Consider the following 67,616-nt stretch of genomic DNA (forward strand, 5'->3'; position numbering starts at 1 on the left):
GAAAGGAGTCAAAGGAGCATGCAGACAGGGAGGTTGAGGAGACTCAAGGAAGACATTAAGTTTTGAGCTGGGTCTGGTTGGCACAGTCCTGGAACCCCAGCACTCAGGAGGCTAAGGCAGTTAGACCATGAACTGGAGGCCAGCCTGGGCTACCAGGCTTGGCTGTTAGTAGGCAAGGGGTAGGGATTGCTTCTGGTCTTAGTTGATGATGTCAACTCCAGGAGGCTAGGACCAGTGAGCTTGAAGGTGTCTGCTGAACTCTTCATGTGGGCTTCATCCTGTACGCACATGAAAGCCGAGATTTGAAATCATTTCCTTCTAAGGGGTTTAACAGCTTTGTGAGAAGAGTCACGTGTACCTTTTGCTGTGCAATAGAGTAGGTATAATTTTTCTCAAAGTCTTTGAGAAAAAATTATATATTGCCATGAGGGAAAAAAAAAGAGGTTTTATTACACTACTTGATAGATGTATTAGTTTTCTTTGAAGAGCTCAGATTCCAGCAAACTTCACGGAAGGAACTGGCTAGCTTCTGGTGGAAAGGCAGATGCACAGGGGCTTGAAGCAATAGGACTCTTTCTGCTGCCTGGTGCACAGTCATTGTACACAGAGGTGAGACTCATGAAGACATTTTGATTATGTATACGATGGACTTTTGGACCAAATTCACCCCTTCACTTGTCCCTTCCCTTCCCCTAGCCAGTTTCATGTCTACATTCATACTATATACACATACAAATAGTTTCAGGTATACACATAAAATTTTAGATCCACATGAGAGAAGCACACACCACTTGTCTTTCTGATTCTGGCTGAACTTTGTTACTGTGCCAACCTCTCTCCCTCACACCTTTTCTCCTTTCTTTCTTTCTTTCTTTCTTTCTTTCTTTCTTTCTTTCTTTCTTTCTTTCTGTCTGTCTGTCTGTCTGTCTGTCTGTCTGTCTGTCTGTCTGTCTTTCTCTCTCTCTTTCTTTCTTTTTAACCTTTTAGAGCTTTATTGGGAGAGAGGGAGGGAGAGACAGAGACAGAGACAGAGACAGAGAGACCACATGGAGGGCTTCTCACACCTTTTCTAATACAGGAAGTTGGACTGTCCCCCTGTAGTGGGTAGCCGGTCCAGTTTTGACCTGGAAGTACCATCCCCTTTGGGGCTTCGGTAATTGTCACGCCTACAAAGCAGAGCCAAGAGAGGACCCTTGAAGACCCGAGATCCTGATGGGCCAGCTCTCTTGGTTCCTGGATCCTGGATGCTGGAGGTAGACCAAGCAGAATTCTCCAGAGTCTGTAAAGTCAAGTCTAGGCCTTTATATTGCCTTCACACCACATACCACACAGACACACACACATAATTAAAAACAAAAATAAATCTTTAAATGCAATGACTGTGTTTAAATACAATCTTTAAATACATGATCGTGGGCAATGTAAGAGATAGGGTAGTCAATATCATGCACGCACACACACATATGGTGGTAGACAGGTAGGTGGCCTACAATCTCTTCATGCATGTTTCAGAAGCGCACCGCTGGACTGCACTACACCTTTCCCAGACCCTGTAACCTATCCCTTCACTTGTAAGTTACCCCACAAAATAAACCTCCCTTTTAACTACATGGAATTGCCTTAATATTTAAACCAATATCCTCTTTAGCTCAGGGAAGATACATCTCTACATGAGTCTCTATTGGCCGAGGGAGGGCTCTTGAACATGTGAAGCCAATCTGCTTTATTCTAGGGCGTGTGATGTAAAAGGCACAGAAGAAAACCAGCTGCTGTTTTAGCAGTTGAGCCTTGGCGAAGCATCTGTTTGTCCCCAATAATCCCTGTGTAAGCCTAGCTCTTGGCCCTTCTGAAACATGGATGAAGAGATTATAGGCCACCTACCTGTCTACCACCATATGTGTGTGTGCGTGCATGATATTGACTACCCTATCTCTTAGATTGCCCACGATCATGTATTTAAAGATTGTATTTAAATAGTCATTGCATTTAAAAATTTATTTTTGTTTTTATATGCTATGTGTATGTGGTGTGAAGGCAATATAAAGGCCTAGACTTGACTTTACAGACTTCATCTTCGGGAAGGGCCACCATCTAAGACTACCTGGTGACTGGGGGCTGTACTCAGTTCCAGGAAAAAAATCTCAGGAATGTGCTGCGACAATGAAACTCAAACCTGATACCCTAGAAGCAGCCAATTAGTTTCAAATATGATTTCACATTGAAAGTCTAGACCAATAGTTTAAAAAAATCACCCTGTCCCATATCCCTTCACCAATCCCCAAATGCCAAAACATGTAATTCCCAGATGGTGGTTTTTCCCTTTAAAAACTCTCCTACCCCTGAGCCCACCCCCACTGCCGCATTTCCCTCCATCCACTGCGTCGGAGCGTAGGGTATTGGTCTGGGTTTGAACCTGAAAATAAAAAGACCTTTGTGTGCTTGCATCAGAAACCTGCTCCTTGGTGGTCTCTCGGGGATTCCTGACATGGACACAACATTGGGTGCTCTAGGAGGCCAGAAGAGAGGTCAAATCTGCAGTTGGAGTTACAAGCAGTTGGGAGTTACATGATGTGGGTGCTGGGAACTCATCTTGGGTCCTCTGCAAGAGCAGCATGTGCTGTTTGCCACCGAGCCACCTCTCCAGCCCCAGGAAGAATATTTTAAACTGCAACAAATGTCAAAAAGGAAAACCAGAACAGTTCAGGAGCTTTGTAAAAGAGTCTGTGTTGAGACAGATCCCTAGGGATCCATTGGCTTCTTCCCAGCTCAGGTGTTTCCTAGTGACATGATCAGGTGACAGATTCAATGATCCTGCTCTCAGTGTTTCCTGATCTGGTCTTATCATGGGCTAAAGAGACAGCTTATGGGGTAAAGCGCTTGCTGCACAAGCCATACCCCTGACTTCTAGCCCTAGAACCCACATGAAGAGCCAGATGCAATAGAGCATACACCTGCAGTCCCAGCATGCCCCTCTTGGGAGACAGAGAGAACTGTTAGAAGTTCATAGATCGGCTAGCCTGGTATATGCAGCAGTGAACAAGAGACCCTTCTTTACACTAGGCTGAAGGCAAAGACTGACACCCACGGTCATTATTTGACCTTCACATGCACCACATCATGGTGTACACACACACACACACACACACACACACCTTGTCATTAAGGAGCTTACAATATAGGGCAAGAAATGAACACACCCAACCTCCATGACACCTATGGTTGGCATTCCAGTCAGTTAGGCTTGAAGCTTGATAGCTTACAAGCTGACCTTGCCAGCCTCTTGTCATACTGGCAGCAAAAGAATTTTAAACTGCCAGGCTCAGTGATGAACCAATTCAATGAAGAACTCTGGGAGAGGCATTTACATAAAATGTGATGCTTGGCTAAGCTCAGACACAGGCTTCAGCTGAATACTTCACGGCAGAAAAACACTAGCTGGAGACTGATTCTTGGGTGAATTTCGACAAGGCCTTGTAACTGTAGACATGCTTACCAGGAAGGGTGGGTGTCTCTATTAGCTATTGTTCTGTAAAAACTATCCCAAATGCTGAGTGACTTAAATCAGTACCATTTTACATTTTGAAATCCTGGGTTCCTTGTGGCTGGCTTTGCCTGAACCTCACTCAGGCTGTGTTGTAGAGCTTTTCTCTCCTTGGGCTCTTTCGTATGTGCAGAGGTTAGACTGGGGTTCTTTGTGGCAGTCTTAGGGGGGCAGCATCCCAAAGATCGAGGAATAAGGCTCAAGTACTCAGCTCATAAGATCTCATAATATACCTAGAGGTCTAAGTGGGTCACATGGTCAGCATGGGAGGGAACCATCTCAGGGAGAGCATGCTTTCTTCAAGTCAAGGGAGTGCTGGGTGAGCAGTGACTCTTGACCTTTGGAAATGTGCAACTCTAATGAGAAAATGAGGGCCTTTCACGAAGATGCAAAACAGGTACTTACCAGACACAGAGGAACTTTGGAGTCACCTCATTAAGGGGCTGACTTCTTCAATGGCTCATAAAAATACTTGTGAATTTTTGGTAGTGGCCTTGGGAAGTTATATACATCACATTTAGAGGAAAAAGTGCTGCAGATTGGGCCTCGCCCTTGATGGAGGACACCCATGCATGTCTCATCCCCCAGAGGTCAAACTGTCAGAGGACAAGAACTTTACCTCTGTCAGAGGACAAGAACTTTACCTCATGCAATTGTTTCTCTCAATCTAGGGTCCACACACCACACGGATCCGCCCAATGTGCTTGCTAACTACACTGACAGTGCTTTTATGAAATACCTGTGTACTCCAAAGATCACCTCCTAGAGTGGGTATTCCTTCTTAAAGGGCTGGCCACAGAAGCTCTTTAGGAAATCTGTGCAACAGTCACAGCTTTTTACAAACCAGTGCGTTACTATGACTCAGGGGAGAGACAGGGTGGCCTTGCTCCTAGATTTGTGACAGAGCCACCACCCAGGGTCTCAAGGATGTCCTTAAGGTGGTGGTGGCACATGCTTTTAATCCCATGGCTCAGGAGGCAGAGGCAGGAGGATTTCTGTGAGTTCAAGGCCAGCCTGGTGTAAGGATTCTGTCCTTAATTACGACTTCAGCCTGGGATGGCGGCCCAGCCTAAAAAGCGGGCGGGCCCTCTGTGTCTACCTTTTCTCTTTCCGCTCTCTTCCCTCCGCAGGGTCTCTCTGTTTCTCTGGTCCTCTCTCTCCCTTTCTTCCTTTTTCCATTTCTTTCTCTCTCTCTTTCTCTCTCTCCTTCTCTCTCTCCCTCTCTCCCCCTCCCCCCTCTCTCCTCCTCCCCCCCACTCAATAAAGCTCTAAAAGGTAGCCATGGCTCGTGACTTTCCTCCAGCACTCCCCTCCGTTGTCATGGCCGTGGCAGGTGGCAGCCAGCCACGAACACTGCCTACTTAACCAACACCTGGTCTATGGAGAGAGTCCCAGGACAGCTAAAGCTACACAAAGAAACTCTGTCTTGGAACCAGAAACCAAAAAACCAAAATCAACAAAACCTAAGATGCAAAGATGTTCTCAAGTGAAAAATAGCCCTGGGGGGGGGGGGGGTGTAGCAGGGATGCTAAGAGCACTTGCTGTTCTCCAGGAGACTCAAGTTTTACTCCCAGCACAGACCTCCCAGCCTCAGAAACTCCTGTAACTGAACCGCCCCGGATCTGGTGCCCTCTTCTGGCCTCCCCGGGCACACACAGATAAAGCAAACAAAAATCAACCTTAAAAATTGGCCTTTACTTCCTGTGTGTGTCCCTATGTGCCTGCAGGAACATGAGCATGTGGAGGTCAAAGGTCAACACCGTGGCCTTTCCTCTATGGTCGAGACCTTGTTTTTTGAGACAGGGTCTCTCATGGAACCTCCATCTCAGCCTTTCAGCTAGGCTAGCTCGTCAGTCTGTCAGAATGCTCCTGTAAATGTGTCCCCTCCCTCACTAGGATTTTAAACACACACACACACACACACACACACACACACACACACACACACACGAGAGAGAGAGAGAGAGAGAGAGAGAGAGAGAGAGAGAGAGAGAGAGAGAGACTATGCTTTTATGGGGTGCAGAGTGGCCAGTACTGGAGTCATCTCCGCAGACCCCAAACTAGCCTTCTTATACACATGTGTGTTTTTATCCTGCAATAGACCAGTCATAAAACAAGTAAGAAGCGCCATGGCTATGCTAAGTTCTACACCAGGAAGTAGGTTTTACAACTATTATGGATGAGTTCATTTTTGGCAAAAGGAGATTAGCTTTCCTGAGACTGTTCAACTTTTAAGTGGTTGATTTAAAACCTGTGTGTTTCGCTACAAGTCCTTAGTAACGTTTAGCTTAGGGCCTGTGGGGCTTTAATACGGATGCGGTAGGGAGCAAGAAATCTCATTTTATTTATGGTAAGCTGAACATGTGTGCACATGTATAATTCATAAGAAACAAACCCTCGTCAGAGTATCATCCCCTTGAGGTGTGAAAGTCTACTTGGATGGGAGGGGAAGATTTGTGTTTTTATTTTGCTTCCTCATAAACCCTAGACACAGGTCACACTGCACAAACTTCTGCCATCAGGCAACTGATCTGTGTCGGACATGAAATTGTGCAGCTTTCTGAACGTCCCAGGGGCCACCTGAAAACAGTTTTGCAAGAGTGCCCACCTGAGGAAGCCAGCGCCTCTGGTCACAGACCGCTTGGCAGGCCAAGCTCAACTCCGCCATGTAGAACATAACACTCGGCAAACCCTAAACCTTCCCTTCTCCCCTCAACAATGGCGGAGGCGCATCTGGGTATACCTGGCCACGCACTGAAGCACTTCTCTTGGCAAGACCGACCCTCGCCTCCCGTTCACTGGGTCCTAGACTCTGGGTGCGTCAGGCCTGGCTGCCTCCGCTGGGCCTGACAGCGACGCGTGCGTTCCCTGCATGTGGCGGGCTGGGGTCCAGGCCTGCCCGGCTCCCGCAGGGTGCAGGGTGCAGGGTGCAGGGTGCAGGGTGCAGGGTGCAGGGTGCAGGGTGCAGGGTGCAGGGTGCAGGGTGCCGCCGGGCCCGGCTCCGCGTTAGGGTTAGGGCGCAGGATTCGGCTTCCCGGCGGCAGAGGGCGCCTGGCGCCGCGGTCCCGCGCCCCGGAGCCGCCCGCGAGGCGCGAGCAGAGGCGAGGCTGGCGAGCGGCGGCCCCTGCCACGTACCCGGCCGTGCGCGGCGGCGGCAGGTGGGCGCGGGGGCTGCGGGGAGCGCGCGGCTGCGAGCGGGGCCTCGGCGGGCGGGGCCCGGAGGCCGGGGCGCCGCGGGGGACGCGCGCCGGCGGGCGGGACGGCTTTGCGCTCCCCGCCGCGTCTGCCTTCCGGGCCGGGCCGGGAAAAGTTGGGGCGGCTCGCTGGCCCCGGGGGCCGGGCGGGAAGTGCGGCGCGGGCGGCCGAGGCCACGCGCTGACACGCGGACACGCGGACACACGCGCGGCCCGCAGAGGGGCGCGTGTTTGCAGGTGGCGGCGGGCGGCCGGGGAACCCAGGAAGGCGGCGGGGACGAACTGGCCTCTTCCCCCGCTGCGGCCCAGGGGCCCAGGCCAGAGTTGGGGGCCCCTCGTGGCGTCCGGGGCCCCCGTGGGGAAGGAACTGAGTGTGGTTTCCTGCGTCGCGGGCTCCAGGACCGCCCCTCCCGGTGCCTCGTTCACCTCACGCTGCGGTGCGTTGGTCCTGGGGAAGTTGAGCGGGCCGCCGAGTGAACGGTATGTGTAAGGTGTTCTGAGGAGAGTGGGATGGGACCGCATGAAGCACGCACACCCACCCACCCTCTCATTCCCTGCCCGGTGCTGCGAAAGTCGGGGCCCCCTAGCGTTTAAGAGATTCCCGGGGCTGGGCCAGCAGCTGCCCAGAGCCACACAGCCCATCTAGGCATAGTGTGTGGATAGAAGACATGGCCTCTGATTTTCTGTCTGTCGTTGGATACTTCCCAAACAAGATTTCAGCAGATGCCGGTGAGTTATTGGAACAACCTATGTGGTGCCCTTTGATGAACCGGATGACCCCCACCCCCAAATAAACTTAGTATTCAAGACACCTCCATGCCAAGTCCAGCGCGGTAGCATACAGCTGTGGGCCCAGGCCAGGGGCCTCTTGAGTCCTTGGGGGAATCTCAGTGTGTCAGTAGGACATGACCTTGGTGAGCCATCCGGACCTCAGTGGTGTTATCTGTGCAATAGGATGCAGGAATAGGTTTTAGAGGGAGACTTGAAGTGTAGCCTTGTCTGACTTGCAGACTCCTGTGTGCACATATGTTTCTATTTGCTCTCAGGAAGAAATTAGGGTAGCTTGAAAGGGAAACAGAAGCTAAAAAGATTGACCACACAAAGCAAAAAAGGAATTATTGGTGGTAAGTGTACCTTGTGAGTGCTGTGCTCAGGCAGGCAGTGGTGTTCTGGGCTGCCCATTTGTCTTTGCTATAAAGCTGCTCCTAAAGCTAAGAACTTGCTGAACATATCACACATGGGCACGAACGGTTTCTTTTTTTTAGCCTTCAAGCCTGGGGTGGTCACTCAGTTGGCTTGATGGAGCCCTCCCTGATGGACATGTCCAGATCTTATTATCCTTCTGTCTGATTGAGGCGCGTGTAACTGCAGCCCTGCCGTCTCTTCCATCCCGGCTTAGAAATAGTGGGCTGATTTCCTAGTGCATGTGGTGTTTCTGAACTAAGCTGATTGCTTTCAAGTGGAAATAGTAAATAAATAGGCATGCAGTATGCTTGGGTGCAGTCATTAAAAAATAGCTCCAAGTAGCAGTGTCTGCTGCGTCTACACCGTCTTATTCCCCAGTCCCCCCTAGGGCAACTGAACTTGGGGTGCTGAGGGTGGTCACAGAATCCCTGTAACCAGGGCTAACCAGCGTATTAATGGTGGAGCTAAGGTGTGGGAGGTGAGGAGGGTTTTCTTGTTCTGTCATAAGTGGATGTTCTTCTCCTGTCCTCTACCATTTTCAGCTTTCTAAATCCACATTGGCTTTGACTTGACCATGGCATTTTCAGTAATTCCTAAAATTGTTTTGCTAGTTTCTTGGGAGTGGCAGTAGATGTTAACTTTAAGATAGTGTAAAATGGTATCTTAAACATGTAAGGGCTTGACTAATTACATCCAGCCCTTAAAATATCTGTAGTGTGTGCATCTGTGAATATGACTTTAACAGAGACTGCTAAATTAACAAAGATCGTATTTTCAATATAGTTACCACTTGAGCCCTTGATGCTTTTTAGACTTGGTGAAGAGGAATGGGCTTCAGTTCATGGGCGAGGAAGCAAAGCCAAGAGGCACAGCTCTGGGTCCCAGCAGCTTCTCTGCATGCAGATAGCCTTTTGTAGTGATGGGAAAGCAATCCTTATCTGTCTAAAAGGCTGCCCTCTCTAAGTGACGTCATGAACATGAAAATCAACATGCTGTCTTACTCAGGATGTTGGGCCATAAGCACTGGACACTTTAAGCCGCCTGTGTCGTGAATCTTGGGAGTATAAGTGGGCCCGGGTGTAAGCCCCAAGCCATTGTCTCACCTCTGACCTGGGATCTCCCTGTGTGAAATGGGAGCCATTCTGCTTTCCCTCACCTGTGAACCAAATGCTGGGTGAAGTCTGGCCCTCCTCTCTCTCCTTGCTCACGCACTCCAGATAATGGGATTGATTAAGTCTTCCAGGAGGAATTGTCCTCAGGGGAGAAAGGCTTTTTAAAGAACATTTTTGTCCTTATGAATAATTCCTCCGGCTTTTGCCTCCCCACGCCAATCCCAGTGTACACAGAGAACATTCCAGGGCCTTGAGCTATGGATGGGTTCAAAAGGAACTGAACAAAATCAGAAGCCAGAAAGGGCAAGTCATGTGTTAGGAGATGGAGGTAGTTATAGCTAGCTTTCTTTGGCTTATTTTCTAGATTTCTCTTCTTCTTTGGACGAGGAAAGGGTATCTGGATTTGGGGGCTTCTGGAGGCCCCGGAAGGGACAGGGCTAGAAGGTCACGGAGGAAGTGACTGGCTGACAGTGGGTGAGGAACACAGGTAGATGTGGAATTGCTTCCCAACAGTCCTCCTGCCTCTGCTGGGCTTTGAAGTTTTGTACTCTAGGCAGACTGTGATTTTCCTTAGTGGCAACATCAGTGAATTTCTGTCGTCAGTTGTGTGCAGAAGGGAAATTAAATTCCAAGAGGGTGTTTGTTGTGACGGATGCCGGGATTTTCATTAGGATCTAGTCAGTCTATAAAAGTGCCTTCTAATTCCCTGAAGAAATTTATTTTTTTATTTTTTTCTGAAGAAATTTATTAAAAAATAGTTTTTAAACTGTGGAAATGTCTCCATTATGAGTCTTTGAAATCCCACCCTCCTAAATTTTTGAAACAGATGAGGTCCAAAGCATCCCAGGAATTTATATTTTAACCTGTTCCTTCCCTGTTCTTACATTGTGTTAATAATGAGTTAATTTCCATTTCTTTTCCAGTTTGATAGCCTAGGTTTTACACTTTAGAGCTTGCCTCTGCCCTCTGTTCTCTTGGGTTAATTCTTGCTCATGGATTGTGCAGAGGAAATAAAGAGCACCGGGTACTGAACCAGGCTGGGGACAGCCATAGAGTTGGTCACTCTGTGTGGACATGATCCTGACAATACACCTGAGAGGCCCATGGCATAATTCACAAAGCATGGTGTAGTGATGGCTCACAGATACATGTATCTTGCAGATATGAAAGGCTGGTCGTGTTGTCTCCAGTGCTCAGAAGTATGCTCAGCAAATTTGAGAGATTGTCACAGATGTAGTGATAGTTCAGAGACACATGTCCAACAAATAGTCAGCCTTAGACCATGGCCTGTGCTTACATCTATTCTGGGCAGGTGGGGCTGTGCTCCCTCTGTTGAGGATTGCATAGGGCTTTGTCTTGTAGTTTGGGAGCTCCCTCAGTAGAAAGTGGCAAGTCTGTACAAGGAGTGTTAACACAGCAAAGGGAAATTAGTAGAGGAAAGAGTCCATTAATATAGTGGGCTCAAAACACAGCCCACATGAAGACTGCGCACAGTGAATGGGGAGAGCTCGGTGTCTGGATGATGGAGTTCAGAGAATCCGTTCCTTCCTGCTCCTCTTCTTTCTCACAGCTTTGACTTCTGAGCCTAGCAATACCAAGAGGAAATCTGCAGTAGCAGGAATGGTTTCTGTTGGTGTCTCGCTGCCAGCTAGAGACAGGTGTCTTAGTGTGACCAGAAAGATCTCTGTGGTCGCCCTCTGACCTTATCATTTCCAGAAGCTTTTCAGAATTGAAGTCGGGCTCCTTAGACTCCACTTAGGAAGATGCTGTTTGAGCATTTAAGTGGAAAGTGCTGGAAGGATGCAGCCTAATTTCAAAGCAGTTTGCATCCCAGTAATTGCTGGTCCCCAAGCAGACATGCTAGAGTTAGGACTCAGTTCTCTGTGCTTGCCTGTGTGGGGATGATGCCTTTACTGTGGTTAGTGGCCAACTCTGAGGAACAGAGGTTATCTTCCCCTAGAGCAGTGGTTCTCAACCTTACTAATGCTGCGGCCCTTTAATACAGTTCCTCATGCTGTGGTGACCCCCAACCGTGAAATTCTCATAACTGTAATTTTGTTACTGTTATGAATCGTAATGTAAATATCTGATATGCAGGATGTTTGATATGTGACTCCCAAAAGGGTCAAGACCCACAGGTTGAGAGCTGCTGCCTTAAGCGCTGAGCCTGTGGCAGACTCAGGTGGAGCAGCTTATGAGCCCCGGGTGATTGGAATTCCTACATGGAATACACTGTTCACACATCTTGGGTCAGCTCCCTTAGTCTGTGCTGGAGACTAATAAACTTGCTTGTGGCCTTCCATTTCTGGATTGCATTCCTGTTTGTTCTGGTTCTGGTCAGGCAGGGGATCGGTTGGCCAGGTTCTGACTGTGTCTGGGCTCTGTTCTTTATGAGGATGAGGAGGCAGCTGAGGTACCTGTTGGACCTCTTTGTACAGCTTCTCAGCCTGTTTCACAGCCTCTGCTGGAGGACACTATGTGTAGACCCACCTCAGCACCTACTGCTTACTGATTACTTTTTCTTTTGCAGGGGTGACCTCACATCATTGTTCTAAGGTGCCTTCTTTTGGGACCCCCACCTGTCAAGCGCACCTAGCACCCCTGTCTGGGTAGGGCCCGGCTGTGGAAGAGTGCTCTTACTAGAGATAGTAGCTGTCATGGAGTATTATGTCCAGAGCAGAGACTCTTTGCTGACTTTCTTTTTTGAAGGGTGTGTGTGTGTGTGTGTGTGTGTGTGTGTGTGTGTGTGTGTGTTGGGGTCTGTTTGTTTTAATTATTACTAAGAATCAGAAAAGATATTTATCAAATGTTTAAATCTACAGCAGTGCTGTGGCTCTGGCAAGCAGAAAGAATAAATATACATTTAGCCAGGATACTGCTGATTTATCTCTCTGTGCTAATGCTGCTCTGTTGGCAGAGTTGTCTGATTTGTATACTGATGCGGTTTTGGGTTTGAGGAGTGAGGGAAAGATGCCCGGGCTGCTTGCCGGAGTGGAGGAACTCCATTGAGCAGGCTTTTCTGCCAATCTTGGCCCTCTCGCTAACACAGGCACTGGCACATGGTGTGTCTGTTGGGAAGGTGGAGTTTGGCCAGATCCTTTTGTTGGCTTGCCTGGGAGATGCTCAGTGGGTGATGGTGGGAGATCTTCCCTCTGCTACCGGAAGGGGAATTCTCCTTTGACATCGTGTACGTCTGTGTGAGGAAAGGCCCCGAACTGTGTTTGGGCATGGCAGGTTGAGGGTAGGAAAGGCCTGTGTGTTCTCAGGAACTCATGGCTCTCCTTGCTTCCATGTTGCCCACTTACCCGCTCAATCACAGTTTGGCCTATTGTCAGAAATTCAGCTTGAATCTTTTGGGCTCCTCCTGGAATGTGGTATGGAAACACTGAGGTGTGGTGCAGTTTTGTCAGCAGGAGAATCTGTTTGGGTGGTGGCGTTTATAGTCAGGCCAGTTGTGTTCTGCTTAGATCATACAGGTGGCATGTGAGTATTAGCTTCCACACCCCCACCTTCCTACAGAAAGTGTGGAAGAGGAGAGCAGCCGTGGTAACACCCACCCACCCTCTCCCAGCTACCTTCTCCCTGCCAAGTCCTCAGCAGCAACTTGTCTAGCAGTTGGATGATTACCTTGAAGCCATCTGTCAGCTCATGTAGACACGTGTACATAGGATTTCTTTGTTTTGCAAGCCTAGATCTTATTGTATGCACCATTCCACTACTTTCTTTGTTCTTGTAATATGTTGTGAAGTTATTTACATGCATGTATCTCTTCTCTGTTGTTTTGTCTATAAAGTATGTTGTAGGTGTATCAGTTTATGAATTGGTTTCCTGTTGATGGACAGATGTGCTAGCGCATGAAGTTTTCTCTTACACAGTGTTTGTACGTTAGTATGCCTGTGTTTCTCTAAAACTGGAATTTGATTTGTCAGATGTTCACATTCCTTTAGCACATCACAGCAGTACCCACATGGTGCTCTTAGATGCCCTGATTTCTACTGCAGTTTATAAGTTTGCCCCTTTCCTTACTGGCTGACATTATACCGAGTAGAAGAAATAGATTATGTTTTATAAGCATTCTGTCGATTCCTGGTGAAGTCCTGGCACTGATTTCTCAGCCTCCAGATCTCAGTGCTGAGAGCTCACTGTCAGAGTGGGCAGGCCCATAGTAACCACTCTGTAGAGCACACAAAAGACCTTGATTGGCTCCGCACAGGGTGGTGTAACCCATGGCACCTGGGAGCCAGACCTTCTGGTTTCATATTCTCTCCACTTCTCCCAGAGTCTCGGTATGGTGACTGGATGCTTGGGATTTGGTGTAGGGTCCCTGAGTGTATCTTGAAGTATTTCCTTGAGGAACTGTGTGTGTGTAAGTACCAGCTGAGACTGGTCTGCCAAGGAGGCCTCCGACGTGGTGAATAGCATGTGGAGACCATGCACCTGAAAACCAGATGCTGTGGCTTCCACAAAGCCCAGGAGAGAGCCTCTGTGGGGCAGGCTTTTCTTCCAGCTGTGTGGCCATCACCCCCGCTCCTTGAGTGCTGTGGGATACCAGGTACCAGGGTCTTTAGGAGAAACCGCAGCCTTAGCAGGTAGCCAACCCGCTGAGGGATGGTTCCTGCAGGTTGACTCCTCTAGGCTGTCCATACCGCCTGAGACATGGACTTCGGGAAGCTTTGTCTTACTAGGGCACTTCAGTCTCTGCTGCTGAAGGGGTCCTGCAGTGGGGGTGGTGGGGCAGTGGGGGTGGTGGGGCAGAGAGAGGGTGAGGACGGGACTTGGGAGCCCAGCTCTTTTGGAACTCAGCTCCTGCCCCCGTCCTTATCGAGGGGAGAGCCCAGCCTCTTATGTCCTGACACTAGAACAGGCTTAGTTCTCTTTCTAGCCTCAGTTTCCTCTTTAGGGATCCAGGCCCATCTAGGACTTAAATCACAGGGTGATTGTGAGGGTCCAGAATGCGCTTTTTAGAGTTTGACATCTACCCAGCAGGTACTCAGTGACTGAAGTCATTTCTTGTGTCTGCAAACTCCTTTGCTTAGTGAATGGTTTTAAACTTTTAATTGATCTCTGTGTGTGCATGTGTGAATAAGCAAGCACGCATTTGTGGAGGTAAGAGTACAACTTTGGAGGTGGTCTTCTCTTTCCACCTTTATATGGTTGCAGGGATTGTCTGTCGGGCCTGTGGCAAGAACCTTTACCTCCTGAAACATCTCCAGTAAACGTTTTCAAGTGAATGACTAAACATTTGACTGTACATATGAAAATGCATATCGCCTGCTAACATTGAAGGACTCAGTCTGGAGATCAGGAGCTACCTAGACACATGGGAAATGAGAGGGGTGCAGGTGGAGGGCTCTCAGGGGGCCTTGGCAGGAGAGGAACTCTCACTCGCCCTTTCCCAGTGAACAGCTCTTACGTGCATATCAGTACCCTAGGTGCAAAGGCCTTTCCACTTTTATTTAGAGAGACTGAATGCTGGAAGACCTAGAATGAACTTTTCTCAGGCCCTAAGAGGTAATGTGTCTTTTTCAAGTCACACTTGGCAGGACAGAGAGGGAGTCCAGGTCTCAGGCTTTAGAGAGTGGGGACTCTTCCATTCTTCTGTCCACTGCCATGTGTCACCTGTTTCCAGACATGGACAGTGTTGGCTGTGTCATCTACTGCCCGAGGCTCTAATGATCAGGGTCAACCTATGCACTGAGGTTGCTGCAGTACAGAGAGGAAAAGGAGGTGATTGTAGGGCTGGGGATTCCAGCTCATGTCTGCCTCTGTGCTCCTAACAGCACCGTCAGGGCTGATGTGCCTGGGATTTCATTCTCCCCAGTCACCTGTGGGGGTGGTGGTGCTTGCACCCACTGTGTGTGTGTGTGTGTGTGTGTGTGTGTGTGTGTGTGTGTGCGCGCGCGCGCGTGCACATGCACGCGCGCACATACACATACAGGCTGACAAGTTCACTCAAAACCCCTAATTTTTTTGCTGGTGGTTTATTTCAACCAGATGTCTGAGGCCTGGAGGTTGAATGTGGAGAAGGCTGTACCCAAGGCCTGCAGAACACCCAGGGTGGTGGTATCTACCTGGGTGTAGTTAGAGTTTTCCTGCCTGGCCCAGTCAGGACAAATCTCTCTTACCCGCCAGTCACACAGTCTCTCAGACCTAACCAAGTAAGCACACAGAAAGTTACATTGTTTAGAAACTGTATGGCTGTGGCAGGCTTCTTGTTATCTGTTTCTTCTATCTTAAATTAACCCATTTCTGTTAATCTATTCTTTGCCATGTGGCTTGTGGCTTACCGGTGTCTTTACACGTTGCCTCTCATGGCGGCAGCTGGCAGTGTCTCTCTCCAGTCTTCTACTTCCCAGAATTCTCTTCTCTCTTGTCCCACCTATACTTCCTGCCTGGCCACTGGCCAATCAGAACTTTATTTACACAGAGCGATATCCACAGCACCTGGGAAGACAGCATTGCTGCTGCAAGCCATGCTTGGTGAATGAGCATGTGGTCTGGAAGCTGCGGGTCCCAGTGCACCCTGCACAGATGCAGGAAGTCCTAGGGAGTGGGCAGAATTTCAGTTACAGAAGCTGTGACATGAGTCTGGACAGTGTGTGTGACAGTTAATGGTACAGTGGACTAACAGAGAGACTTGAGACTAACAGTGTGCAGTAGGTATGCCCTGAATAGAAGTCAGCAGAATCAAGGTCTGACCTTGGGGCTGGAGGTCTGGGTAGCTTCTCAGAACCAGCACAAATTAAAATGAGCCACAGTTAGCCTGTAGAGATCAGATAGCCTGGGCTTTTATTACACACTGCTTTTGACAGATAAAGACACTGAGACCCCAGGGGTGAGGTGCCTGTTCAAGGTCACAGTCTGATGGAGAGGAGGGCCATGCTGGATCCTGCCCCTGGCCCATGGCAGTCCTCACCTTGGCAGCTCTCCTGGAGACGAGGTCACCGCCTGTGGGAAGTTAGTGTTGTGAATGGAGTGAGTGAGTTCCCAGACCCTTCCCCACCTGGCTGGCTGGCTCTGAGGCATGTTAGCACATTAGTCTCTCTGCATGGACATCTCATCTCTAGGCTGAAGGTAGCCGCCCTCCTCCTGTTAAAGTGATGGTCTGTCTCCAGTGGGCTTGGACCATACAGTGAGGGAAAGAAGCTGAGGCCCTGAACGTGTGCTGGTGTCCTGTGGCTGCCGAGACAAAGCACCTGGGGCAGTGGCTGAAGGAACAGAAGTTTCTTCTGGAGCAGTTCTCAGGCTCCCCGGGAATCTGTTCCTTGTTCCCATCCTAGCTGCGGTGAACTGCTTGGTGTTCCTGGCTCTGCTGTCATCTGTCATTCCCTGGGGCTCTCCTTACCCCTCTGTGCTAGGGTCTCCAGAGGTGCAGAACAAGCAGTTAGGTTCATTGTTTTAGGGCTCTTCCTGAGAGCTAGAGCTCTGTGGTGTGTGTGTGTGTGTGTGTGTGTGTGTGTGTGTGTGTGTGTACTGTAATGTGTTGAATATTCTAGGATCTGTCCAGCACGATGAGGCATGAGTTCTGACCAAGCCTGAAGCAGGAGAGCCAACAGTAGAAGTCACAGTCTAAGACTGGCAGGCTGAAGACCCCCAAGCCTGACTTTTGGGTTCAAGAACAAAGGCAGGAAATGACCAGTGCTGTCTGAGTACTGGAGCCGTCAGTCAGGAACTCTCATTTACACAGGCTGTTCTGCTCAAGGGTTCATTTGATTGATAGGTTCAGCACCTTAGGCAGAAAAGTCTGCTATGCTCAGTCTGCCATCTCACATGTGACAGGCTGAAAGTCTGGATGCCTTCGAGCTGGTCAAGTCCACACATAAAATTAACTGCCACACTTAGGTTGTACCTAACTGCACACACCCTGTTTACACATGAGGTTCCATGCCTGAAGTTCCAGGTGGTCATGGATTTGGGGGCTGTTGTTCAAATCAGCTAATGGGTGAGATGAATTGATGGCCAAAAGGCAGAGAGAGGGTCAGGCAGAGGGAAGATGTGGTGTTGAAAAGAGCTGGGGAAGGTCTCACTGAAGGATATTGAGCTTCAGCCTGAGGGAAGGGAGAAGGAGGGACTGTTCTAAGTTAGGGCTGGAGTTCACTGTCATGAAGGAAGGGCGGTCAGCAGAGCCTCTGAGGTGGGCGCGCCCTCCCACGGATGGTGCAGGGTCAGTGTGTTAAATGTAAAGTGTGTGTTTTGCAGGGCTGTCTGAGAAGGCAGGCCTCTGAGGGCTCAAGGACAGCAGGGGTCCTGTCCTTACTGGAGATGCTGGTCTTCCTGTAGAGGGGTGTGAACCACTGTCAAAGCTGCAACCATGTGACAGCAGGACTTCTCTAAGCTCAGATGGCTGCGCTCCCTTCACAGATCCTGATCCCTCACCTACTCACCTCCCCTCTCACATGCCACATTCATGAGAATGAGGCTTGGGTGACAGGTGTGCATAGGAAAAGCATGCAGAGCTACCCTGCTCTGCGTTTCATGCCTTCCACTCCCTGACCCTGTGGGCTCTATCCTCTGTTCCAGGCAGGTGCTGGAAATGCTGAGGCCAGATCTTTGCAAGTTATAAGTCACAATGCAGTGAAGAGTCCAGTCAGCTCCCTTGGTGAGTGGGTCACAGTTAGCCTTGAAAATGCAGGAATGTCTGCAGAGACCTGTGGAGAGGGCTGATCTGCTCTGTGTTCTTGGTACCTAAGCCCAGGGCCTTCTCACTCTGTAACTCACAAGGTTTTCATAAAAACACCAAATTTCAGTCATTAAAGTGAAGCGACTCAGACGGAAGCTCGCCTTAGCCTGCTGGCCTGTCTGAGGCCTGTGGGGTCAGTTTGCTTGACTGCTGAGGAAATAGCACAGCGCTGGATCGGAAGCCGCCTTGTCTAACTGACAGGAATTTCCTCTTGGAGCCACAGAAGGAAAGGGCCTGGAACTGTTCAAGGAAGGCTCCTGAGAGGTGGGCTGTGGGGTGAGCTTGCTTCCTTCACCCACAGAGGGGGTCCTAGAGGTCAGCTGGATGGTGCTGCTGCCCAGTCCCCTGTGAAGAGCATGCTTTTAGATGACAGTTATGTATAAGTGGACTAGAATTGCCTGTGTTAGGAGTAGCTGCCTTTGGGGAGATACACACTTACTCCCCAACTCCCTCCTGAGCAAAGCACTCTACAGAGTGAAAGTTGTAGACCCCTCATGCATTTTGTGAGAGTGTAATTCCTTCCCCAGGTTTATTTTGGGGGTGTTTCTCCTAGCACATCCCATAGAAGAAGTGCTTTTTTAAATGTGGTCTTTTTCCGCTAGAGCCAATCAGGAAGCTGGTCTTGGTGGTGTCCTATAGATGATGCAAGGCCAGTGTTGCTTCTGCATTATATATACAGTGGGAACCCTTGTCTCAGCCGCATGACAGTCCCAGTGTACCTATGAGTCAGCTTGGTCCTGAGCCTGGGGATGGCTTTTGTCTCTGTCATTGTGTCCTGAGCACTTGGTAAGTAACTTTTGATAGACAAGATAGTATTGAGTGTGGACTCTGACATGTTTTGGGGGCTCCAGGCTTATTGCATGCTATGAGATCTGAGCTCTAGAGTCCTTACATTGGGACTGTAATACTAAATTCTCTTATTCTTCCTGCTTTGGGGAAGTCACTTGCTACCCTGGGCCTCTGTTGGAGACATTATTGGGGCTGCTTGCCAGAGCATGGATGACTCAAAAGCAGCCACATTACTGGAAACCCCACCCGATCATGGGCAATGGCACAAAAACCCCATCCTGGAGCTCCCTGAACAGTCTGCAGGCAGCGCCGCTAGAGAGCCTCTCCGAAGCTCACTGCTTTTGTGCTTATCTGACCTTTAACCTGGATGAGAGGACTAGAGCGCCCCTCTCTCCTGCTTGGGCAGCCCTTGGCCTCATCTCCCTGTGTGGGAACCCATTGAGGGCAGGGCTGTTCTGTTTATTGGGAACCTGACACATTCAGACTCCCCCAGAAGTCCTGGCCAGCATCTCTAGTATTCCATGGCAGCCCTCCAAAGCCCTTGCTTCCTGGGCAGTGGTGCTTGGGAGGGGAGTGTGGGAGGGGAGTGTGGACTCGGCTGAACCCCCACATTGCTCCTGGAGGCAGGTGAATTCAGTTGCTCAGCTGATCTCCGTGTTTTCTAAAGTTTTACACAGCTTTCTGTCCTTGCCTTGAACAGAGGAACTCAAGTAAGGGGAAAAATGGGTCATGACTACAAGATTGTACATATATTACATTGTAAATTTGTTGAGAAATACATTTGCAAAGGGGACATACTAAAAAGTTATTTCCCTGATTATCTCTGTATTTTGTATTCTTGGAAATTTGTATCTTTATTTTCTTTTTGAGACAGGGTCTTGTGTATGTCAGGCTAGTCTCACCTGCTATGTAGCTGAAGATGACCTTGATCTTCAGATCCCCCTGCCTCCTCCCTGCAATTTCAGGGATTATAGGGGTGCCCCCTCATGCCTAGTTTATGGGACTTCAAACGTGCTGGACAGCATTCTACCATTCTGCTGGGATTCTGTCTGCAGAATGACAGAGTGGCCTGGCACTTAAATATGTGAGCTCAGGGAGTCTGGGAGACTTAAAGAGAGCAAGCATTGACTTTGGAGTTTGTAGGTCTGTGCCTCCTGGTCTCATTTCCTCCCTCCCTCTTTCCCTCCTTCTCTCCCTCCCTCCCTCCCTCCCTCCCTCCCTCATCCTACTTTATTTTGAGATAGATTTCTTGTAGCCCAGGCTGGCCTCAAACACATTATATAGCTTGGGTTCACCTTGAACTTCAAATCCTCTTACCTCTGCACCTCACAGGTGCTAGGATTACAGGCATGTGCCACCATGCTCAGTTCTATATGATGCTGGCTATGGAACCCAGGGTCTCATGCTTGCTTGGCAAGGACTCTATGAACCAAGCCACATATCTGCCCAATTTCTGCTCTCAAGTAGTTTCTGTAGTGGGAATTCAGGCACACAGAGCTTAGGCAGTGTTCTGGCCCAAGTCCAGAGATTTGGAGGGGTTGGATGGGAAGGGGGCTGAGCCCAGAGATGGAGGAGGATATTGGATCTGAAGCATTTTGAAGGGTCTTGCTTGGTTTTGCTCTGTGTTGCCATTGGCAGACTCCCTCTGCCCTTGCTTAGCTGGTAAGGAGGAGTACTTCTCTGTGTACTTAGTGCTGTGCACCTGGTGCTAAATGCTCTGTAGTTTGTCCTGGCAAGTTCTGTAGATCTGCTCTACAAGATTCACCTTCCCTTGTGGAAGCGACTTGTCCTTTAGATCACCTTGGAGTCCTGTGTTCTCGAAAGTACTAGTGTACAGTGTCATTCTCTGTCTTGTTTGAAGCCCAGTCTTGTTTTCTTCTCTCACCCTTTGAGGGAGTGGCTGGGAGCTGTGCTCTGTTTCTCTCTCTCTCTCTCTCTCTCTCTCTCTCTCTCTCTCTCTCTCCCCCCCCTCTCTCTCTCCCTCTCTCTGTGGGTGTGTGGGTGTGGTGTGGTGTGGTGTGGTGTGTGTGTGCTCACCTTGGTAGACCCACCAAGTGTAAGAACTGAAGAACACCTGGGGAAGATGGTATAGCTCTCACAGAAGGCCTGGTTTCATGAGGAAGTCACAGTTAAAAGGGTGAAGGCTTCAGTAGCATGAACAGGCACTGGCAGAAGACAGATGGATGACCCTTGGTCCGCATAGGCAGAAATGTTTTGCTAGACAGCCAGAGGGCACGAGCAATTGGCATGCCTCTGCCACTGTCTGCTTTTCAGCAACTATTCGAATTGGTGTCATCTTTTGAGTCATCTCAGCTGCATGCTTTATGTGACACAGAGGACGGTCTATGCAAGACTCTGCTGAAGTCAGTGACCCCATCTCACTATCCACTTGGTTTCTGCTCTGAGACTGGTTTGGTACTGGCAGACTAAGTAGGTCATGGATATGTGTTTTGAGCTGAGTTTGGCTACGTTCCATGGATGTTTAATTTCCAGAGCAAATCTGGCTGGCCTCATTTGCCCAGGAGACTGGCCGTAAGCACTCTGCTTGGTTTCAGGGTGTATTTGTAGTGTGAAGATGCTGGAGCAGGAGTCACCGAATCTCCAGGCCTTCTAGGGAGCGCCAGCAGAGGCTGGGGAACCCTTCTGGGGGCTTCCTACCCACTTCCCTAAGTCTTCTGAAAACCTTGATCCTCATTAGAGCACGAAACTGCCTCCTGAGCAAAGAAACTGCCTCCTGAGCAAAGAAGTTCCTCTTTGTAGTGATTTGCTTGTGTTGTTGATGTGCTGCATGCTGAGCTTTTTCCTGCAGCTCTCTCCTAAAACCCTCACAGCCACCTCGAAAGTGAGGTTGGAGGAGTGAGGGGATCCGAGTTGGATAGCCCTTTGCTCACACTCTTGTGTGGAAACAGTGAGGCCAAAGACACCTACACGTCTAGTCAGAGTCAGCCTGGTTTTTTGTTTGTTTGTTTGTTTGTTTGTTTGTTTTTTTGTTTTGTTTTTATTTTTCAAGGCAGGGTTTCTGTGTAGCTTTTGGAGCCTGTCCTGCATCTTGCTCTGTAGACCAAGCTGGCCTCGAACTCACAGAGATCTGCCTGGCTCTGCCTCCCAAATGCTGGGATTAAAGGCGTGTGCCACCGCTGCCCTAGGCTGTTTTTGTATGAACAGTTTTGATATCCTATGTGGGACTAGTGCTTGGTTGAGGTTTTGTGGCCTGTTCTGACCCTTTTTAAAGGAAGGATGGCTCTGGGTATTGGGGACCTGCCCAGGGCGGGAGAGGTGCTGTTACCTGGAATTAGTGTGAGGCTGTGGCTCCTTAACCCTTCAGTGACATTTCACTTGGTGTGCTGTTTCCTGGTGTCCTCACCTAAGCCTCCTGAGTGAGGGCAGTGTGTTCAGATGTGACATTGTTGACTTCACACTAGCCCAGTGTATACTCAGTGTTGACCAGACTGTTCAGTCCTGTCTGCCTTTCTGCCTGCCTGCTTTCCTTCCTTCTTTCCTGTCTGCCTGCTTTCCTTTCTTCCTGTCTTCCTTTCTCCCTCCCCCTTCCTTCCTGCCTTTCTTTCTACCTTTCTGCCTTCTTTCTTGCCTTCCTGTCTTCCTTCCTTCCTGTCTTCCTTCCTTCCTTCCTTCCTGCCTTCCTGTCTTCCTTCCTTCCTGCCTTCCTGTCTTCCTGCCTTCCTGCCTTCCTGCCTTCCTTCCTTCCTTCCTTCCTACCTTCCTGCAGGTTTGAGGAGCAAGTCTGAGTTTGGAGGTGGTTGTGTGCTTAATCTTGCTCTCTAGTTTTGTCCTCAAAGTGGGTTGCAAAGTCATGAAGGGAACATTGATGTTCCAGATTGGTCGTCTTAGTTGAACCTGGAGGCAGTCTGCCCAGGGATTGGCTTGGCCAGCGCTCCTCAGAGCCACCACCGTCTGTCTCCATTCACAGATGCTTTTTATGGTGACCCAGCACTTAGCATGCTTGCTTTATGCTGTTGCTTCTTCTAAAATATTTTTTAGGTTCGGCACACAGCAAGCCAGCTATGAGCAGCTCCTACTGACTTGAAACAGAAGCAAAGTAACAGTTGTTAGAAAAGGTTTCTCCTAAAGAAAATTTGAAGAGGTGTTTGTTTAAAACCGACTTGTGCTGTCAATGAGAATGCCTCCTCAGAACTGCCCGGGGTTTGCTGGGACCAGCAAGCGTCTCCACGGGAGTAGCCATCCCCTCCAGCCTTTCCTGGCTCTGTGAATAGGAGCTGTGTCCGTAGCCTACAAATGCCCAGTAATAAAAAGCTACAGTAAGACGCACTGCATGTAAGTCAGAACCCAACTCGTGGGCTGCTGTTTGTCTTCAGTTTCCCCAGCTTAACTTAGAAAACCCACCTGTTTTGCTCTGTTAGCTGAGGCCCGAGGCCCTCTCCTTTCCCAGGGAGAGTGGGAGTGATCTACTCTGCAGACTTTTGCAGGGAGACCCTGCAGAGAGCCCTGATTTGTCTGTCGTCCTGTTTGTTATGGATAGTCTTGGTTGTCAGCTTGACATACCTGGGGAGAAGGAACCTCAACTATAGTTCCCTTCATCTGGTTAGCCTGCGGCACCACCCTAGGCAGGTGGCCTGGCCTGTTCTCCCATAGCTTCTGCTTGAATCCCTGGCCTTGAGTTTCTGCCTTGGGTTCCCTGGAACTGGAGTTACAGACAGTTGTAAGCTGCCTTGTGGTGTTGGGACTCAAACCCTGGTCCTTCAGAAAAGCATCCAGTGCTCTTGACTGCTGAGCCATCTTGCTGGCCTCAGTTTATTTATTCTTTGACACAGGTTCTTACTCTGTAGTCCAGGATGGCATTGAACTCATGGTGATCCCCATGCCTCAGTCTCCTGAGTGCTAGGATAGCAGATATGCCAACATGCCAGGCAAAACAGCATTTAGAAACAGTTTTTAAAACATGAATATTGGTCACCTGCACTTTGAACATGGTCACTTACTAAGTAATCATCATGAGCTCACTTCAAAAACCCTTGGCCACCTCTCAAAACACTTCCCATGCAGCTAGTGGCCTTACTCTTCCATTTTCTACCATCGAGTGAGAACTCCCCGCAGCCCCCTCCCCCTTTCTTCTTTAGTGTTCATAAATTTGAGTGGAGACAAGTACAGGGAGCCAGCCCCTAGTGTTTAGTCTCCAGGGTTCCAGTGCTTTATATATTTGCCACTTGGTCTTGAGTTATTTTCCTTAATTCAAGGAGCTCACAATCCTGTAGGGCAGAGGGGTCTCAAGTTCCGATCATGTTAATAAGCCGAGAGTCACATGAGGATTCTTTCCATTAGAGGTTGGGTCTTGGTGAGTTGGTGGTGGAGGTGGTGACTTTTGAGTCTTAATTCATTGAAAACGAGATCATTTGCAAGCAAGCTTAGTCTTCTCCTGCTAGGCTTGCAGTGGGATGAAGGACTGGGTGGCCTAGCATAAGACAGTTCCTCCTCTGACTCCTAAACCTGCTGCCCACCTGTGTCCATCAGCTACCACTTACCTGTCTGCCTGTCCAGCCAGTTGTCAGGTCTGTCTGGGAGCACTCCTTATGTTTTCCCCTTACAGCTGCAGGGACAGCCAGAGAAATGTGCAGGCCAGTTTGCCAAATGGTCTTCCCACAAGGATCAGAAAGGGGATCTTGCCTTAGCTTTATGAATAAAGAAAACACAAAGGTGGTGGGGAATCAGGGAATACCACCTCAAATATGTCAGTTTGGACTTCAAATGGGGCACATCACACGCAAGAAAATGTGTTCTATGAACTCCCCTTGTCTGCCTAAAGATGCATCCTGCAGCCAGAGATGATTGTATGGATGTCACAGAGGAGGGGGTAGTCACACCACACTCACTTTGTCAGAGGATACACCTGTTTATGTGAGGGCCCATTCATCTTTCCTAGAAATCGGTTCTTCTCTGAGTCACCTGCATTTCCCTTCCTCCTTGGGCATTTGCTTCCTGTTGGTGTCCACGCCACACCGCCCCTATCACCTTCAACATGATTCTCTATGGGGGGACCTGTCTACTGTCAGTTTATTTTGTGGACTCATTTATTGATACCTCAGAGGGTGAAGGGTGGTGTTTTCACTCGGACAGAAGCTTGGGCGGTGAAGCTTGAGAAACCTGGGTTTGAATTCTTGTGAGACTTTGGATAACCCCTCCATCTTGAAGCTGGGTATGAAAACATGCCCACCTCAGAGATACTGGAGATGAGGTGAGATGGCTCAGGCTCAAAGCCTTGGCGCAGAGCCTAGCATCCATAAGCACTGCCTGCTGCTCTTGGCTTTGTGTTTAGTATTAAAAAGGATGATATGACTCACTTTGGGCTTCAGAGTACAGCTGGAGCCATGCCCCCCCCCCCCCCCCCAGGAGGCCCCTTCCAGAACTCTGGAAGTGAACTTGTAGCTTAACCTGTGGTTTGATGTGGCTGTGAAAGGAAATGCTGGTGCAGTAGGGCAGTTGTGCAGTGGAGAAACGTCTTTGTTTTATATTGTAGATGGGGAGGTGGGGCTGTGCTGGAATTGGAGAACCTGAAGAAACTCCTTGGGACAGCAGGCGCTGTTTAGTTTCTAAAACAGTGTAGCAGTTTAAGGGAACCTGGTGGCTTTGTATCCAGCCCAGTGACGCTTTTCGTGGACTCTCTGGGTCTGGCAAACAAGGTTCTGAGGTCATTCTCTGACCTTAACAGTCTTGCTGTGAACCAAGGCCATGACTGACGCCCACACATAATCCCACAGGGTTTGTTGAGGGCCTGTGTGCTGAGTGTTAGCACTCAACCCTTGTTTCCAAGTCTCAGTCTGCTCAAGTTTGTAGTCTAGGCTTGAACTTTTCCTCTTGAAGTTAAAATAGCTCTGTTCTTTATAAGCGCTGCTTTCCTTTCCTTTCCTTTCCTTTTCTTTCCTTTCCTTCCCTTCCCTTCCCTTCCTTCCCTTTCCTTTCCTTCCCTTCCCTTCCCTTCCCTTTCCTTTTTCCTTTCCTTTCCTTTCCTTTCCTTCCCTTCCCTTCCCTTCCCTTCCCTTTCCTTTTTCCTTTCCTTTTTCCTTTCCTTTTTCCTTTCCTTCTTTCCTTTCCTTTCCTTCCCTTCCCTTTCCTTCCCTTTCCTTTTTCCTTTCCTTTCCTTTTTCCTTTCCTTCTTTCCTTGCCTTGCCTTGCCTTCCCTTTCCTCTCCTTTCCTTTTTCTTTTCCTTTCCTTTCCTTTCCTTCCCTTCCCTTTCCTTCCCTTTCCTTTCCCCTTTCCTTTTTCCTTTCCTTACCTTGCCTTGCCTTGCCTTCCCTTTCCTCTTTCCTTTCCTTTCTCTCTCTCTCTCTCTCTCTCTCTCTCTCTCTCTCTGTGTGTGTGTGTGTGTGCGTGCACGCGTGTGCGTGTGTTGCCTCAAAGAGACAACAGTGGTACATGCTGACAATTAGCCAGATGGGTGGTTTCTACCTGGAGCCTTAGTTGAAATAGAATCTCTCCCCCAGTATTGTCCCTACAGTCAAGCTAATGGTTCAGCCTGCAGACTTTCCCAGTCTAAGACTCCAGCTCCAGTTCTGTGATTGGGTGAGTACCTTAGTGCCTTCTCTTTTCCACATGCATGTGTGTGTGGTATGTATGAGTGAAGGTACACATGTGTGAGTGAGTACACATATGAGGGTTCATGAATATGGAAGCCCAAGACTGATATTGGGAGTCATCCCTGACCAATCCCAGCCTTATTGAGGCAGGTCTCTGATATGACTAGTCTTGCTGGCCAGCCTGTGGACCACCACACCCATCTGGCATTTCCATGCGCTCTGGGGATCTGAACTCTGTTTGGTGGCAAGTATTGGTGAAATTATTAAGGCCACTCCACGTAGTTAAAAGGGAGGTTTATTTTGTGGGCTAACTTATAAATGAAGGGGTAGGTTGCATGGTCTGGCCAAGGTATAGCGCAGTCCGGCGATGTTCTCTGGAGAACTCTGCTCGGTCTACCTCCAGCGTCCAGCGTCCCGGAACCAAGTGAGAGACCTCCTCTTGATCCTCGGTCTTCCACTCCCCTCTCTGCCCCGCCTTGTGGGCGTGATCATTACCGAAGCCTCAATGGGGGTTGGAACTTCCAGGCCAATGCTGGGATGGCTATCCACTACATCTCCCCCTTTTGTCTAAATAAGAAAGTTCTAACCTAATACAAGACTATATACAAAGAGATGGTTATCAAATATTGTCCAGGAATAATGAGGGATAATGACTTAGTTAAGTTGGAATTACAATAAGTGTAAACAATATCAAGCAAAAAACACATAGTAAAATCCAGGGAAGTCTAGGGCGTGGGTAGGTGGCATGTTACAAGGATCATTCCAAAAGGTGTCCTATCTTAAAGAACCTGAGTCTAATACTTAATATATTTTATCTAAGATATTATATATGTATATATACTAAGTTGTAACTATAACTGTTAATCTCTAACCTCATCAAAGACCTGAGAAGGAATATAATAATGCCTGAGAAATGGGAGAAGGACGCAAGTAACTTTTGGGAGTCTTGCAAGAGTAGACAGAGACAGCTAGCAGCCTGGACAGTCACCTAATGTTTTTTAGTATCGTTGGTGTATTTAAATTGGCTACAGGCCTAGAGTATCTGGTAGACCATTTTTAGAAGCAGGAATTCTGAAAAACCATCTTACGCTGTCTTGGCAAAGTATGGTGGTCGCTTTCCTTGTGTCCCGCTTGTCCAGAAAGGACAGCATTTGTACTGTCAGCAGTTGAGGCAAGGGCAGTTCTTTGCCCAGTAGGCCATTTTGTGCCAAGAAGACAAACTTCCAAATGGAAATATCTTAGAAGCCCAACATTCTCTCGGGATCAAATTGGTGCTGCCAGGAGCAATTGTGTCTCACGTTAACAGAATTCTAAATTATTTAAATGCCATATTCTCTAGGTCCATGAAGTGTTTGAAGATTACCTGTCCATCTGACCTATGTATTTATAAATCTGGATAACCTAACTAACATAATTATAGAGATGACAAGCATAGGTGACAATAACTCTGTAAGTCTCATCTACCTAAACAACCTAAGGACTAAGGCTTCCTATAAATAAGGCAAACAGTCTGTAAGCAAATGTACAGTAAAAGGACAATGACTTCAAATTGTGACAATACACAATATATCTTTAACAGAGGTAGGAATGTATAGTGCAATATGTAATATGATAATAATCCTAAATATATATCAGTATACAGAATATCTTAAACAGAAGTAGAACATACATATAGTATGACAGACCTAAATTCATATTTGTATCAATATACAAATATTTCAAATAAGAGTAAAAATATGTGTACAATATAACAAATATAGTTCTGTATTTGTATCAATAAACAAATTATCTTAAATAGGAATATAAAAAGTTTATATTTGTATCAACATATAAGAATTCATAACAGTATAAAGGCTGCTATGTTACTAAATTTGTTTACTAATGTATGTGATAGTCTACCATAATATCTTATACGTATCCTAGGGGCTAAGCTAGGGAACTGAGACCGCACTAGCTGTTCCCTTTGTTGGGAATGGAACCATGTAGGCGTCCCCTGGTTAAATGGAACTTTGTAGGTGGGTTTAGGTACCCGCCAGCTGGGGAGGAGGCTGAGGGAGGGAGCCGCCTAGGCCTTTGGAATTTGTCCCACATTGGGCACCAGACATTGGTGAAATTATTAAGGCCACTCCACATAGTTAAAAGGGAGGTTTATTTTGTGGGCTAACTTACAAATGAAGGGGTAGGTTGCAGGGTCTGGCAAAGGTATAGCGCAGTCCGGCGATGTTCTCTGGAGAACTCTGCTTGGTCTACCTCCAGCGTCCAACGTCCCGGAACCAAGCGAGAGACCTCCTCCCGATCCTTGGTCTTCCGCTCCCTCCTTTGCCCTGCCTTGTGGGTGTGACCATTACTGAAGCCTCAATGGGGGTTAGAACTTCCAGGCCAATGCTAGGATGGCTATCCACTACAGGCAAGTGTTTTAACCACTGAGTGATCTCCCCAGCCCCCTGTCAGGTCCAAAGGAGTCCATTTCCTCAGATTCTGGCAGTGTCAAAGCCAGTACTCCTCGGGAACTTGTGAAGATGGTTCCCTTCTACCAAAGGAGTCCTTCCCCTTGTCACTGGCAGAAGAGATAAATGGCTATTTGTGTGACTCTTAGCATCCCAAATGTATGCTGCTCTCCAGGCTCCCGCAGTATCACACATACCTGTTACATATGTTAGAATCCATGCTGGCACCCTGGCTCTCCTCACCCCTCACCCCTAGGCGTTCCCAGCTTCTCATTCTCCTTAGAGCCCTGTTGTTTGGGCTGTGCGCTCTCTTGGTCCTTTCTGTGTCTTGTCTCTTACATCCTCCACCTCCCCTCTCTGCTCCTGTTTTTCTGCTGGCCGTGTTCAGTCTACTACTTTCTCTCTCTGCTCTGCATTCTTCCAGAAGTCTCTGGCTGATCTCCCTCATATATAAATTAAAAATCTTCCCCTTGACCGTAGCATGGGGTGGTTATGTCGTCAGCTTATCGCCCTCTTTAGCATCTTTTCTGTGAAACGGGAGTGGTCTGTCTGTCGTGGGTGCCCGCTGCCTCGGGCGTCCCCTCTGCTTCTCGCTGCGGTGTTGTGTTCCTCTTCGGTGAAGTGTTGTGGTGCTGGCTGCAGCATTGTGGGGTCCCCTCTCCAATAAGGACTTACAGCTGCTCTGACACATGTTGGCCCCAATCATCCTTGTTTTTTCTTACCTCACTTTAAATTCACAGTGTCTTTCCCTTTTTCCGGCTGTGTGGCAACACCTCTTGCATCTGCTCTTTGCTAGCATGTTCTGAGTCTTGGCTTGCCTGCTGCATCTGTGTCAAGTCTCAGCTTGGCTGAGTCTCACACCTAGGGGAGGTTACAGATGAGGGTGACCCCATTGCCTTGCTCTTTGCTTTTACACCTCACCTCCCTTTCTCTTTATGCTTCCGTATCCCCCCACCCCTCAGCTTCCCTGGAAGAGCCCCTGATTAGAAAGGAGTGGCTTTCAGGGCCTCCAGTTGGGAAGAGGTTGCCAGAGTCAGTCTTGTGTAATTTTATATTTTACACATGCTCCTTTGTCAACCCCAATGTTTGCAGAGTGAGTCCCTGGCCCGCCATTGATGTTTCCGGCTTATCCCTCAGCTCTGTTGGATGGGAATGCACAATGAGTTAATTGAGTTGTTTTCATCCCACTTTGTGCCTCACGGAACACCTGCGTGGTGAATGCTGCCAGCTCCCCTGCCTCTTACCTGATTGGCCAGCTGTCCCGGCCATGTTAGTTTCTTGCTTCTATCAGAAGTGTCAGTCTTGTTTTTTGAAGTGTCTCCACTGTGCTGTTGTTAATTTAGAGGCACATGGCGTGCTCTCCTGGGACCACACTTGTGTCCCCACCTGCCTGCCGTCACCCTTGTCGTCACTGGTGACCCCAAAGCTTGTGAAAGCTGCCGAGAGGTGTAGAACAAGGGTGTGTTAGTGTGCTCCACAGGGTTCCCGCCATTGTGTGTCTTTCCTGTGGCCTCCTTTTGACCCAGTCTCTCTTAAGCTGCTGCTGCTGCTGCTGCTTCAGGCCTGACCTCTGAAGAGATGCCTCCAAGACAGGCTTTAAAGACTGCTAAGAGGTCTTGGGTTCATGCCATTCCATAGGCAAATGTGGGCAGAGAATGACTACAACCCAACCACAGATGCTGCCCTTGTCTGTAGCCTGTCCCCAGCTAGTCTTCCTTGGTTGGAACGTCCCAGAGCCAGCTTTGTGGTTCCTGGTGAAACTATGGCTTAGGTGACATTTTGCTGCTTAAAAACCCAGATGAACTCTTTTGCTTTATGCCCAGGGGTGGTATTGTTGAGCCATGTAATAGTTCTGTTTTTAATGTTTTAATTTCTTCGTTTGTTTGAATACTTGGCCCTGTGTTTGTGGAACTCTTGGGGAAGGATTAGAAGGTGTGGCATTGTTGGACTGACTGTGGCCTTCTTGGAGGAGGTGTGTCACTGAGTGTGGTCTTTGCGGTTTCAAAAGCCCACACCAGGCCCAGTCTCATTCTCTCTTCTGCTGGTGGATCAGGATGTAAGTTCTCAGCTGCCGCTCCAGCACCATGCCCGTCTGCTGCCATGCTCCCACATGATGACAATGGACTAACCCTCTGAAATTGTAAGCCCCCATTAAATGCTTCCTCATATAAGTTGCCTTGGTCATGGTGTCTCTTCACTGCAATAGGACAGTAACTAAGACACCCCCATACTTATTCCCTTAATGGCTGTACTGGGTTACATTCCCACTAGCAGAACAGTGTCCTTGCCTCATCCTTGAAAAAAATCAGATAGGCAGCTAAACCTGTCTCTGTGAAGGTGAGATTCTACAGTGACCCCGCACAAGGATTGCTCGTGGGTGAGGCTCCTCAGTGAGGGTACAGAAGGAAGTGTGGAGTTGGTTGGCAAGGCTGCAATCCTGGTTTGTCACTCTGTGCTGTGTGCCAATTAGTCTTGTAAGTGGTCTTTGCCCTCTCGGCATGTTTAAAGAATGCCTAAAATTAGTGTGTCCCATTAGGATTGTCAGGAGACAGAGTGGATGGGAAGCGCTGGGCAGGCTGCAAGTGCTTGACAGATGTCTGTCTTTATGTCCGGTTATGAGGAGAGAGCAGGCTCTACCTGGAGAGACGCAAACGCTAGAGACCCAGCATGGACATTAGCCATCTACCACGGTTAGACTGGGGAAAAGGGTAAAAACTGCCCTGCTTTCTGGACTTCTAGAAGTCATCATAGTCATGTGGCATGTGTGAGAGGGATACCTGTAAGACAGTACCTGGTACACCGAATTCTCCAGAAGTGATTAAGTCAAACAGAAAAGCCAGACACCCAGCAGTTAAGGGAGCAGGGAGCAGGGAGCAGGGCATGGAGGCACATATCTGGTTTCCTGGCATTTGGGAGACTGAGGCAGGAGATCCAGAGACCAAGGGCAGCTTGTTTATATAGTTAAAAGAGGAAGGGGAAACCCACGAAAGGAAAAGAAGAGGGTGAGTGCCTTTGTCTCTCTTCCCAAGGGGCTTTCAGCACTTACACACACACACACACACACACACACACACACACACACACACACACACCTTTCTCTCTCTTACACACACACACCCAACAAGATAAACACTCACCCAACTACACACCTTTCTTTTTCTCTCTTACACACACACACACACACACACACACACTACACATTCACCCATTTTCATATCCCCCACTCCTACCCTTACTGTCTGGCCCTGGTGGACCCTGCAGCTTAGTAAGGCCTGAGGAAGTCCCTTGGTCCTTGGTGGAGGAGAGGGTGGTTAAGGTGGGAGGGCTGAGGCTTCTTTCATGGGTAAAGAAGTAGTTTTACTTTCTTCCGGTTCTGCCCACACTGGTAGAGTGGGCTGTCTAGTTTTGGGCTGTTGTTTGTCTGTAGATGTGTCCTCTCAGCCTGTCTGTTCTCATCCTGTTTTCTCCCAACACCCCAGCTGCACAGTTAGGGCTGTCACCATCGGTGCTTGACAGGCTAGTTCTGCGGGTTAGAGCTGGTGTAGAGAAGATCAGTGGGGAGCAATGTTCATCAGGGAGTGTACAGATTTTGCTAATTCATCTCCCTCAGCTACATCCTTTCCTTTGCCCCAGATGAGCACAACTTTTTTCTTCTGTGACTCACACAAGAGCTGTAGGCACTGTGACCTTTGGTGACTCCCTGGGCTTGCCTTTTTCATAGTGACTCTATAGCAGGAGATGGGGGCGGCAATTCAACTTCCATGATTGTTTTATTAAGTGCCTGGCGTTAATGAGTCCACTGTCCTGAATATCATTAATTTTCTAAACAAAATGTGCTGTGAGCAGTTAATCTTTCAAGTTGTAATCCCAGAGTTGTTTGACCTGACCTGTGTAGCTGTAGGAAACAAATGAATAGCTCTTGATAAATCGTGGTCTTTTCTGAGCCTAAAGAAGGTTTTTCTCTGAGTTAATTATGTCCTGGGGAGCAGAGAGTGCTGTCTCCAAGTCAGGCAGGGTGTTCTCCATGTCTCTGTGACAAGGATAATGGTCCGAAGATTTCAGAATAATTGCATGCAGATTTGGCTTTGGCGTTAAATAGTTCCAGTGTGAGTGCTGGCGTGCCTGTCTCGCCGGCATTGTTCCAAGTGTCACCTGTGCGGTGGGAATGACTGAGGATGGCAGGAGGTGACACAATCCTTCGCCGTGGCAGTGATTAACAGATGTAACCACTGCTGGAAGAATGGTGGCCTCAGGAGTCTAGAAATGTGGTATTCAGGACATAATCAATTAGTCTTGTAAAAATTAGCCTCTTGCTGCTGGGTGCCATTCTGTGCAGGGTGATAGTGATGTGGGGGAGAAAGTATCATTTTCCTCTGATCCCACAGGCTGAAACCGCTCCTTCTGAGATCCCCAACCTAAGGATACCACCACCACTGCAACACTTCAGAGGGTCTTTGTCCTTTCCTGTCCCTCACTAGTGACCGGGTACTCACCAAGTCCTGTGGACTCTGCTGCCCTCACTCATCCCCTGGCTCCAAGCCAGCATCTCTCAGGTTAGGTCATTACCCTTGCCACTAGATTCTGAAATCGGCTTTTCAAAGATGCAGGAAGGAAAAGGTGGAATGGAAAATGTTGGAGGTTCTGCATGTGGTGAGACTGATTTAGTTGGTGAGACTCATATGTAACAGTGGTTTCATAAACCACAGCTGACATCGACAAGGGCTTTGTGTCCCTCACTTATCTGTCCCCAACAACAGCCTGGAGGGTAGTATCATTATTGTTCTGTTTTACAGTCGGTGGGACAGTCTCAGGAACTTGAGAAGCTGGCCCAGGTTCACAGGTAATGCCAGCATTTCTGTCAGGCCGAGTTGTTTGTGAGCAGGTACATGTTTCTGAGTGTAAAGTATCCTACTTGTGTGTTGCCACAGAATAAAAGTTGGAATGGTTCTGTGTGGCAGAGCCCGGTACAGCCACACTTTCTAGAAATGCGGATTGAGCAGTGCCTTCCTCTTTATGACCTGCTACCATTACAAGTTGACTGTGCTTAAAACAGCTGTAAAGAAAGTTTCTTGTTCACTCAGTGTCTGTCCAAGGGCACCGAGGACAGCACCTGGCATGCTAAGGAGATACTGGCTGCTCCATTACCTGGGGGAAGTAAAAAAGAGAGAAGAGTCTGTCAAAATAGTCTTCAGTCTTCTCGCCTGACGTTTCCAGAATGCATTTAATTGGCTATCTTTATTACATAGACTTGGTCAAAATCTTTTGAGTTTTATCTGTCTATTTACTGACTCCCAATATCCACCCTAACTGGATGTTGAGTTGTTGACCCACATCCATTGGGCAGGCTTTCCATTCTGACAGGGTCTGGGGAAAGTCCTAGACCTTAGATGGAGTAGTTCAGGTCTGGGGAGAAGGCTCAGTTGGTAATGTGTTGCCATACAATCACGAAGGCTTGAGTTTGAGTTCTGGTACCCACATTAAAAACGGGAAATCTCTGTGGTGAACTCTGGATGGAAAATAAGAGATCAAAAACAAGGTAGAGACTGAGGAAGACACCCAAGGTTCACCACTGGCCTCTAGTACACACATACGCACACGCATATCTAAAAAAAGAGCACGTGAGCAGTGGAGCAGCCTCATGCTCATAAGCCAGGGGTGCTAATAGTTGGCAGCTCACCTCTAGGTGATCCTGACCCAGAGGAGGGAACAAACTGTGAATGGTGCCTGGCATTAGCCATTCTGTTGTCCTGGAAGCCAGCTGTTTCTTCAACCTTTCCTGTCTTGGGTCTCTTGCTGGGGAGAGTGCCTCTGTGATGCAGGCTGCCAGGCACCAGAGAGGCCACATAGACCCAGGCTTTGGTCAAGGACAGCTCTCGTCAGCTCGGCATGTGTGATCCTGGCCAATCCCATTCAAACCCCTTCTCCACACCTAAGACTTTAGTGAATTTTGAAACCTTTTCAGCCGGCCTCCAGGAGCCCTCTGGCCTCCAATAAGTGTTGACCCGAAAGCCCTAGATTCTGTGTTGGCTCTGAAGTAGGAGCTGCACTGATAATCTCAGACTTGCTTGTGGAAGTCCTGCTCTGCACCAGACTCGGGCTCACAGTGCTACCATGCTTTGGCATCTCTGCCCACCGCCCTGGAAAAGATGATGGACCCCTCATTGTGCAGAAGAGGAAACTAAGGCCCGGTGATCTTCAACAGTTTGCCATTGTTCTCACCAATAGCTCTTGTGACTTAGCAGATAGCTCTGTGTAAGCTGCTGGAGAGCGCGTTTGCTGCGTTTGCTCTGGGTTGGAGTAAGCAGATGTTTCCCAGGGGATGGACTTGCTCAGGAGGTGAGCTGGCCCTGACTCTGCAAGGCTCGCTCTTCTTCACTCTGAAAATGTTCCCTCTGTTCCTCGTCTCCCCTCTCCTGCAGTGGGGTGCAGTGTGCGGAGATTGGCTGTAGCTCATACTCAAGCAGAGGCCAGTGTCCTCTCCTCACTGCCTTTTCTTCCTGTTTGTCTTCTCCTCTGGCTAGGTTCTACCTGTCTGTCTGTGTGTGTACATACTGCTACACCCACCTATCATCTGTCCAGTTTTTTGAAACAGCCTCACTCACTCTGTAGCTCAGGCTAGCCTCTAGCTCTCGGTGCCCCACTGCTGATCCTCTTGCGAGTCGGGGTTGCGGCTGTGAGCATCTCTGCTGTTTTTCCTGTGCAGTTGACTGCTCTTGGTTGGCTCCTGCCATTTTATTCCCAGACATGCGGGGACTGCATCTTGATTTTGGCATCTTAAGAGATTTAAAGCCTTGCACTTTGTTGCCATGATTTCCTTCATGGTTCAGGATTTTATTTGGATACAAGTCTGCTTTGTAAGGCCTGGCCTTCTTTCTTCCATCATTAAATGTCGATATCTCCCCATTTCTGTTCTTTTATAGAAATTTGCATTTCATTTTTTTAGGCTGTCTTTGGTGCCCTGCAGTTTGACTTAGATCATATGTCCGTGGAACAGAGTGCTTTAGTTTTAGTTGGCTCGGAGGCAAGTCTGCCAGTGGCAGTTGTGGTGGTTAGCACTCCTCTCTCTGGCCTTTTGGAAGAGCTGAGTGCCCACCACAGTGTTAACCTCCATTCCTCCATTCCCTGACCCCCACAATACCAGACTAGTGTTTGGTTCCAGGACTCTTCTAAGTCTTAAAATCAGTGAGATCTTCCTGAACAAGGTGTGCATGTGTGTGTGAGAATGTAAATGTATGTGTGAATGTGTGTGTGTTTGTATATTTGTGTATTGAGAGGGAGAGGGTGAGGAGAGAGAGAGAGAGAAAGAGAGAGAGAGAGAGAGAGAGAGAGAGAATGAATGTGAATATATACGGCAGAGGCTGTGTATTCAGTGTCTGTATGCACAAGTCTGAGGGTGACCTTGGCTTTTGCTTTTCAGGTACCCATTAGCCTTCTATTTAAGACAGTCTGTAGGCCAGGCTGGCTGGCCCACACACTTCCAGGGATCTGCTTATCTATGCTGCTCGTATGGCCACTGTACCCAGCTTTGTACTTGAGTTCTAGGGATCCAAGCTGAGTCTGTATGTTTTCAAGGCCCTTCCCTAACTAAGCCATCTGAATACCTTTTGTGTAGACAGACCATGTCTAGAAATTTTTATATATTAGAATCTGAAATGACTTAAAAATATTGTTAAATATAATAATAAGCAGATTTCATAGTATCTAGAAATTCTTTGTGTGTGCAGTGTTTGCATGATGTGTATGCATGTTTGCACACTTGTGTGTATGTACGTCTGTGTATGTGTGTGTGAGAGAGAGGCGGGGGATGTGGAGGCTTGAAGCCAATGCTGGGTATTTTTGTCTATCACTCTCCACTCTTTTTACTTAGGCAGAATCTCTTACTGAGCCTGGTGCTCCCCAGTTCCAGTTAATCTAGCTACCTTGCCCTGGAGTCTTGCCTTCTTTAGGGCTGATATCACAGTGGCCACCGTGGCTGCCAAGCTTTCTGTGGGCTTTTGGGATGGGAATTCCTGTTCTTGTGCTGTGTGGCAAGTGTTTTATCCACCAAGATGTCACTCCAGCCCGACTCCACATTCCTAATGAAAATAACTGTTTCCAGCACAGGACATTTAGTAAGAAGAGTGGCATTGTTTACTTGACTGGAATCTGATGTGGTCTCAAGGCTTCTCATTTGTCCGGTCTCAGGACCACTTGGTGGTCATTTGTTCTGGTTCATCTTGGTTGCCACAACTTGATACACCTGAAGAGAGGGAACCTCAGCTGAGGAATTATCCTGTCTTGATTGCCATGTGGGCATGTCTGTGGGGGATTGTCTTGGTTAAGATAGATGTGGGAGGATCCAGCCCACTGTGAGAGGCATCATCCCCAGGCAAATGGGCCTGAGCTGTGTGAGAAAGCGGATGCCTTTTTCCTCCTCCTCTATCTTTGTGGTAAGGCCTGAATAGATGGCTTTTGAACAGATGAAAAGCTTAGGATGGTATTCCAGGGTTTTCTTAGCACTGTGTGTGTGTGTGTGTGTGTGTGTGTGTGTGTGTGTGTGAGTGAGAGAGAGAGAGAGAGAGAGAGAGAGAGAGAGAGAGAGAGGGAAAACAGCAGGTGTTAAGCACAGAAGGGTTTGGGAACAAAAATATATTTTATTTATAAGCATGTAGACCAGAAGAGGACATTAGATATCCTGGATCTGAAGTTAGTTGTGAACTCCTGATATAGGTGCTGGGAACTGAACTCCAGTCCTGGAAGAACAGTCTCTCCAGCCCAGCCTTTCCATTTTAGCAGATGATAAAATTGACTGCCTGGGTTTGTTCTTGCCTGACCTCGTATGTATACACACCACTAGGTACTGGTATACTGTGAAGTGGAGGGCTGAATGGGAGACCCCAACACACCTTGGCTAGTCACTGGAATCATAGGTGGTGGGGGAATGCGTTGTAAGGAGGTATACCATATCAAATTATTTATTCTCAACTACCCTGTTTTTAGAGTTCTGCCTTGCCCATAGGTCTTTCTCTGGATACTGCTGCTGGCATCCTTGTGATCCAGATAATGATGTCAATTGTATGCCAGGCTGAATCAGCTTCTAGGGCAGTATGTTGAATTTGTCTTCTTGGCATGTGATATTATAGGTGATGTACCCTAGCCAATCAAACAATTCATAAATGTACTTAGGAACACCTGGACTATAGGATGCTCCCCCATCCCCTTGCCCTCATCAGTGTCTCATTTCCCTGCTCTGTCCCCATAGTTTGAAATCAGGTAACGTGCTCAGTGTGTTCTGGGAAACTGGTCTGACTCAGTTTAGAGGGAACCAGCTACTCTCGGTTTCCACCTTCTTGTGAGAACATGCAGATCAGAAAGACACACCTTGCTGTCTATTTTGGTCCAGACTGCCCACACACTGGGGAAAACAATACTGTATACTTCGAGACTGACTGATCAAAGTGCAGGTGTAGACACAGTAAAGCTGCCTGGGCTGTTGTACCAGCACAGTTGATGGCAAGAGCCTTGTGACAGAGCAGCTGTGGAGTCGGGCCGTGGTGAGGAGACCAGGCTGCTGTTTAAGGTTTCCTTGTTCTTGGCATGTGGTCACAGACTTCAGGCTGACCTGGCTCTCCCCGGCATCACAAGTCTAGATAGATGGAGGAAAACAATCCGCCCTCTTCTCTTTGGTTTCCAGAGCCTGAAACTTCTTTGGTCATGTTTTGCTCCCACCAGAGTCTGAAAAATTAGGTTTTGAGAAACTGAGGGCTGGGGGATTCTCTTACAGTGTGGTGGGCCTCGATTGCTGATTTTTTTCAGGTGGTGGCCTGAGTTTGAATTAAGATGATTATCAGGAAATTTTGGACCTCCTGGTTTTTAGTCTTTGTGTTTGAGTTAGATTTGCAGAAAGATCATGAATCGCTAATTAAAAAACCTTTCTTTTCTTTGTGAAAATAATTCACGCTAATTATAGAAATTGGAAAAAATATTAAAAAGCATAATGCTGAACATGTTTCTATTCAGGGATAATCACTAAAAACATTTGTTGTATTTGCCTGTATTTTGTATGCATAATTAAGAGCATTGTGTATAAATTTTGATTTCTGTTTTTATTGCTTCCCGCATGAGTGTTCCCTCTTGCATTGGTTGCAGCACAGTCTCGGTGTTTGCATGGGTTTCCTGTCACTGTTCTAATGACTTCCTGTGTATGGAGGGCCTTTAAACCGTGTGTGTTTATTCCCTTGAGTTGCTAGAGACAGAGTCCCAAGTCAAGGTGCAGGCGGGCTGATTCCTCAACCAGCTACACGGGGTTTATCCTTGCTCCCTTGCTTCTGTTAGCTGTGGCATTCAGCCCTTCTTCAGATTATTATTGCAAATTAAATGTAGTGCTAGGATTTGAATCCACACCCAGGGCTTCAAGCATGCTAGGCAAGCACTGTTTCTGAGCTATGTCCCCAGGCTGTGCTTTTTCAAACAAACAGAAAATTTCAAAAAACTTGTTTTTCAATTTTGAGATAGCCATCACTAAATTACCCAGACTGGGTTTATGCTCATTGTGGCCTCTACTGGCCATGAGTCCATCTTGGCTTGAACTCAAGGTTGCTGATATCTTCAGAGTGCTTGTTTGTGTAAGGTTACATTCACAGCTGTCAGGATGGGCCTGCCATCTCTAGGGCTCTTGTTCAGTCTGTGGTGCTTAAGAGGGGCTCTGAGGCTGGACTGTGTGGGTTCGAATCCCAGAGCCCCTTCTTACAAGCCAGACAACCTTGAGCAAGTATCTTGATTGTCAACCACTCATTTTTTGATTATAAAGTTGAAATAAAACACCTGTATTCCTGAGTTGGTATAACCCTTGATAGTGTGTATGTGTGTGTCTCTGTGTGTGTGTGTGTGTTGAGAGAGAAAGAGAGAGAACATATACAATACTTTACATGCTTAGGGGAATGCCTAGCTCACTTAAGAAATGCAGTTGTTATTAAAAATTCTGCATGATTTTTTATTTTAATGGCTTAATAGAATTTTATTTATGACCTACCACATTTATTTATCTAATATTTTCTTTTTGTTGGCAAGAAGTCTTTTTGTTTTTTGCCTCACACATAAGGCTGCCATGGATACCCTTGACTGTCTAGTTTTGTCCTGTCTCAGATCAGTTCCCTACCATAGATTTGGGGAAATGGAATTGTGGCTTCAAAGGGTGTATGTGATTTTTTAGCTTCTCAGAGTGTGGTGAGCAGCCTTCCAGAAGACTCATACCTGCCGTGTTCCTGCCGACAGCTGAGATATGAGAGGGCCTGTGGAACACTATCACTTTAGAGCTAAAGTGTAGACACTCTCGGGTCTTCTCAAGTTGTGTGCAGTTAAGGCTGGGGTGTGAGTTTGCAAAGGGACCAGTAGCCTTCTGTTTTGAAATGACGTCCTCTTCTGCTGTGTCTCAAAGGCCTTGTCTGTTCGCTTCAAAGACTGAAAGCTTCCAAGGAGTTCCTGAGGCCAGCAAGGGTGAGTGTCTGTGGAGAGTGCGTGTTGATGGCACAGTGGTTCCAGGTCTCTGTGCATAGTTTGTTCCTGTTTTCAAACTTGGACATTTAAAACTCTGCCTAGTGGTACTCAAACAGAAAACCAGTTGATTTAGTGTTGCTGCTAAAACCATACGGGGCCCAGACGGATGGGTGAGAAGGTGGCTGTGTAAGCCAAGAACCAGCTGCAAGGGTGCCACCTGCCTACCTCCTCTCCTTTCTTGCAGGCACTGCTATGGCCAGGCTTCTGGGTCATGCAGGAGGAGCAGGGCTCTGAGCATGGTTCTAGGGACCAGGGCAGAGATGCATTTACTGCAGTGCTGCTCGGCTATCAGGAAATGGCGTCGGGGCTTATTCTCCCCAGTTGTGAACTGATTTGAATGTGCAGTAGATGCAATAACTTGTCAGAGAGGAGTTATTAGTAACCAAGCCAGCTGAGGGCTGAAATGGGAAAGAGTCTGCAGACGTGAGGATCATGGCTTAGTCAGGAGGCCTACTCATGGACTCTTACAAGAAGCTCAGGAGAAAGCAGAGAGAAGATGGGGCCAAGAGATGGGGATGATCCCGTCTCAAGCCATGGAATGCTGGCGCCCTTGAGAGCTGTGCAGGAAGGAAGAGCCCCGTGGGGGTGCTGCCTGCTCGGTTTCAGACTTCCGGCCTCAGCTCCGAGAAGAAATCTCTGCTATGTTAAACTCCTTGCTTGGTGGCAGTTGGTTTTGAAGCTCATGTGCTAATCTGCATTTTACACAACAGAGTGGTCCCTCTGATCAAGGGACAGCCTAGTGGCCAGAAAGCTTCTAACCACCTTGGCTTTCTATGCTCCTTGTCACCATTAACTAGCACAGGAAGTTGGTGGCAGGTGGCACTATTTCGAGCCTTTTTTGTTCCATGAGCCTTATCCTCTTCTGTGTTTTGTGGATGGGGAAACTGAGGCCTGGCCAGGAGCAGTGGTAGGGCTGACTTTGCTGCTTGGACTGGGTAGGCAAGGATGGGCAGGTGGCAGAGCTGCCTCAAGTCTTGCTCTTGCAGACCAGCTCCTGTCCCTGTCTTAGTTTCCACCAGCTTTCGCTCATAAACGCTGAAGTATCCCAAGTCCTTGGGCCACTGAGCTATCCCCCAGGCCCAGAAGCCAGGGCGTGTGGTAGCCAGTACGCCAGCATCAGTAGCCGGTGGATCCTGTCGAGGCTGGGGACCATTCAGGGCTCCTCGTTTGCAGATTTCCAGTCCACTGCCTCTGACTTCACACTGCTAGCCATGTCTTCTCTTTGGGAGCCCGTGTCAACTGTGGGTCTTAACAGTGAGGTCACCTCAGCTCTGACACTCCTCCAGTAAAGTCCCGTGTCTGAACCTGACACGTGGCCTTCAGAAGAACCAGCTGCCTTCTCTTTTCCAGTCCTGCCTCCTAATCCTGCCTTCACTGTCTTATTCTCAGAGCTTTACCAGTCAGTGCTCCACAACACAGGGGCTAAAAGTTTGGGTTCGTGAAGAGTGTGAGACTCCTGATTCACCAGGGCTAGAACTAATGAGGAAATACGGCAAGTGATAGAAGTTGGTCCTAAGTCTGGGATGTGCTTATTATGTGTGTAAGTGTGCATGCATGTATGTACAAGTATGCATATGTGTATGTATATGCATGCTTGTGTGAATGTGTATTTACATTCAATAAAATGAAAAATACATAAAGCAGTGTCGATCACCATCAGGTTAGCGAATTCACTTTAGACCCTCCAGCCTGGCTGAGCTGCCAGACAGTTGGAGCCATATCCGTAAGCCAGGCTAGACCAGAAACAACCAGCCATAGCCACACCACAAAACTGGTGCAAACCACATTGTATTACTTAAGGCAGGACACTGGTCTGGTAGAAAGGGTGGTGCATTAAAGCCAAGGCTTGGCCCTGAGTTATTGGGTCTCTTTGGTGATGGGCATTTGGGTGATTGCTCCATTGCTCAGTTACTCTTTGCTCTGGACTCTTCTCAGATGCTCCCAACTCTGTTTTCAGTGAAACTCTTACGTTGGTGTTTTACAGGTCCTGCCCTGACGTTGCCCCTCTTCCCTGCAGTCTGGGCCTCATGTCTGACGTCTCATGTCTCTGGATTTCAGGAATTATTTTCTGGCTCTGCGCTCTGGGTCCCCAGATAGCTTTTTCTTTGAATACTTTTGGGACAGTGGTGTCAGTCCCATGCTGTTTCCTCCTTTTTTCTTTTCCTTGCTGTTTCTTTACTGTCTACCTCTACTCCCTTTCCTGGACCCAGCCCTGGGCCTCTCATTTTACAGTGTTGGTTGCAGGAAACAGGAATGCTCTCACACCAGTTTGCCTTGCAGAGGACTCGGGAATGCAGGGAACAAGTGCAGCTGTCTGCTGGGAGTGCTAGCCGAGGTGCTCCTACCTGGGCTGTGTCTGAAGGACAGTGGACTGTCCGTCTTTCACCTGGCAGCTGGAGAAGCGAGCATGCGTCTGCCTTCTCAGCATGGGTGGCAGTCAGGATGGGTGGCCTACCTCCACACACCTCCTTACTCTTTCACTTCTGATTTCTCAACAGGAATCACTAAGTCACCCTGACTGGAAGTCAGCTGACTGTCATCACTGAAGCAGCAGCTCCTGAGTTTGAAGAAAAGGTAAAAACTACTCATCCTTGGGGAGATGGCAAACGTGCCTCCTTGCTGCCTGGCCTCTTCTTGCTCATCAAAGTCCTTCCTCAAATGTCTGCCCAGAGGCTGGTTTTGAATTGGGGTTGCACAGGGGGCAGCCTGGGGTGAGGTTTTAATGTCACTGTGGTTGTTCCTGGCAGGCCTCACCCTTGTCCATGGGAGCCTCTAGGCGGGCTTAGTGGACTGTCGCAGTAACTGTCTCCCTACCAAAATGTTTTAATTTAAACCAGCCAGTAGGTGCCGTTTCTCAAACTGTTTCTGTACCTGCAGTTATTCAGAGAAGGCTTTGGCTTATCCTGTCTTTGCTGTCCTCGGGCAGACAGTACCAGCCCTTCTGTGGTGACCACAGCAGTCTCTTGGGGCTGGAGTGCCTTCCCACTTCAGGTAATTCTACACACAGCATGCAGTTTCCTTCTCCCGGCGGTCTTGGGGGACAGACAGGCATATGGTAGCCTTTCATTCCAAGTCCGCAAACAAGCTCACAAGTTCAAAGCTTGCTCTGAGGGCATGAGTCATTGTGGATGTAGTCTGTTTTCTCCCTCCCTTGTAGCATCTTAGTCTTCTCTCTGGAAACCATGGCAGGCTGCTTGTGTCAAGAAACCTGGAGCCCCACCCTTCCCAGCCTCAGGTTCCTTTCAGGGAATGTTGCTCTTCTGTTAACCCTGTTATCCTTCATCACCAGCCTGAGCTTTCCTCCACAGCCCATGTTCTCCTCCTGATACCTTCCAATCAGCCTTGAAAGTGCCCTCTCCCACTTAGGGCTTATTTAAATGCTGGGAGTATAGATGTTCTGTATGAATGCTGCAAAGTCATACTTCATAAGTCAACTGGAAGTCAGTGTCCAATCAACTTGATCCTGCTGCTGCATTTGACAGTGTTTTCTTTTTGCTTTTTAAAATAATTGCAAATGGTTCTGTCAGTCAGGGTGGCACCGCACACTGAATTGCCATGTGGAATTGTTTAGTTGAATGCAATTTCTAAAAAAGAAAAGAATCAACTTTTAATTAGAAAGCAGACTGTCAACTGACATTTGGTTTGTCCTTTGATGAGGAAGTTGGAAAGCAGATGCCACATTGCGAGGCCAGGTTGTGGTCCAGAAGGAGGCAGATTCGCTTGAGAGCAGGATGCAGTTTCAATGAACCATTGTTTCCTGAAATAGGCTGACCTTTCCGGTTTCTTTTGTTGGAAGGCTTTCCTCTGTATGTGATACCAGTTGCCCATGGGACTGAACAGGAGCCCTCTAAACAGGACCATGCTGGCAAGGTGTAAGTTGCAGGGCCCATGACCAATACCCTAGGAGTACTTGAGTTGAGAAATCAGCAGACCTCCCTCCCATGATGCTGTATCTGAATAGTGAATGTATCAGGCTGTACACTTCCAGTTGTAGCATAAAGCAGATTTTAAAAAGGTTTTATTGTGTGTTTCCATCATATATTGTACTGTTACATAGAGGCATTTTCATGCAAGTATTGTACTTTGAGTATATAACCACCCTACCCCACCCCCCATGTCTCTGTACTGTCCCCTTCTACCCATTAGTCCCTTTCTTCCCATGGACAGTTTTACTTCATGTCATACAGATATATATATCACTTTAAATATCTCCATGAAATAATCTAGGAAGCACAAATGAGAGAAAACTGAAATTTGTCTTTCTAAGACTGACTTAATTTGCTTAATATGATTATCTTTGGCGGCAATCATTTTCTTGCAAATGACATAATTTTGTCCTTTATGGCTGAAAAACATTCCATATAAACCAAATTCTCTCTGTCCATTCCTCTTGTTGTCAGATAGCTAAGGGTTTCTGTTTTCTTACCTCTCAAGCCCAGGTACCTGTGATGCTGGGGCTGGAACAGAGGCAGCCTGCGCTCCTCCTAGGTGAGCTCAGGCTCACTGGTTGCACTCCATCTTGAGCTGGCATGGTGGCTCAGTCACTGTGAGAGGATAGGATGACAGGAAGGGGTCGGCAATGAGACTGCCTCCAGGTGCCCATCATTTCCCATGACTCCTCTGTGCTCCATAGCTTTTTCTGCTTCTTGTTCAACAGTTAGCAAACGTGGGTATGGCTTGGGCACCTTGAACTCAATGTGGCCATGTTTTAGCTCTTTGCAGACCTCTGTTCTCCCCTCCATCTCATCCAGATGTATAGTAGTTGACTTGCTTTGCTTTTCAAGCCAAGACTCAGAGAGTCATCTGGTCATGGTCACCTTTTCTCCTTCAAATCCTAAAGGTCTCAGTGCTTCTCTCAAGGTAAGTCTCAGCCTCATCTACACCTCCCATATCTAAACCAGCTTTCTGTTTCCTAGCTGCCTGCCACGGCCTGTCAGCTGGCTTCCTGGCACCCCTCTGTCTCTGTTCTGAGAAGTATCTTTAACAGTACTGAACTTGGATGGAGCCTGTAGACTTGAGAGGACTGTGTGGGCTGAAGATTGCAATGACTCTGATTTTCCAGATGCAATAAAATATCTGCCAGGCTGTCAAAGGTGTAAGTAGGATGGCTGTTGTGTTATGAGACATGGAACAGGGGGTGATTTGTTTCCAGGAGCCCCAGAATTTCAATTCCTGGAACTCAGAGGTGAATCATTATTTTATCTGGAACCTTGATAAGTTCATAGCCGATACATAATGAAAAGACATTTTAACACCTCCTTCCCTCCTGAGTGGTCCTCTCTCCTAAATATTCTTGGCATAGGAATGTTGAGCAGCATTGTAACTAAGAAACTCAAGAATACATCTAGTCTTGTGGCAGAGAAGCCCAGTGTCCTGTAGGGGAGGAAGATCATTTGAGCTGGCAGTACAACCCTCCTGTTCAACACACTTTCCTGCAGCTTTGCTGTTGTTATCTGACCTTGAACTTTCTCTGATGGGTGTTTACGTACACCAGCACATCTCTTGCTCTGACACCTCATCCTCACAGGCTTCCTGGTCAAGGTAAGGAACAGGAATAGTGAAATTACAGCTGGAGTTTGGTGCAGTGTGGCCTCTAAGAGACACAGCTGCTTTGTGATCTTAAATTTGAACTATGACTGATGAATCCTAGCAAAAAACTGACTGTGAGCTGCCTTACAGGAGATGTACAGTGCCACAGGCTATGGTTGAGTGTATGTCAGAGATGGCCCCTTCCTCACTTTAGAGTAGAAAGTAGTGTGACCTTTATGGTGGATCTTGAGGGGAATTGCCAACCACTTCAGACAGTAGGGGGTCCATAGGACTGTCCTGATAGCAAAGTAGGTAGTTGGGGACATGTTGGGGTGGGGCATGAGCTCCAGCATGTGGGTATGAGCTAGATCATGGAGGACCTTACTTAAAGACAGGGTTAAACAAGGAGTTTGGCTCATTTAATTCTGTAGCTAGAGGAACATTGTTATAGAATTTGTGCTAGGGAATTCTGGGTCAGATTCCTCTTTGGAATATGACTGCCTTCCTAAAATCCCCCACCCTGCCCCCAAAGGCAGAGAACTTATTCCCATCCCGTGTCGTTTAATCCATTCTCTTTTTGTAAAGTATTTATTTTATTGTGTGTATGTGTTTGGGGTGGAGGTGTACTATGGCATGTGTGCAGCTCAGATCACAGCTTGAGGGGGTCAGTTCTCCTCCACTGGGTGGTTCTTAGGGGTCAAAGGCAGGTTGTAAGGCTTGGTGAAAAGCACCGTTACCTGTTGAGCCGCCTCCAGCTCTTTTCATCCGTTCTTGTGGGTGTGAGTCTCTGGACTCCCCTTTGTGATGCCTGACTCCAGTTTAGTGACTTAACTGTGAAGATGTGGTGCCACTGGAATGCAGTGGCCCAGTGAGTGCCTTGCTGGAGTAAGGGAGAGCTTCTGCACTCAACACTGCTCACCAGGGCCCTGCGGCACCTGGATGTCCTGGCTTCCAGTTTCCTCATGTCTTGGAAGCAGCACTCTAATGGTGCCATGTCAGCAAAATCCTGAATTTGTAACAGTTTCTAGCTGCTGGGAATCTAGATGGCTTAATGATCAGTTACTGCTCACTTGGCTTTCTTGTTATTAGTCTGACAGGTTTGTTTTTAACCCTGCATATCGAGTAATGCATATTTATGCCAGAAATGTTTTTGTGCTGAAAAAGTTTCCAATGACTACACTTTTAAGCAGGCCTAAGGTTTAGATGAGTCATCTGTGCCCCTCTACTGAAGATGTTCACATCTCCACATCTGCTGCTACAGTGATTTTGAAGATGCTGTATGTTTTGGTTGGTCGGGGGAGTGAGGGGTGGGCAGGTATAGCAGCACACCTTACCCGCCCGTGTGGGCGGTGGCTTTAGATGAGGTTGGCATGTTTTCATACCGAGGGCTTCGAGAGAGTAGAGAGAAACACAGGTTCCACAACTGTTCTGCAACCTTCGGGAACAAAGATCAGGCCTGAATTCAAGGCTGTGGGGATAGAGAAGAGAAGGGGACATGCAAAGCAGTATCGGGAGGGCAGAGCCGGAGGAAGAGAACTTCTGTGTCGGAAATGACGCAGGAAGTGGGCCGGGGTGGTCCATGCTTTTGGCTCCAGCTGTGGTAACAGGAGTAAGCTGACACCAGTCAGATGGGACAACTTGAAGTAGCAATGTTTTCCTACTCTGCACAGACAGATATGTGACTGTGGGTGAGCTGTGTTCCAGGGCCAGGTCCTCGAAGGCCCAGGCACATCAGCACCATGTGGCACCGGCGGTGGGAGTCACAGGAGCTGATTGGTTGGGTGCGAAGATGGCCCTTTGCTCCATCCTGACATTTGGGAGTTGAGTGGCTGGGAGGCAGGTCAGATAGGCACAGAAAGTCAGTGAGGATTGCAGCTTTACCTTCTCTGGGGTGCAGTGACTTCAGAGTCCAGGGTTAGTATGCAGGAGGCTGATGAGCCCCCCATGAGCAGGTCAGCAGCAGTGAGTGGGGTGGCAGTGGCTGGGCCAGCGACCATACATGCTCTCCCTGACTGAGGCTGTTGGAATGGTATCATTGATAGTGACTCCACAGAGGTCTGAGTGGACAGAGGCCATGGCCAGCCTGGAATACGGGGACGTCTGAGATGAGCCCACCTTCGGAATCCTTTTGTTCTGTGCGGTTTCCTCATGCCACCTCCCCACCCACCCTCGACATCCACTTTAGAAAATCAGCTTGAAGTTCAACCCAAAAGATGGTGTCTCAGTTCAAGGCCAAATAGATATCAACTTGTTATGACAGATGAACTTTAGTAGCCCAAGGTTATTGTCTGATGGGCATTTTTCTTCTCCCACCCCAAGACACACTCTAGGAAACCCTGTGGACACACACTATTTGGTAAACATTTATAGCACCCAGTTTACTGCCTGCCTTTTGCAGAATATTTTAACTTTTTCAGGAGGCTGGGCCTGCAGTGAAGCCAGATAATCGGCCTCAAGATGTTACCACTCAGCTTTCAGTCTTTTGAACCCCTCTATGCAGTCCTGCTGCTTTCCAGGCCACTGGCCACTTCAGGCCCTCTGCTCTGGCTGCTGTGGCCATCTTTCTGAACTTGACACATTTCAGACTACCCCTGCCTTGGGTCCTTTACCTCCTGTTTCTTCCTGACACCCTCTTCTCCTCCTTTTCTCCTTCATAATCAGAGAGTCAGTCCTACATCACTGTCTACACTAGCCTGCTCCTGCTCCTCCTATGTTCATGGCTTGTTCCTCTCTCACACACGGCACACAATTATTTATTACTCTCTTCCTCAATTAGAACTGGAGTTCCAAGAGACCAGGTCCCACCACCAGGATCAGACATCTTGCATACCAAGGCTGCTTTGTATTTGGTGAATAGTGACTGTTTCCTAGACCTGTCAGGCAGACATCACAGTCACCACAGTTAATTGGCACCAGGCATGAGGGATGTTGCTGGGGAAGCATCCAGACAATGGGTAGAGTTTATGAGTGAATCTGTACATGTGGGGCCCAGCACAATGGTGCATGACAAATGTCTGTTGAATAAATGAAGTGTGATGTGACTTCTTCTCTGTCTTCATCTTCAGGTCCAGCCCTACAGGTGGATTGAGCCCCAGTTTCTTTAGAGAGGAAGGCCCACATACAGAGTTTTGGGGATAGGCAGTTTCTACTCTGTTTTGAAAAAATGCGGGCAGCCCCACTCTTTGATGCATCTACCGTCAGCTGGGCTCTGTAATTTACTTACTATACTTTAGCTTAGAGATGGATTTTTCATTTTAAAGGTTCACTAGACACTAGTGCTTGTATTTTGATTATTGATGAAGTCTGTGCCTGTAAGAACATGAGGGCTGTGTTCATGTCTAGGAGGGATTGTGGAGTGTGCCCAGATCTGGCCATAGAAATGCAGGGATGGGCTGGCAGGTTCTGATCAAATTACATTATTCTTATCTGGGGTACACCATAGTGCATCTGCCATGGGTGATGTGCCCTGTCCTCTTGAGGACCATGTTTTGATTGGGGGGGAAATGACATAGAAAGACTATTATACATGGAGATAGTTTCTGGATGAGAATTTAACAAGCTTATTAGCGAAGAAGAGGCTATGGAACCAGACTGCTGAGGTTTGACACTGATCCACTACCTACTTGTGTTCTGGGGCCTGGGCCAATTCTAGAACCTTTAAATTGGTTTTTTGTCTCTAGGATGAGGGCCTGGTGCTCAGGAAGAGCCGGAGGCCTGAGGATGTTGTTAGGGGTCAGTGAGAGCCACAGATGGCTTCGTCATGATGCGTGACACTTTACACAAACAAGGCTAATGTTACAGATGACTCCTTGACATCTGAAGATAATAGAGCAGACAAAATGAAGTTTTGTTATTTGGCTGACTGTGCCCCAAACCTGGCCTTTAAGGAGGATGCTTACTCTGTTCTATTTCAGATGGAGAAATTAGAGAAACATTGTCTTAATCTGAATGCAGCTGGCTGCTCTGCACCTCTTCATGGGTTCTCCCAGATCCTTGGTTCTAAGCTGCTAGAGTTGAGCTGTTGCTAACCAGAGATGTCGGTCTTCCTTGGCATGCCTGCTGTCTTAAAGTGTCTAACTGAGTAGCGGGTGAAGCTGAGGGAGTCATTAAAGAATGGCAGTGTGGAAGAGCTGGTCACACTCCTGGGCACCTTCACACATATGACGTCCTTTCTGGCTCCGAGGAGATGGCAGCAACTGTGGGGTTGTCTTTTTGACCCAACTGTAGAATTCCTCTGCAGCCTGCTGTTCATCCTCTGCTTCCTTAGGCCTTGGCTAGAGATGGAGAACTCCCTGCCCCAAAGGCTATCCAGCTTAGCTCCCTGTAACTTCTGCTCATTGCTTCAGGGTTCTTCCGGGACCCCAGCTTTGACATTCAGTTCATCCTTCATCAGTACACAGAGCTTTGGATCATGGAAGGTGAGTATGAGACAGACCTGTGCTCATGAGGTCCCCTTCAATATCCAGACACCTCTGAGCCAAGATAATTTTTTCCTGGGCAGGGGAGGCATGTAATTGTAAGTTAGTCTGAGGAATGTGGCAATAACTCAAGCTGGAAAGGGAGGACTGGGACTTAGTGGGAATGGAAGAATTGGGAATCTATTCTTAGCTGTGAGCAGCTGGCCCACCTTGTTTGGAGATATATGGCCTGTAACCAGCTGGGCCCTGTGCCACACCAGTCACCACAGCCCTCTAGCAATTCCATGCCCTACCTGAACAGGTGTTTTGGGACTTTTCCCCACTTCCTCTCCCTGCCTGCTGGGCTGGTTGTTTTCTTCCCATCTTATTTTTTTCATGCACAGTTGCTTTATCAGTACGCCCTGTCATGATGAGAGCTGATTGGTGGATGCTTGCATTGTACTCAATATGCAGCAGGTGGTGTTCGCACACTTAGCTCTCTGGGTGCAACTGATCACCCCATTTTTTCAGGTGAGAAGTTTGGGGCATAGAGAGATCAAGTGACCTGCTTATACCAACAAATGGCAAAACCAGGGCTGTGCCCAGAGTCCTCACTGAGTAATTGCCTGCAGAGGGTTTTGTGAAGGGCTGCATGCTCCCTCCTCCTTCCTGCTTGCCCTGCCCCCACCATAACTGCTAGTAGGCTCTGATGACCCACCTGTGGCCACATCAAGTGAGCAGCCCCTCTCCCCCAAATGCCTTCTTCAGTTGACTTCCAGGGTACACTACTCTTACCCAGATTTTCCTGATCCTCTTTTTATCTCTTACTGGTTCCTTTAAACTCCCCAAGATCGCAGTGTTGGTTGACAGCAGGGCTTGATTAACAGACCCTATTTTGGTCTACTCATGAGCTTTCTGTAACCACAGTTCATCTCCCATTATCTCCTGAATCCAGACCAGCTTCTTGAACTGAAAGCTTGAACGGAAGGCTGGCCCTGTCTAGTACCTACTCAGAGTCTTGATGCAGTCTAATAGGATCTCAAAGTTGACTCACACGTCCAGGTTCCTATTTCTTTGCATCCACACACCTCTTGTGTCTTCCCTACTGAGGTCTGTTGCTCAGACTAGTCTTTGGTCTGTCTCTGTGTTTCATGCCACTTCCCCAATCTGTTGGTCTCTCTAGGTGCACCAAGCATGTGACCACATCTGCACTTCCCCTAGGCCGAGTCACCGTACCATGCATGAAGGCTTCATTAGTTTCATAGCTGAGCCCCTAGCTTCAGTCTTTGCCTCTGGAGAATTTCCCACAGAGTTCTTATAAGTGTTAGCAGATGGCTCATGGGGCCTCATCTTGCCTTTGACCTGCTGCTACTTTCTGATCTTTCAGCACGATACTTTCTTGCCCTCTGCAGCCTTGTTGGCCTCTGTGTCATGCTAAGGTGTGCCAGACATGCTCACCAGAGGGACTAACTCTGCTCTGCTGCCCGCCTGGAAGGTCATCCCAGAAATCTTGACAGGCCATTCCTTACCTTCTTCTAGGCTCTGGTCGAGGGTCACTTTCTTCCGAATCCCTCTGCTACCATTTACCGGAAAGTTAGCAGCTTCCTGAGGCTGGTTGTCTGGTCTTCTCACATTCCCTGTGAATGAAGTCTGTTTTCCTACCTAGGGCAGCCTTTCTGCCTGTGTAGTTCATAGCTGCCTCCTTGCCATTGTCCCAATGTATAGAACAACTCAAGAAATATCTGAACAAGAGGTATTTTTATCCCTGATTTACAATGAAGTAATTGAAGGTCTAAGAGGCTTAGTGGTCGGCCAGGGTCACCGTCCCTAGAATTACTGGGATAGGGCTGAGACCCTGCCATGCCCTTAATTGCTCTGTGTGTGCTGTCTTTTCTTGCTAAAAGTGCCACACAGAGTGCCTGTGGGGATGAGAGGAATAATGCATGGGAAAGCACTTTGCAAACCCTAGTTGCTAAGAAATACTACCTACAAAAGTTATTGAGAACCCTGGATTTTCATGCTGGTTCTATTCAGCAGCCCCAAGCTCTGCTGTGTTCTGGGATTTGCTTTTAGGCATGTCTGATCCTGGTGTTGTCAAATTTTATGTTTCCTTGATCCTTCTGCCCTCACTGTGAGGTGTGCTTCTGTCTGTAGTTCTGATCCCCTACACACACACACACACACACACACACACACACACACACACACACACTCTAGTCTGGTGTGCTTGGCAGACCTCTGGCCCCTTAGCAGTAGGGGACAGAGGAGTGGACACCTGCATGGCTGTCATTGTTCTTGTGTATGTTCCCAGGAACGCACTTCTGTCAGCAGCAGGTGCTCGGGGAGCCTGGGGCCCCGTCTTTCTCAGGCTCCCTAGTAGCCTGCTGGTCTCTTGCCCCTAGTCTGTGGCAGAGTGTAGTGAAGCTGTCACAGTAGGAGAAAAGGCCTCCCTAGTCTTAGGCGGCTCCACAAACGACCTTCTTTGGTGCGAGAGACCTGCACTGAGAACAGGCCAGCCATCCGCCCCGGGCCTGGTTACTGGACTCTGTGTGTTGAGTGGTCAGATGTAATTGCCATAGTCCTCAGCATCTAAACACGGACCCCAGGCCAGGTCAGGCTCTGCTTGGTGGGCACAACTCCACCTCTTGGCCGTCTCCATGCTGCTGGCCTTTGTTGGTGTAGTGATGGGTAGAGAAGCTGCCCTGACCCTCAGGGTTTGGAGCTGCCTAGCCCTCGTGCTCATTCTGATAGGATGCGGCCCAGCTTTTTACCTGGCACAACTGTGCAGCCTGGGCACCAACATGAAAAGCTGGGGCTCGCAACTAGTTAAGTGACATCTCTTTAGAAACTAAAGTTTGCAGGCTGGAGAGATGGCTCAGAGGTTAAGCGCACTGCCTGTTCTTCCAGAGGTCCTGAGTTCAATTCCCAGCAACCACATGGTGGCTCACAACCATCTGTAATGAGATCTGGTGCCCTCTTCTGTATACATAACAAACAAATAAATCTTTAAAAGAAAGAAAGAAAGAAAGAAAGAAAGAAAGAAAGAAAGAAAGAAAGAAAGAAAGAAAGAAAGAAAGAAAGAAAGAAAGAAAGAAAGAAAGAAAGAAAGAAAGAAAGAAACTGAAGTTTGCAAAGAGCTTTCTAGTACATTGTTCTAGACATCAGGGCAAGCCTGACTTGAGATGGACTCTGTCAGTAGCAAGTAAGACAGCCTGCAGGTCTCATGCTCTTCCTGTGGCCTCAGATTTGAAATCTGATGAACAGGAAAAGTGGTCCATAGTCTTATGGAGATGATGTTTCTGGCTATTTTGGAGCACCACCTGAGTCATAAGAGCTAGGTTGGAAACACAGCTGTGCCTGTTTGGGACCTGGGGCTTGCAGCTTCTAGCCTCAGTTTCTCTGTCTGCATGGTACAGTTGCATGCTTGTGGAGTGCTAATAATGGAGGGCGTGCCTGGGAAACAGTACCTACTGTTCTCAATTGGCGGTTTGGTGGGCCCACGGATAACAGAGAGGGTTGGCTGCCTTGAATTGGTTCTGAGTTCAAATCCTCAGTCAAGTGTTGCTCATTAAATGTTTCATACATGTTTATCATGGGGTTTCACTGGACTTGGCATGGTGTTTGTTCCCCTGTTGTCTTTGAACTTGGAAAGTGCATTGTCCTGACCTGATTTCTTCCATCATGTAACATAGTAGAAGTGGCAACCCTGTGGGATTGTGGTAACTATGAAAAAGTGCTTGTAAGTGGCGCCTAGTTCCTTCCTGCAGCTCTTCCCATTCTGATACTGAAGAACTGCTTCAGCCTTGACCCTCCATCCAGCACGTCTGCTCAGTGCCAGTTATGCTCAGGTCTTCCTGACAGCCCAGAGGGTTAACATTGCCACCAAGATTCATTTGCAGTCCCGGAGACGTCCAGAGTGAGTGACAGAGGCCTGGCCAGTTAGGCAATGGCCACCAGCGAGTACTGTCATAAAGGCGTAAACTGAGTCCTGAGGTTTCACAGACAAGTAGCCATGTCTTCAGCCTGGAGAGTGTTGGGAAGGTAATGAGCAAAAGCTGGCCAAGGGTGGAGGGGCATTAGCAGCTGACAGTGCCGAGAATAGGGTGCTCAAGGGAAGTACAGAACTAATTGTGAGCATAGGTGCCCCAGTGTGTTGGCAGCCATGGGTCCTCAAAGGAAGTACAGAACTAATTGTGAGCATAGGTGCCCCAGCGTGTCGGCAGCCATGGGTGCTCAAGGGAAGTACCGAACTAATTGTGAGCATAGGTGCCCCAGTGTGTCGGCAGCCATGGGTCCTCAAGGGAAGTACCGAACTAATTGTGAGCATAGGTGCCCCAGTGTGTCGGCAGCCATGGGTGCTCAAGGGAAGTACCGAACTAATTGTGAGCATAGGTGCCCCAGTGTGTTGGCAGCCATGGGTCCTCAAAGGAAGTACAGAACTAATTGTGAGCATAGGTGCTCTAGTGTGCTGGCGGCTGTAGTCATGCTGCAATAGGAGGCCAGGGAGAGCCAATGGCACTGGGATGTGAAAACCCTGGGTAGCTGTCACTGTTGTGGGTGAAGCCCCTGTCACTGACACTTCCAGGGGGCAGAGCATGGGACTCCTTATATCACCTTTCAGGCTCAGCAGTGTCTGGGACAAGTGTTGTGCAAGCTACTGAGGGAATTCAAATGTTCCTAGGAGCCAATTTAAGAAAGAAAACAGGTGATGTTAACTTGATCTCAGTATCCAAAATGTTATCATTTCAACATGAAATTACATTCCTTATTTTGGCACTAATCTACCAAAATATGGTCTGTGTTAAGCAGCAGAGCTCATTTTGGAGATCTGCCACATTTAAGGTTTTATAAACTGTGTGTGTGTGCCTGTGCATGGTATGTGCAGATGTGTACATGTCTGAGGAGGCCAGAAGAGAGCACCAGATTCCCTGGAGAAGGAGGTTGCAGGCAGCTGGAGCTGCCCTGTGTGGGTGCTGAAAACAGAACTGGGGTTCTTTGCAGGAGGGAGCATTGCTCACTCTCAATGATGGAGCTTTCCCTCCAGTCCCTGGGCAGCGTTTTAAATGCTCAGGCTTCAGTATTAGCAGAGTGGGTTTAGTAGGTCTGGGATGGAGGGAGTTGGGAGTAACCTTTGTTCTCCAGAGCCTGCTCCTGATAGCAGGAACCAGCTTTTGAACACATCTGCCCCTGTCTAAGGGGGAAAGAAAACCCTGAGGATTCTATCTCCCATAGGTTATATGGTGAATTAAAACAGAACAAAGCAGTGATCTGTTCTGTCCAGTGTCAGCCTCAGGGACAGGAGGGCCCTCTGGGTAGTCAGCTTCCGTGCGCTGCTCACTGGGCTCTGCTTTGGCCCTTTGGGTACACTGGGCACTTCTGGTAGTAGGTTGGTTCTAGTGTTTCAGGAATTCTACAAAGCGGACTTCATATCCAATGTGCAGAGGATAGGCAGGTCGTGAAGAATCTAGTGCCTTGCCTGGGGTCTTGTAACTACATGCTGCAGAACTGAGGCTTGGCCCTAATCTCAACCAGACTCTTATTTCTGTTCTCTACTAGGATTCATTATGATCTCTGGAGCGGGGGAAAGGGGTCATTTTAGAACATAATATATACATATATAAGTTATATATATATATATATGTATATATATATGTATGTATGTATGTATGTATGTATGTATATATGTATGTATGTATATCCATCAATGTGCACATGTGTGGGAGACTGCACAGTTATGATCAGGGAAAACTATGACCACAGCAGTTCTTCATCTCCCCCATTATATTATACCCCAACCTCCAGTCTCTTCCCACCGGCCACTTAGAAGGTCCCAGGGTTGGCCAGTTGCCGTGGGCTTCTATTGGTGGGAGTGGGACATAGCCTATGAAGTCCCATTAGAATCTGGTAGAACTCAGTGTTTGTGATGTTTCTGTTTCCTTGGTTAGGGGAGCTAGAGGCTATGGGGTAACCAACTGGTAGCATCATCTTCTGTCTTACTGGGTACGTCAGGTATGTGCATTGTGATCTCCAAACTGGGGGGGGGAAAGTTGATTAAAGAATGTGAGTGCATGTGTGTAGGGAATCCTATTGGAGAAGCAGTTAGTAAGAGCATAGGTTGAGGACAGGCCTGAGCTGCTGCTGGGGGAAGCCTCCTGAAATGGTAAGCTTGGCCTCTTTTTTCTTCTCCGAAAGGGGCTTGGTGAGCTCCTGTCTTAAGACATGGCTCTAAAGAGAGCGGAGGACAGGCAGGTGTGTAGAGTATGCCCAGAGAGTGGTGGCTGTGTGGGCTGTAGCCAAACCGGTGGGTCGGCAGTGGGTCCTTGTGCTGGTCCCTCACTGGGTAAGCTGGGGCTCTGGGGGATGTTTAAATCGGGGCTCTGTTCCATGTTCAGTGCAGAGAACATCAGAGCCAGATCAGGGTGAAAGGCATTTATCACCACGGAAACAGATACCAGTAACCTCAGGACAGAAGCCTGGGGAGAGTTGGGTCCTCCCGGAGGGGAAGGCTGCCTCTCTGTTCCTGACCCCACCATATTCTGGCTCCTGCTGTTGTCACAGGGGGCACCGAGTAGCTTCTGTAGGTCTGTCTTCTGTTTGCCTCAAGGGAAAGGCTACTCGTATCATAGGCAGAAGCTTCTCCAACCACAGTGGCTCCTCATGCTTCTCAGAGTTCAGAACTGCAGGCCAGTTGGCTCAGCGTCTTTATGAAGAAAACTCTCCATTTCCAAAGTCTTGCCATGTGTGCAAGGTACAGCCTTGGCCCAGGAGAACACCTGATTCAGTCACTCAGGCAAGCACTCGGGCTCCTCAGTATGCTCAGAGAACAGGAAGTGGATGGTTAGAATGCCAATCATGTGGACCATTTTTCCACGTTTCCTATTTTTCTTTTTAGTATAAGTATTTCAAGCCTCCTTTCCTTAGACTTACCTCCTAACTGCAGCTAACTTTTCCAGTTTACTTCAAAAATAAAACAATCAAAAAACCCCAGGAGCCTTGTTTCTTTCTGGTGCAGTCTTACCCCTCCTGTGTCCCCTCCAGGCAGGCAGATCCATCCCTCCTGTCTCCTCCAGTGTGGACCCACCCTCCTGTCTCCTCCAGTGTGGACCCACCCTCCTGTCTCCTCCAGTGTGGACCCACCCTCCTGACTGCTCCAGTGTGGACCCACCCTCTTGTATCGTCCAGTGTAAACCTTACCCTCCTGTGACTCCTCCTGTGTGGACCTGGCCCGCCTGTGTTCCCAGGGCAGACCCTTGACCCTGTTTCTCTCATCAATGTCTTCCCTGTGCTCTTTACTCTGCTTTTTCCTCTCCCCTTGCAAGTATGTTCTCACTTCTGCTCCTTCCCATATCTGTCTTTAGCAAAAGGATTCTCTTCCATTCTGCTAGACCCCAAAACACCCTCTGGTTACCCTCATTATTAAAATAAAATCAGAAAACCTTTTTTGGCCACACAGAGTCTTCTAGAAGAACTTTAAGCCTGCTGTCTCACTTTGCTTTTCAAAATGTTTGCCATCTCTCTTTACAGTTTGGGAGACTATGAAAGTGTTCATACCAATGTGGACATCAGCTATGCATTGAATATTTCTAGTCAATTTTTTTTCATGGCAAAATTCTCTCAGGGAAGGAATCAGCATGCTCAGTTACATTCCAAAACATGCTATTACTTAGACAAGTAAGAAAAAGTTTGGGGCGTCAGCAGCCGCATGCAACTGTTGGTCCCAACCCATCTCGTGCCCACTGAAATCCTCCACAGCAGACATGGTGCAGTGATGAGTGGGTGCATCTTATGTCTGTCTCAGGGGTCTTCTCAACAGTGACCTTTGCTTTCCTGAGCCTTGCGATGGGCATTCTCTTCAGTTTCTTTTTTTCTTCTCCATATCTACTGACCCACAGCTTCCAAGGTGCCCAGCCCCAGACTCTCAGCTGTCTCATGGATATTTCCACAGAAACACCCAGTGGGCATCCTTACACATGGGCAGGTGTGAACAAAGCTGTAATATCTTCCTAGGGTCTGTTCTTCCCAGGACTGGGCCTTCCTCTTGTCAATTCTCTCATGATAGTGTCACTAGCCAGCTGGTGACCCACCCAGTGTCTCCAGACTTTGGGGTCCTTACCAGCCACATCTAGCCATTGGACTTCTGGCAAGCAAATACAGCCTCTTTCTCGTGCTGACCACCCCACATCCAAGACCCCACCACCCACTAGAACATACCCCTTTTGCTTCCCCTGAGACATGTTGCTCAAGGTGCCTTCCTGTGAGTGCTGAGTTACTTTATTTTGCCAACTTGACACAATTAGGGTCAATCAGTCTCTTTAGGCAGTTCAGCTCCTCTGGGTCTCCTCAGAAGTCCCTACTGCTTATAGCACCTTGGGAGGGGGCAGCTTTGTGCATCTGGCCGGTTTGGGGGACTTCCTGACCAAGTCTTCATGAATCTCCTTTGGAACTTCCAGGGTCTTAAGGAGCTTCCCTCCAGGGGGATGTTTGCTACACAAAAGGAGCCAGAGCCAGAGTAAGGTGTCTTCATCTGTTGCTCTCCTTCTGCCTTGAGGCAGTGTCTCACCAAGCCAGCAGCTCACTGTTCGACTCTGCTGCCTGTCTGTCCCCAGTGCCGGGGCTACGGCATGTGCAGCCGTTCCCGGCCTAACACATGGCGCATGTCGTGTTATCACTCACCCTCAGAGCATCTCCCCGGCTCTAGGATTCCCTTTGTTTCCTTTGTTCCGTCCTCCCTGATCACAGCTGTTCTCCTTGCAGAGGTCCCTGCCTGGACAGAGGACTGCGGCCCTCCCTCTGGACCTCTCTGGACATACCTTCCCAGCATCCTCTAGCAAAGATGCGTCAGCTCAAGGGGAAGCCAAAGAAGGAGACGTCCAAGGACAAGAAGGAGCGCAAGCAGGCCATGCAGGAGGCGCGGCAGCAGATCACCACAGTGGTGTTGCCCACCGTGGCTGTGGTGGTGCTCCTGATCGTGGTGTTTGTGTACGTGGCCACACGCCCGGCCGTCACCGAGTGAGCACCTCCATTCCAGCTCTCCTCTAGAGATGTCTACAGTGCTGAGCTCCAAGCAGGAGTGCCCTGTCTTCTCTGGTCTTTGACTTGACTAAAATTTCTCTACTTGTTTGGGGGAGGGAATAGGGAACATTTTATCAGTGAATGTGCCATATACCTGATGGTCCACTTCATGTGCCTTTCAGACTTCAAAGCAGAGAGTGTGTGTGTGTGTGTGTGTGTGTGTGTGTGTGTGTGTGTGTCTTTTCTCCTGAACTCGATGCATCGCTCACCTGGGGAGTGGAAGACTCTGGGTGAGGCTGTTGGAATCAGCACCACCTTTCCTCCCGCTCCTACAACATGCTTCCTGCTCCTGTTCACAACTACAGGGGACAGCATTTCTTCTCTGTGCTTGATGGGATTTGAAATATGTTGACTCAAAGTGAAATATTTATTTTTTGAATAAAGGAGATAATAGTCTTAAACCGGGTATTTTCTTGGTTTTGCGTCCTTGCTCAGGCCTTGTCTCTTCCCCCTCGTCTAGGGCTGTTTCCACCACCCCCTTCACTTGCTGCCATTCTACCTGCAGGAAAATGACTGTTTTGACTGGGTCTTTGTAGGGCCGAGGAGGAAGTCTAGAGAGGGGCAAAGTGAGTGAGAGTTCTCATCGGCATATGACCACACACACGCTTTCTGGCTGGTTAGCATTCCCTGCTGGATGCTATATTTGCAAATGGCAACACCCTAATTCCTAGTGGTAAAAGGTCAGGCTAGCTTTTGTTCTTAGCTGATGGATGCAGGCTCTTGGCATTCCAACTGAGTTTTGAATGCAAATTGGCCGAGTCTCATTTTATTTGAGCAGCAGGCTTCCCAGGTCCTGGTGCCTGACAGAGCTGCCTCTTTGGAAGTCAGGCCTCTGGTAACTGTTCCATGGGTGTCTCTTGGCTCATCACTGCTGATTACAGAGAGATTTGCAAGGAAGGAAAGGCTTTTCTACTATCAGTGGCAATGACTTGCTGACAGCACACATGTTACTGGATATTTGGAGCCTTGGAGAGAGCATTTCCAGGAGAGAAAATGAAAGACTCCAGCTGAAATCTGGAGATGCTGATGTGGGTGAGTGTCTCGATGCCACCTCCTACCCCAAGTGTCAGTGGCCCTGTATAGAGATTTACTAAAACAGTTGTCAAGTGTGGGGTTGGCAAAGTGTGTGACTAAAAGCTCTCAAGTGTGGGGAACTCAGGGTTCTGTTTTGAGCCTCAGTGCCTGGGCCCAAGGCCCTGCTCTCCAGGAGTGGGAGGGTGGCCCTGTAGCCATTTCCTGTTTTCCTTCCATGGTGGCACCAAGCTGCTGGCTGTCCCCTCCTCCTGTTAATCCCAATAAGACCACTGGGATGAATGATAAGTGGTACTGGTGGCGGCACTGGTTTCTGCGTGGGAAGGTCATCACCACGACTACCTTGTTGAAGAGCTGTATTAGGAGGGAAGAGGGTTACAAGAGAACCAGGCCTGGGAAGGGGCACGTGCAGAGAACAGAGGGAAAGATGGTGGGGTGGGGGAGAGCAGAGCAGAGAGAGAGGGTGGGGTCTGCATCCAGCTTTTTAAGGGCTCCCAGTGAAGCAGGCTTAGGGAGCTACATCACGTATGCACTGACTGTGTGGCCACGCCATGTGCACATAGTTGCCAACGCACACTGATGACGTAGGACGCAAGACCCTAAACTGCACATGTGTAGCTGGAGTAAGGGCAAAAGTCTAACAACCACTACCACAATTGGAGCTAAATTTGAATCAAGCTGGATTTCGTATTGGGATACACCCAAGAGTCAGCCAGTGACTGCCTCGTAAGTTGGGTTAAAGAGATGCAGTCCTGAATCCATCTCTTGGACCCCTTTAAAGAGTAAAATTATGAGTAGATAGGGAGACAATGGGGGCAATAAGGAAATTTTTAAAAAATCATGTGATGACCCACCATGTGATTAGGAGGGGTCATGGAGGGTCAGGGTATTCTCAAAAACAAATCAAGGTCCTGGGTTGGGGAAGGTCAGGTTCCAGGAAACAGACAGCAACTCAACTCTCATGGTAAATAGAAACTTATTTTCAAAAATATAGCATAAGGGCTCCTGCCTTTAAAATGGAGTCAGGCCGGTTCCTCACTCCTGGAGTAGATGTCTTGAAGACATTGCTGACATTCTGAACTGCCCCTTGAGGCTGCCCAGCATCCTGACATCATTTTTCGTAGAAGCCCTCTGTAAGAAACAACCCCTCCCCTCCTTTTTCTTCTTCCTCTTTTCCCTCTTCATGAGGCTGCCTGTGCCTCTGCCTTCCCTTCTCTCCTTCTCTCTCTCCTTCCCTCTTTCTGTCCATTCTCTCCCTCCTCTTTAATAAACTGACCTGTGGGTGCTGTATCTGCATGGTGTGAGTAACTATCCACCACACCATGCAGCAGCCCACCTCTGCAACTGTCCTCACCCACTGCAGCACCTTGACCCAACCCACCAAGTCCTGCCGTGCGCTGTTGCACATTAACAGACATGGCAAGAGCAGCCTTCCCACCAAAAGAACAAGGCCTGCCTGTCCTGGTGGTCTGGTCTGCATTTAGTCCTTAGCCATCTACAGGGCCTGGTTTCTCTGTGAACAGTTGCTAGAACATTTTAGGGAGATGAAACATCCAGTGGAAAACGAGGTTTTAGAGTGGAGAGTTTTCATGCCAACTGTGCTGCTAGAGCCTGAGTCCATGTCCTGTGGCAACAGTGACAATCATTACCCTGTCTCAGGGTGGGTGTGATGATTGAATGACAGTAGTGTTAAGGGGCACAGCCTCATATAATTATAGCACCCCCACCTCACTTGCACTAACACATTTTCTTTTCACGAAGCTATCTGATGTAAGTGCTCATCTTTATCAAAGAGGCTAGAGAGTCAGGAAACCACATCACACTGCAGTGGCAGGGCCCCGGAGTCCAGGAAACTCACACTGCATTGGTAGGGCCCAGGTCTGTTGTTTCCTTGGCTTTTGTAATGGGAGATTTCAAACATGTGCAAGGCTCCTCATAACTGAGAAGTGTGGTCATTAGCAGGCTTCCAAAGACACCAGTGCACAGTGGTAACATAAAAACCACAGCTCTCACCTTGAAGTGGATAGGAGATAATTTTTTTTTTTCTGGAGCCAAATATGAACAGCCATGGTCCCCCAAAAATTTAGTTTACCCCAAATTTTATTTTGCAACATAAGAGTTTTGTGAGAACTCTTTTTTTTTTTAAGTAAGAGAACAAAGAAAGTCATATATCAAGGTATTTTCTAAATACATTGGCAGGAACATCAGGTAGGCAGGTTATAACATAGTTATGTATCTGATGACATTTTTAGCCTTTGGTTGGTGGAAAAAGGTGGGTCTAATAGGGGGTTAGGTCATGTACAGAGGAGGACAATAAATGGCTCTTCAAAGGGGCCAAACGATAGCCCAAGATATTTGTCTCAGAGTCAACAACACTAACATCTTCACAATTGTTGAAGTGCTAGTTGGCCAATCCGATTTGTAAAATGTTCCAGATTGGTGATAAGTTCTCTTTCTGGGAACTTTAGTTCATAGAGGTGACATAGAAACTTAGCATCTAAGTCCTCAGTTTCTTATCCTCAGTAACTTAGCTGTTGTCAGAGTCAATGACTAGGCAGGTTCAGTGAGGGTGGGCTGAAAGTGGACTTCTGAGACTTGCTGTGAGCAGCGACCTCCTGGCAGGCATGAGATGTTGGTTCACTGTGGGTCTGTTGGGTGGAAGCTAACCAATTCTCAGGGTAAATTGTGTTCTTTCATGTGGGTGCTCTTGGTAATGAGTTGAGTACCTGGCTTTTGAGTTATTCCCAGATACTCACTGGCTTCATGATGAACTGGAATGATTCCTTAGGCATGTCAGAGAGTGGTGCTGAGGTTTCTGCAGCAGGATATTGGACTCTTGGTGTTCAGTCCCCATTACTGAGCATGTTCCAGGATGGAAATCAGGTGGGAAACAGGAATAGGAACCATGGCGGTGGGTATAAAGGGTGTCATTTGTTGTGTATCAATGCTACCCTGGGTGTCTACTTACCCATTCTTTGGCTAAGCAAAATCTCAGTGACCCATCAGTGCAGTTGTTGGGGTGTGAATTCAGACCCCAACAACTTCTCTCAATGTGACATTGGCCAGGCGCCTATGTGGGTATGTCTGGCTGTAGATTCTCATATAGCCTCTGGTACCCTAGAGATTCTGAATTCTGAATGCAGCATCAACAAAGTCCCCACATGAGTAAAAAGGTCACACAGAACTTAGGGAACCAGTAGCCCTGAAGAGAGAAGCTTCCAGGAAGCCTGCATGGCCTTTCTACCTGCTCTGTTGTGTGGCTGCTCTGATTACTTATGAGCCTGCTCCAGGGAGAGCAAGGGCTCAGTTTGATGAGTTCTGAAGTTGACTCCTCTAATTCCTCCCTGGCTAGTTCAAAGAGTGCTAGGCATGCAACCCTCCCTGCTTCCTGCCAGCAGCCAGGCTCATCTGAGAACTGGAGATGCTGACACTTGGCTTGGTTTGTTGGCAACATTAAACAGACGGCTCTTCCCCACCCGCCAGGGGATCTTATACCATTCACTTACTTGCTCGAGGAGAGAAAGAAAGAGGGAAGTGTCTTGGTTATGTCCACCATCATGTGTGTCTGCATCCTCTGCAGCTGTTCCTTGATGCTGTCCCATGTGGTGTGTCTCATGCTTTTACCAGGGATGTGATTTCTCTCTGTAGGAGCCATGCTGATTTTGTGTTCTCTATGGTATTTGCCACACACCACTGTGCAAACATCAGACATGAGATACAGTATCTTCAGATTAAGGAAATATGTGGGAGTTGCCTTCTAAGTCCTTCCTGAATGCCTGCAATAAGAATGGAGGTGTTCAGGCCTTGGAGGTGACTGTCCCTGTCCTCACATTTCTGATATTAGGAAGAGCAAGTGTGCTTGTCTGGCCTGCCACACCTACTCTGCTGGACCCTGTTTTCTTCTATTGAGTCTTTGGTGTAATATCTTGCCTTACACAGCAAACTTCTTTGCATTAGTATATATCAGGTGCTGCCCTGTGTTATTTCTCTGCCTGCCAGTTCTTTCAAAAAGAATAGCCTTTCCAAAAAGCTTTTAATCCCTTCAGCTGCTAAATCATAAGCACTGTGGATCCCAGAGAGCACCTGAATGCTTGGTAACACTGGTAAGACCCTGGCTAAGCCTCTCTACTTCCCTTGGTGTTCTCCTCCTCACTGTTTCAGAAAAGTTGTCTGTCTTTGAACTCTCCCAGCAAGAGTGTTTTTTTCCAACTTTTGAATATTCCTTTCCAGTGTTGGTCACCTGGCTGTTTCAGAAGGCCTGCTAAGTTTCTAGGATTAGATGCTGGCTCTCAAGTTACCAGCTGCTTCCGAATGGAATAAATGAAGAAAACCTGCTATGAAAGCCTTTTGCAAACTCCCCCACTTTGAAACACTTCTGCTTCCAACTGTCACTGACTGCTTGAAAGCCCAGCTGACCCATTTCATTCTCTGCACTTGGAATCTGCAGACATTAAAATGCCTGCCTCACACGATCCTCCCAGATTGGGTTTTCAAAGACATACATAAAGCAAAAATGTACAAAGAAGTAGAGAATGAGAAGATGGAGAGAGATGAGGCAAGCATACATGAACAAAAACCATGACAACAAATGAAACAAATAAAAGGTGGATGTGTCCTGAGGGGTAACAGATGGCAGATACTAGTCAGGCAGCGAAAAGCCTGACATGACTGTACATGTGTGGGTCGATAACCTGGCCTCAACTGTGTATGAAGCAAGTGACTGCTGAGGGGACCACAGGAAGACGTGGTCGTTTTGATTTTTTTTTATGATTCACCTTTCAAGTAACTGAGCATCAGAATAATAAAATTAGTAAGCTTGATCTGGTAGATAAATAGCTATAAGCAATATGTTCCCTCAACAGGAAATGTATATTTTTAAGAACACATACCTGGAAACATTAATTAAAAATTGGCTAATTTCCAAATTGGGTGAAAAATATAAATCTACAATTCAAAGTTTCAACAAGCACTAAGCAAGATTACCTTGGCCAATTCACTGGAGACTAAAATTAAATTGTGGTGGGTGTTGAAAACGGATGGGATGGGATGGAGCAAGAGTTCTTTGGCTCTTTCCTGGCTGAGCTCTCTATTCTCAGGTGCTCATGGTGCTGTTGTCTTGTGGTAGCTGCTGTTCTTGGTATTGGTTACCTAGTAGTAAGAAAAAACTGGTGTTTGGTTCCTGTTTTTATGGGATGTGCATTCTGGTGGGTGACGGCTAACATACGACAGTACTACAGAAGCCTTATGAATGTGCGGCAATTGAAGACTGTTTTTGTATGAACCTTTTATGGAGAAATGATGAAATTCAAACATCCAAGAGAGAAATGGAGAAAAATACAGCACGAGAATTTGCACTGGGATTTAGAATCACGTTCCTGGTCATGCTTCTGAGATTATGGCTTAGGAAAAGCTGGCACAAATTGGAAGTGGGAAGGGAAGAAAGAGGATGTATAAGAAGTCTATCTTTTATTCTTTCATTAGGATTTTATAGTATAAAGCTTACAGTATATGACAAAGGGTAACCTGAAAGACAAGTAGAAATGTAAGCAGCTAATTTGGCCTGGGGTGGATGTATCAGGAACTGAAAGGGCATGTTAGCCTCTGCATATATTCAGGGTCAGCAGACAGGGAGTGGAGAAACAAGGAAGCTGCATGACCGGTTTGGACAAGGAGGGTTTAGTTTTTGTTTTTCTTAGAGTCACGACCTCAAAGTAACAGCAGGCAAGCTGATGTTGCAGAACTCTCATGCATAGTCAAGGAAACAATGAATAGCCTGAAAAACAGAATGATAGAAAATATTTGCAAATTATACATCTGATAATGGGCTAACATCCCAAATATATAAGGAACTCAACTTAAAAGTAAGAAAGCAGATGCATTAATGGCAAAGAAGACAAAGCATCTGAGTAGAAAGCCTTGCCCACCCACAAGCCACCCAAATGGTCAAGGAGGATGTTCAAAATGCTAGACACCACCAGTCTGAGGAATAAGATGTAGTTGTAACTATGAGTTAGCACCACACACCTGTAGAGCGGGATGTTGCCCAAAGGCTTAAGGATGATTGATGAACAGGATATGGAGGGGATGCGGCCATTTTGCTGAGAATGTAAATGAGCTAGGCTAGTGGCAGCAAGCGCAAGCAATTTTCCTGCTTCCTCCCTCCACAGTGAGGGGCTATAGGCATGCGTGGCCATGCTTAGCTTCTCATGTGAGTGCTGAGCTTCTGACTTCTGTCCTCATGCTTCACAGCAAGCACTCTCAGCCACTGCGTCATTGCTCCAGTGTCTAAATACAGATATTTTAAATGATTTAAAACGTGTTTTCTGCTGAATTATGGTCAAAGTGACTGAATGAAAAGGCTTGGAAACGAGATTAATTCACAGTGCAGATATTAAACCACAGTGTGATTGTTAGAATTCTGCCCTCAACCCCAGCTATCACTGCACATGCGCAGTTCAGGGTCTTGCGTCTTACGTCATCGGTGGGTGCTAGCGACTACATACGCGCGCGTGGCGTGGTCACACAATCTGCTGCTTGAAAGCCGGATGCAGATCCCACACTCTCTCTGCTCTTTCTGCTCTGCTCCCTTCTTCCCCCACCCCATCTTTCTCTCTCTCCAGGCCTGGCTCTCCTCTCTCCCCTCTCCCGTTTCCCCTCCTAATAAAGCTCTGAAAACTAACACTGGGTTCTGTCGTGACCGTGACCTTTCCACGCAGTAATCAGCGCCACCGCCAGCGCCATTTATCATCCTTTCAGTGATTGCAAGGACCCAGAAGACTCCAGATCTTGTTTACAGGAGTGTGGTGGAGAAGTTACTTACGGCAACTAATCAGTGGTTACACCACTCAAGAAGTGCCTCTCCTTTCAACTTACCAGTTTGTATTGTCGACATGGGGAGAGGCCCCTGAGCCCCTCACTGTCCACGAGGGAACATTCGTGGGTCTCTTCCTGAGTGGGTCTTGTGCAAGTAATCACAGCTGCTGAGCAGTCAAGTGGGCAATGGCATGTCCTACCCAGGGGACAGCTTTCTCAGCACCACCATTGAATGAACACTGTGTGAAGGCCTAGACTTGACTTTAGAGGCTCCATCTTAGGGAAGGGCCACCATCTCAGACCACCTGCTATACTCAGGAAGGACCTCAGGAATGTGCCATGACAACTCAAACAGATACAGGGCAGTATCCTTCTGCAGACATTCTGTCTGAAGTTTATGGCCTCTGAAGATATCTAGATGATCCTGCTGAGCAGTCCAGATAATCCTGTTCAGCAGGTTGTGGTTCCCTGCCAAAAGTCTAACCCAATGGTTTCAAATGTGGTTTCCCACCCAAAGTCTAAACCGATAGTTCAAACAAACAAACAAACAAACAAAAAAAAAAACACCTTGCCCCATATTCCTTCCACCCAATCCCAAATTGCCAATTCCTGGCTTGTGGTTTTTCCCTATAAAAACTCTCTACACCTGGGCTCATGGCCGTCACCACATTTCCTTCCATCTGCTGTGGGGTGACCCAGGTTGAACCTGAATAAAAGGACCCTTATGTGCTTGCATTGGAAA

The 67,616-nt window shown here is 48.0% G+C and overlaps 1 protein-coding gene across 6 annotated transcripts; it reads left to right on the forward strand.

Annotated features, from left to right (window-relative positions):
* The first annotated feature begins 6,512 nt into the window (after nucleotides 1-6,512).
* On the forward strand, nucleotides 6,513-59,430 carry Smco4 (single-pass membrane protein with coiled-coil domains 4). Of its 6 annotated transcripts, XM_036191726.1 has the most exons (5): nucleotides 6,603-6,699; nucleotides 42,530-42,605; nucleotides 42,909-43,022; nucleotides 44,948-45,126; nucleotides 58,712-59,417. In XM_036191726.1, exon 5 carries the CDS (start codon nucleotides 58,791-58,793, stop codon nucleotides 58,968-58,970), a length of 180 nt encoding a protein of 59 aa, XP_036047619.1. In that variant the 5' UTR covers nucleotides 6,603-6,699; nucleotides 42,530-42,605; nucleotides 42,909-43,022; nucleotides 44,948-45,126; nucleotides 58,712-58,790; the 3' UTR covers nucleotides 58,971-59,417. The 6 variants fall into 6 exon arrangements, with proteins under 6 accessions (XP_036047615.1, XP_036047619.1, XP_036047618.1 ...); XM_036191725.1 differs by lacking the exon at nucleotides 44,948-45,126; XM_036191722.1 differs by lacking the exons at nucleotides 42,909-43,022; nucleotides 44,948-45,126 and having other exon boundaries at nucleotides 6,513-6,699; nucleotides 58,712-59,430.
* The last annotated feature ends 8,186 nt before the right edge of the window (nucleotides 59,431-67,616 follow it).

The sequence above is a fragment of the Onychomys torridus genome, chromosome 7 (genome assembly GCF_903995425.1).
Source record: "Onychomys torridus chromosome 7, mOncTor1.1, whole genome shotgun sequence".
Taxonomy (NCBI): Eukaryota; Metazoa; Chordata; class Mammalia; order Rodentia; family Cricetidae; genus Onychomys; species Onychomys torridus.

Coding starts and splice junctions, on each gene's coding strand:
- Smco4 (XM_036191722.1), top strand. CDS start 58,791: ATGCGTCAGCTCAAGGGGAAGCCAAAGAAGGAGACGTCCAAGGACAAG.